Source organism: Myzus persicae, unplaced genomic scaffold (assembly GCF_001856785.1).
Source record: "Myzus persicae strain clone G006 unplaced genomic scaffold, MPER_G0061.0, whole genome shotgun sequence".
NCBI lineage: Eukaryota > Metazoa > Arthropoda > Insecta > Hemiptera > Aphididae > Myzus > Myzus persicae.
In genome coordinates, this window is record NW_019104246.1 from 1 (window position 1) to 72,089 (window position 72,089).

The 72,089-nt window shown below is 30.9% G+C and overlaps 5 protein-coding genes and 2 pseudogenes across 5 annotated transcripts; 4 read left to right on the forward strand and 3 right to left on the reverse strand.

Moving 5' to 3' along the window:
* Window positions 1-1,443: 1,443 nt before the first annotated feature.
* On the forward strand, window positions 1,444-2,322 carry LOC111040437. The gene is made up of 2 exons (XM_022324359.1): window positions 1,444-2,054; window positions 2,139-2,322. Exons 1-2 carry the CDS (start codon window positions 1,444-1,446, stop codon window positions 2,320-2,322), a joined length of 795 nt encoding a protein of 264 aa, XP_022180051.1.
* A 134-nt stretch (window positions 2,323-2,456) lies between these two features.
* On the forward strand, window positions 2,457-3,291 carry LOC111040438 (annotated as a pseudogene).
* A 1,382-nt stretch (window positions 3,292-4,673) lies between these two features.
* LOC111040439 (EPM2A-interacting protein 1-like) lies at window positions 4,674-5,174 on the forward strand. The gene has a single exon (XM_022324360.1). The coding sequence runs from the start codon at window positions 4,674-4,676 to the stop codon at window positions 5,172-5,174; it is 501 nt and encodes a 166-aa protein (XP_022180052.1).
* Window positions 5,175-20,195: 15,021 nt separating this feature from the next.
* On the reverse strand, window positions 20,196-21,923 carry LOC111040440 (tigger transposable element-derived protein 6-like). Its single transcript, XM_022324362.1, has 3 exons — window positions 21,056-21,923; window positions 20,307-20,498; window positions 20,196-20,206 (listed from the first exon to the last, which is right to left on the reverse strand). The coding sequence occupies exons 1-3, from the start codon at window positions 21,921-21,923 to the stop codon at window positions 20,196-20,198; spliced, it is 1,071 nt and encodes a 356-aa protein (XP_022180054.1).
* A 2,504-nt stretch (window positions 21,924-24,427) lies between these two features.
* On the reverse strand, window positions 24,428-25,288 carry LOC111040441 (protein ALP1-like). Its single transcript, XM_022324363.1, has one exon. The coding sequence runs from the start codon at window positions 25,286-25,288 to the stop codon at window positions 24,428-24,430; it is 861 nt and encodes a 286-aa protein (XP_022180055.1).
* Window positions 25,289-29,412: 4,124 nt separating this feature from the next.
* Window positions 29,413-33,613, forward strand: LOC111040442 (annotated as a pseudogene).
* A 115-nt stretch (window positions 33,614-33,728) lies between these two features.
* LOC111040443 lies at window positions 33,729-35,110 on the reverse strand. The gene is made up of 4 exons (XM_022324364.1): window positions 34,886-35,110; window positions 34,104-34,374; window positions 33,911-33,997; window positions 33,729-33,838 (listed from the first exon to the last, which is right to left on the reverse strand). The coding sequence occupies exons 1-4, from the start codon at window positions 35,108-35,110 to the stop codon at window positions 33,729-33,731; spliced, it is 693 nt and encodes a 230-aa protein (XP_022180056.1).
* Between the last annotated feature and the right edge of the window lie 36,979 nt (window positions 35,111-72,089).

Here is a 72,089-nt window from a genome sequence, read left to right on the forward strand (position 1 = left end):
TTCCGCTCTAGCCCCATCAAAAGCATATTAAATATTGCTGGAATTCCTTCCCTAGAAGTACGGTGGAGAGAACAAACCCACAAATTAGCAGCAAGAATATCAAGATCCCCCCAAAATCAAATTCATCACCCTAAACATACATTTAATCACACATACATAAAATACGACCTCGAAAATATAATCCCATATGAAAAGCCCCTATGTCCCCCATGGCAGTTCAACATGAATATTAACATTGACCTACATCAATTCCCCAAAAACTCAACCTGCCCTCACATTTTCAAGAATTCATTCAGAGACTTTTGCTCACGCATCCGCCCACAAACTCATATATATACAGATGCCTCCATCATCGAAGGGCGAGTCGGGATGGCTATCATATGCGATGAAACTACAATACAATGGAAACTCTCAAACAAATGTTCGATATATACAGCAGAAACCCTGGCGATCCTTAAAGCTATCGAGTTCACCATCTCTGAAATAAATGACAGCAATATTACAATATTTAGTGACTCCCTCTCCGCTCTTACCAGCCTCCAAAATCTTTATTCTCCGTCTGATATCGTCAGAAAAATTCAAAACACCCACTTCATAGCAAAACAACAGGACAAAAACATCACCTACTCTTGGATCCCTGGCCACTGTAACATAGACGGCAACGAACTAGCAGACACAGCCGCCAAACTCGCTCACTCTTCCCCAAATTCTCTCTCCTTACCCATTTTCTCCCTCGTCGACATAAAGAGGGTCGTCGAAAAGGATACATTACTTCAGTGTCAAAAGGAATGGAATGAAATGTCAACCAAACTTAACGAAATCAAGAGTTCCGCCCTACCGTATCCCTCCCCAGATAACATCTCAAGAAAACATGAGACCTCGATAAACCGTCTCAGAATTGGCCACACCCACCTTACACATTCCCACTTAATGAAGAAGGAAGACCCCCCAGTTTGCACATGCTGCGGAACACTCCTTACTGTGAAACACATCTTAACCGAATGCAAAGTATATGACAAAGAAAGAAGGCTGTATCAAATATCCAACCACCTCGCCGAAGCTCTCAACCAGGACCCCAGAAATATACACAAGATCATGCAATTTCTCAAACAAACGAATCTCATAAACAAACTGTAAATTGTAAATAATTAACCTCTTTCCTAATTATTACTACTCTGTCTTGTTATAAATATTAAATTACTTTATATACCTTTTAAATATTAATGTAATATGTAAATATACTTAAAGATAATATTGTACTGTTACATCCAATGGCCATAGACGCCGCGGATAGTTATTTAATAAAAAATAAAAAAAAAAAATTAGTCTGTTCACTGTTGTCATTATCTACTACTCTTCAGCTACTTGTAGTTTAATACTTAATTCGTCTGCTTAAGTATCTTCTGTAGTTGTCATAGTGTATTAGTGTCGTTAATTAAAAATATGTGTAGCGAAGAAGAAGATATTAATTTAACACCACCCAAATTAACAGTTAAAAAACAAATAAAACACAGGGCACAGAAGTTTCGGTTAGAATGGCTTAATGTTGAAGAATTCAAAACATGGTTGTGTCCTGTTAATGACGATCCCTTTAAAGCTAAGTGTAAGTTATGCAATTGCACAATGGTCGCTGAGTTGAAGAACATTAAATCGCACGGTAAAGGGATTAGTCACAGGAAAATTGTAGCTTGTAAGGAAATTAAAAAAAAACCATGTAAAGCAATAGCATCTTTTACTACAAGAAAAACTGACTCGAAGTTTGATTTTGAAGTTAAGTCGGCAGAGATCAAACTAACAGCGTTTATAGCCGAACATAATATAGCATTTTTAGCTGCAGACCACCTTGTTGATGTTTTGAAAAGTTGTTTTCCTGATTCAAACATAGCTAAAAGTCTAAAAATGAAGAGAACAAAAGTAACTGCCATCACATCAAATGTTATTGGAGCAGCTCAAAAATATAGTTTGACAGAATACTTAAAAACTGTCAAATTCAGCATACTGACTGATGAATCTACCGACATAGGTACTATAAAGACATCCTGCGTTGTGCTGAGGTAAATAAATTGCATATAATTATTTACTTAACATTTTTTTTTTAATAATAGAAAACAGTTATTAATCTTTTATATTTTTAAAAGTTTTTTTGATAAAAATACCGCAAAAATAGAAAGCAAGTTTTGGGATCTTTATGAAGTTTACAATTCTAAAAATCCCGGCAAAGCTACAGCTGAAAAGCTATTTAATGGGTTGTTAGAATCACTTACATCTCATAATATTCCAAAAAGAAATGTAATTGGTTTTGGCAGTGATGGATGCCAATGATGGGTGAACATAATTCGGTTGCATCTCAAATGCTTAACGAATTTCCAGGAAATTTCATTATGAAATGTGTTTACCATTCAGCACATCTTTGTGCTAGTGAGGCTTGTCGACATCTTCCTCGCAGCTGTTAAGATATGGCAAGGAATATTTTTAATTTTTTGAAAAGTAGTTCGAAACGGCATTGTGAACTTCAACAGTTTCAAAAATTTCTAAATTTAGATCCTCACCGTATGCTATATCCGTCCCAAACTAGGTGGCTATCTCTTACAACAGTTGTTAACAGAATACTAGAGCAATGGGAAGCACTAAAATTATATTTCACGGATACATACTTGTCACAGAGATTAGTCTCCAGTGAACATATATATAATTCTTTGAATGACCCTTCATGAAATTATTTTACCAGTTCCTTGAATGGGCTCTACCAAAATTCACAAGGTTTGTTAATAATTTTATTCATAAATCATCTGGAAATTTTTTTATTATTATGACAAATTTAAATAATATTAATAATCATTTCTTATAGGTTTAATCAATATTTCCAGACTCAAGGAGTGGTCATAACTGATTTGCATGAAATGATTGTCATGTTATACAAAGATATCCTCTTGTGTTTCTTGAAGAGAAATTATATCATGCAGACTAATTTAGTGAATATAAATCCTATGAATGGCCAGTATCAATTGGTCGATAATGAGCTCTATTTAGGATCAAAAGTGATGCTTAATAAAGATAATGATAACATCATATGCAACAATAATCGTCGAAAAGAATTTTTTGAAAAGTATGACATAAATTGTTTTAATTTAGTATACATTAAGTTAGTCTATTATTTATTTGTTTTATATTATTTGATTTTACAACAGATGTCGACAGTTTTTACAAACTGCGTCATTAGAATTAAAAAAGAGGAACAACATGGAAGATCCAATTTTAATGCAACTACCTGCTATGAAACAAAAAAATTAAAAAAGCATAGCGAGCGATTTTTTTAGTGATACTAGAATTTCATTGAAAATACGAGAATTTGATAACCTCAGTACGAGAATACCTGTTTGAGAATCTGGCAACCCTGGTTCACGATGACATTCACAGTGTAATCGTAGTCGCAGTGACGTAGTGATGTGAAGCTTATTTAAAATTCAGTGTACCATACTACCTAATTTATTTTTAAAAATTATTTCTAAATTAAGAAATTCACGTGCCATCGTCATCAAAATAAATTTTTTTTTTACTTATTATAGGTTAGGTGTACATATTATACTTATTAATATTTTATTTGTATTTAAAAACTAGTATACAACATACATTTAATTTGTCTTTTTCATATTAATATATTTAGTTAAAATTAGAATTTCTTTTTTTTTTTTTAGTTTAAGTAACTAAAGTGTCCCGTATTTTTATTATATTCTATGGTCACCCTACTATAAACGATTTATAGTTATCTCGTAAAACTGTGACTAGAAGAGTAGAATCTATAGGACAAAATTTAGTTAAAATATTAAAACAAGACATCAAAGAATGTGTTTATTTTTTACTTCAATTCGATGAATCAACAGACATAACAGATACCGTACAACTATGTATATTTATACGACTAGTTTTTTCAAATTTTAATTCAAAAGAAGAATTATTAACTATAATCCCTATGAAAAGTACGACACGAGGTGTGGATATTTATCAAGCTTTCATTAATTTTGTCAATAAATCAAATTTACCTTTGTATAAATTAGTTTGTATTACGACTGATAGGGTTCCAGCTATGATAGGTAAAAATAATGGTTTTATTGCTTTGTGTAAAAATGATAATAATTTTCCAAATTTTATAACGTTCCATTGTGTGATTCATCAACAAAGCATTGTGTAGAAAAATATTGAATACATGTAGTATACTGTACATTGCTTTTAAAATAGCCAATTCTATACGTTCACGAAGCTTGAAAAGGCGACTTTTTAAATTACAATTAGAATAAAACGATTCTCAGCATTGTGATTTATTACTGCATACGGATGTTAGATGGTTGAGCTGTGGTAAATTTTTAGAAAGGTTTCAGTGTTTAATCTCTGAAATAATAGAGTTTTTGCAATCCAGAGGCGATAATTATGATTGTTTAACAAACAATACATGGCTTCAGAACTTAGCTTTTTTAACAGATATAACGGCTCATTTAAACCCTTTAAATGTTGAAATTCAAGGAAAATATGGGACAATAATTGAGTTATTGAGTTCTATAAATGGATGTAAATCAAAATTGATATTACTCAAGTCACAATTAAATAAATCTAATTTGAATAATTTTCCAAACTGAAAAGATTCTTTTGAAAAGCAAAAATGTACAGTGGCAGTGGAAATGTATTGCTCTGAGGTTGAAAAAGTGTACAATGAATTTGAAAGACGATTTAAAAGTATTCAAAAATTAAAGCCGATTATTACATTCATGTCTTTTCCTTTCTCCGAAACAAACAATATTGAAAATATTTCTACACAAATAAGCAATTTGTCTGATATGGATTCTACAAAATTTGAATTTGAAATTATAAAAATTAAATCAGATATATTCCTCAAAGCTCGAGGTTCTGAAACAAATTTTTGGAATTTATTGAGTGAAGAAAAATATCCGGGTTTCAGGAATATAGCTTTACAGTTACACAGTTTTTTTGGATCTACATATTTGTGCGAAACAGCATTTTCTCACATGAAAATGATAAAACCAGAATTTCGATCTATGCTCTCTGATGACCATTTGGAGCAGTGCCTTCGATTAGCAGTTAGCAACTATTCGCCAGATTACGACCAATCAGTCAACGACATGCAATGCCACACTTCAACAATACCCAGATCAACAAAATAATATGTTAATTAAACTTATCTAATTAGATTTTAGAAATTATTATTTATTATTATATTATTTTTAGTAATTAGTTAATAATACTTATTGTATGTTTACATGCACTTCATGCAAGTATGTTTCTGAATAATTATAGTTATTCAATAATAAAAAATTTTTCTATAAAAGTCAATAAAGGTGAAGCACATTTTTAGTAGACCGTCACCAAAAAAAGTTTGGCCGCCTCTGTTCTATGCTATGATTTAGAACGTAATTCAATAGCGCCCAGCAGGAAGTTAGTATGGTTAAAATATACCAGATTTTAGGGTGAATAAGTACCTCAAAAATCGCATTCCTGGAATAATAATGGCATATCTAAAAAAAAGGGCAATTTTGAGTTGGTACCACTGCTGAAACCACGAGAACGATGTGTACCATCGATTTCTTTTTCCTTATTTTTTCACCATCAGATTACGTTAAATGTCCTTTGTTTAATTTTCTGCAATGGTTAGTTTAATACAATAGGCACAACCACCAGTACCATAGACCATGAACTAAAATTCTAAGGACTGGGAACAACAAGTTAAAATTTCAAAGAAATTCGACCAGTTTTTGTTAGACATTTTATGGTAAGGGAAATTAACGGAGTGCGCTGAACCCTGGTGGTGAATACCATGAACTACTAACCACTGTGCTGTGGTCCTCAGGCTGTCTATGATGAGCATTTAGTACCTACTTACTTATTAAATATATGATATTGTGCCAGTATATTTATATCATATATAGGCTCATATTATGAATTATAATTTGTCAATGAATTTGTAATTTTGTGTATCTATAAAAATATTTTATAAAATTATTAAAACTATTAAGATTTGTATGACGTGAAATTCTGCGCATAAGTTAATTGTGTCCAGGGAGTAGTGAGGGAAAGGATTGACATTGAAGAGGGAATAGTTTCTAGATATACTTATTATGAATCTAAAAATAATCTAAACATAAATCTTGTTCTAACATGTAACATCATGACAACACATGTAACACAATATTTAAAGTAGGTATTGAAATTTGATTCATTATAATATTTCACTTTATCTTGTTCATTTACATGGAAAAACCTTTTCTTCTTCGGGAAATAATTAAAAATTATGCTGGAGGTAGGGTATATATACTTAAACTAATTGGATGTTTGAAAATGTCTGCAACTGAAATAAATATGAAATATAAACTATAATTTATAACATATAATAATCTAAAATTTATGACATACATTTCAAAAATAGAGATAGATTTAGTCTAGTTAAAGGTGCTATTCTTCAACTTTTTCAGCAAAATGTTGAAGAAAATGAATGCGAATTGTTTGTAATTAAGGTAAGCTATTTGTATACAACATTTTAAAATGTATATTATAGCTTGCTTAAAGCAGTAGTCAGTAATTGAATTATGTAACACAATTTAAATGGGACCACTTAAAGAACTATTAAAGATACAACTGGTATCCAAAAAAGTTTTAAATTTAAAAACCAAATTGATTTGTACCCAATACCCATATTTAATTAAATTAGTTAACCTACAATAATAATCATAAATAATATAAATTTAATTTGCAACAATACAGTATCTTAGTTCTTGGTAATGATTACTTATGCTTCCCCCACCTAGTCAAACAACAGTTCAGAATTCCGATCGTGTATGCTCGGGAAAACGGTCGCTAAAGCTGCAGTGCGATCTTATTCTGAATAGAGCATAGCTTATGATATTCACCACCAGGGTACAGCACTATCTGTTAAATTCCCCCACCAAAAAATGTTCATAACAAAACTGGGCCGCTGTTTCGACATTCGTTTCCAATCCATAGTTTCTTGGTTCTGTGATTATAGTGCTATGGTGGCTATCACTCGAACTATTGTAAGTTATCGCCAATCGGCAGGTCACCCAAGCTACTGCAATTAATTTAAAAAAAGCACACATGCTTTTTGTACTTTTTTTATCGTAGATTGTATAAGTTCTAGAAAAAAAATGTACCTATTTACTATTTTTGTTTCAATACCATTTGAATAGTTTCAGTTGAATATATTTGAAATTACAATTGTATTATTCAATTTGATTTAATTTAAATCTTCAATACAAAAGATTTTTCACAAACCTTAAAACAAAGTACTAGTAGCTAACTTTTCTAAAACGTCCCATCTCTCGGCTATGTGCTAGTGCTCTAGTAATCGCTCAATGCTATCACTCGGAAATCCTTATCAAAATGTAACTCAAATAACACGTCAGATATTAAAAATACAATTCTGATGCTTTATTAAGTGTATATGCTTTAAAGACTAAATTGTAATTTTATTTTTTTGTTGAGTAGGTAGTATATGTTTATGGGTTTTTATATTAACTGCAGGTTAACCATTTATAAAAAAAAAATTATAAAATTGAATGAATGACCCAACCAATGAATGCGTTCATTTTTTTAAAGAACTTAAACGTAAAAATGATCGTTTGATAAAAACACGAACGTGAACTTGAACGTTCCGAACACTAGAAAGCAATAAACAATACATACCAGTTATCTCCACGTTCAACATATGGTATACAATAAGACGAGTGGTCATCAACAACCAAATGATGATAATTGTATATCAAGAGTGGTTTTGAATTTTTTTCGGCAGGATCGAAAATTTGAAGATTCATTGAGTACAAACCACCCATTCTGCCTAGACTTCTAACTCCGCCGAAATAAACATCTTTTCTTCCTACCCTTGTCTTGTGAAACCAATAATCATTTACCACATGCATAACTTTCGAATTTCCTTTATTAAAACATATAAGACAAGTTTTGAAACATATGTCAAATAGATACTTTTATTTTTACCCTGTTAGACAAGAAAAGAATAATATTATTGGAGGGTGGCTTTAGGAAATATTGTAAAACATATTCACATGTACAGCGTATGTTATTAGTACATATTTCTATTCTATTTCTTTTTATTATTCTAGTATAGACATATAATAACCACAATCATTACTATGTTTTATTTATATTATTCATGTTTACATCAGAAAAACAAAATATTAAGTTGTGATTAGAAATTATCCAATTATTATTCGTTTACATTATATTTACATTTTATTTATACCTAATGGTTAAAATTTAAGTTTAATAATAACTCTTTTTCTCTTTCTCTCTCTATTTTTAAAGATATAATTTAGTAGTGTCGATCAGTCTCATGATGGGTCTCTTTAATTCAAGAATAATTTATTAATTTGAATTTAATTATTATTATTATATTATTTTAACAAAAACGTTCACACTTTCGAACTTTTGTTACAATTGCTCACATAGAATTTAGAATAATATTTCTTATTGTAAATAAAATGATGAATATAAATAACATTAATTATACAAATTTACATTGATGTTAAAGTATTAATTTTTTAATTCATTGCTATAAGATTGTTACATATTAATAATTTATCTTGTAATAATATATGTTTAAGAACTAAATTCAACAAACAAACAAGTTAAAGGATCCAGATATTGTTGGCTTATCAAAGATTTAAGTATAGTTCTTAACTTTTGATAATACTCGTACACTTTTACCCTTGATTTGTTTGAGTGGAATAATAATAACGTGTCTATTTGAAACGCTGTATATAATATGGTATCGGAATATTGAATAAATTAGACTTAAATTATTGCAATGTATAATGTTTACAAATTAATTAGATAGGAACCCAGGGTTCGGAGTCATAAGTGATTTAAATATATATTTCTCCATTTGGCCATAGGCCCCCAATATTGAAAAATGTTCTAGGGCCCATGACGATTTCCCTTGGCCATTAAGCTTGCCATTAAGGATGAAAATAATACTATATCTAAACTGATTTACCAATATATGTCGGTTATACATTACATTTTAACCAATGACTTAAAATTTAATCAACTAATTTTAAATTATGATATATATTATGTTATATTTTTAGGAAGCAGGTTGTAATTAAACTGTATAAATATTCACCGTAAGTAGTTTTGATAGAATCACACATCTTTGCATTCACTGGAAAATCTTCGTTGCTCAGTTCCAAACAAAATGAATGCAGTTCATCCGTTGTCATTGACTTTGGTGGAGTCATTAGTGTAAAATGTGGTTCGTCACCGAATCGCCATTTATATATTAATTTGACGTCGTTTTCAATAACGAAAAATGTAACTATGGGTTCACCCGATTTAATTTTTCTCCGATAGTAAAAATTTGGATTCTTCGGATAGGCCTTATTCGTTTCTTATTGTTTATAAATAATAAAATATGAATTATGTTTTAAAACCTAACCACCGTAAACATTGGTACTCATATTTCAATAGTATAGTACTAGGTAGTAATCGTGTTATCATATGGTTCTTGGTTTCTAGTATTTAACCTAACCTAACCTAAATTTTTAACATGGCATTACCATTTGAGGTAGTACTAACCTTTCGATTATTTCCCCCCGCGCTCTCTACATATAACGACAGTTTCGTCTATAGTCGAAGGCTTAGACCTATATTTTATAATAAAGTATTTAAAGTGAAGCAATAAACTTAAAGTCAAAATAATTCATTGATTCAAACTATTTGTTTTCATTGTGCGTAACATGGTCCTTCGGGCCGGATATAAATTAAAATCATTGGTTTAGCTATGTCTTTAGAACACGTGTTCGTGCTACGGCCAAGTCGTTACTTATTATTTAAAACATAAAACAAGTCAATCGTATCATAGAACTCTTTTTTTTCGAATACGTGAACACGAAGCCAGTGACAAATTTCAAACATTCTTGTGTATTTTCGATGTACTAATTTCGAATACACGAAACGTTAATACACGAACACGAACGTGAAATTCAAGTTAGTACATAGATTATTGTTTTGTTTGCTGTCCATACAAGTTCTACTCAGAGGTTTACAAGTTTTTGCACACATTAAGCATCAAATATTCAAACATTCAACATCAGGTAAGAGAATTCGCCAATTTCCATATTTATTTCAATTTAAGTTTTTCCTACGTTAATTCTCGTGTACCAAAACACGTAGGATACTAAAAAGACTCAAAAATAGAATTTGGACATTTCGAAGTTGAGACCACTTTGACAAACAATAAGACGAATGCGCGCTGATGTATACATACTACTGTGTGTGTACTACTTAATACTTATAATCCGCACTATAATAATGTCCGATTTGACCTTCTTATCCCAACGAGGCCAGATTACAGCCCAATTAACGCGTTTCCCCACATACTTACGAACTAATAGCGGTGACGACAAAGACATCGACCTGGTCAAGATGCAAAGCAAAGCAAAATTGGGAAGAGTTCCGGAGCGTGCAACTGCAGATCGAAGAAGAGGATAGCGCAAATGAAGATCACGAAAAGTATCGAGACGAGTTTGAAAATGTATATTTAAATGTGAAAAGATTTTAAAAATGGCAGATGGTATTATACAAACGTGAGTTCGGGCAATTTAGGTAATAACGCACATATATCAGTAAAGAACGATGAAGTGTCAACCGGTAACCCGAACATTCAATGGTAAAATTAGTTGCGCTCCAGATAATAATATTATGACGTGCAATATTTGTAAACCTTCCAAAAAATGTATAGCAATGATTATAAAAAAAATATTAATTTAAAAATAATACAAATAAATATTATAACAAGTTTTAATCTTAATTTATAGAAAAAAGTAATGCCGAAGATTTAGACGAATCTATATTTGCCCAACAACCTATTCCTTCCGTTCTGGTGTGACCTAACTTGCAACAACCAAAAAAATATCGTTTTTAATGGCAATCCCTGGTTAAAAATCGATATTTTGCCTAATGCAACGATTTGGGATTATTTCAACTTGTTCATTTCTAATGAAATAATTGATTTAATGGTAATATAAACAAACCGAAATGCTGATCAAATACTAAATGGACGGAGAATAACTAAAGCCAGCTGATATTCAAAATGGACCCCTACTGACTCAGATGAAATTTAATTATTTTTGGACTTACTTATATGGATGAGGTTGATGCCATTGCCCAGTATAAAAAATTATTGGAGTGTTAAAACTAGGTATAAGAATCACGCGGCTAATGAAGATAATGTCTAGAAATAGATTCGAACTTATATTGAGGTTTTGGCATTTTTCAAATAATGAGGAAGCTCCGGAGAATGATAGAATTTTCAAAATCAGAAATTTAGTGATTAAAATTGTTGATAATTTTCAAAAAACATTGGAACCTAATGGTATGATAGCAGTAGACGAAACAATGGTACCATTTAGAGGACGATTGAAATTTAAACAATATATTCCGGGTAAAGCGCACAAATATGGCATAAAATTATTTATACCTTGTGGAACTGACGGATACACATATAATGTTCAAATTTACGCTAGAAAAACGTAAACTGAAGGAAAAGGTTTAGGATGTAGAGTCGTTTTAGATTTATGCGATCGGTATTTAAATATGGGTGGAACAATTACTACCGATAATTTTTATACGTCAATAGTTCTTGCAAATAAACTTTTGGCAAAAGATAAAAATTTAATTGGTACACTGAGATCAAACAAAGTGAAGTTATCGGAAGTCACAAAGGCAAAATTATTACCTGGTCAAATTGTAGGAAAAGAAAATTCTAATGGAATAGTTGTTGCAAAGTAGCGTGACAAACGAGACGGAACAATGCTATCTACATGTCATAATTTGAGTATGGTGGACACCGGAAAGAAAAATAGAAAATATGAACCTGTGGTGAAACCAAAAATTATTATTGATTATAATGCTGGAAAGGCATAGATAATAGATGATAGATTTATCCGATAAGTTGTCAAGCTATAGTAGTCCCGTGAGAAAATGATAAAAGATGGTATCATAAAGTTGCAACTGAAATTATATTAGGAACATCCGAAGTAAATGCACTTATCATTTATAATACCAGAACACCTCAAAATAAAATGTCCATCACCCAATTTTGCGAAGCTTTGGTAGACCAAATTCTTGGATTGAACCAACCAAAAAGTATTCAAGAACAAATAACACCAGCTAGAAGCTCGATAACATTGAAACACAAATTTCAAGAAACATCCGAAAATTGTAGCCGAAATCGTAAAATACGAAAACGGTGCACTCATTGCTATAAAGAAAATGCTGCAAGAAATGGATTAGTTCAGGTTTGTAAAGATACAAAGAGGGTAATCACTCTTTGTACCAAGTGCAAAGTTTATACATGCTCCAATTGTTTTTTCATACATCATTCCAAGTAAAAAAGAAGCGAAAGCTGAAGGTAAAAGTATACCGAGTATGAATGGTATGATAAAAATAATTTATATTGTAGAAGTATGATGATTTTTTTATTTTTAATATGTTTGTATACTCAAAATAATAATTTTAAGTCATTTTCATTTTCATTTTTATATACATTTTTAGGAATTTTTAAAATATTTTGATTAAACGGTAAGAATTTATTGTAAAAAGTTAAGAAAAGTAAATATTATGTTTAAATTGTCGTTACAGTGTAAATAATATAGCACACCTATTGTAAATTTTTTCCCCTATGCCCTAGTGCTATTTTCAAAACCTTAACTACAGCGCCAAACATAAAAAACAGGTAGACAAATACATTGGTTTTGAGGCAGCCCGCGGCCTCATGGCACTTAACGTGTTAAAGATAAGTATATATAATAAATAGACTAGGTACGTTATATACACTGGTACATTACATAGGCTAATTGTGTTATTATATTATATTAGATTAAAACTTTAAATCAATATTGATGCATTTTGTGTGTGTAAAATAATGAAAACTGATTGTTTGTATTTACCAGTCCCCAACTAAAGGGTCACTTCGAAATTTGTAGTGAAAATTTCAATAATTTTTTTCTTAAGTAACCTTGAACAGTGGGTGAGTGATCAGACTGAATTTAGCCATACTTGACTCAGAGGTCTGCGCACGCCTATGATAATGTTATCCTATCTTTAAATCGTTTTACTTATTTTTCATATTATTATCGAAGTATATTTTAGTCGATTCCGTCCGATCATACAAAATATGTAGAAAGATATTATTTAAAAAAAGATATACAAGAGCAAGACAATCCGGCACATTCTAGTTGGGTCCCGAGTACTAGGAATAAATCGCAGGTACTACACTAGTTGAGTCCGAGATTATTGTAAGTAAATATACAATCCAAACGAAACATTTTGCCATTAACATTGATTAGCTTTTTTTTGGGTTATGCATTTTTTTGAATTTTCCTGTATATCCTTCACACAATATTGTTATAATAATTAAAAATAAAAACCAACGGAGAAGATTTTGTATTAATTAATGATAATCAATATAACATAGTTATTTTTTGTAAAGTTGAAAATTAAAATTTTTATGTAACAATAACACATTATACGTAGATGGCACGTTTAAAAGTTGCCAAAAATATTTATGCAAATGTTTACAATACATAATAATCACTACATTCCACTTATTTTTAGTCTGCTTCCAAATAAACATAAAGACATAGGTACTCAAACTTTTCGAATGTTGTGTAATGAATGCAACAAACTTAATTTGAAATTTTTACCTCAAACAATTTATGTAGACTTTGAGGAATTATTATTCTATTCATTATTCTTAAATTTTTATTCTTAATCAATATTCGATTTTATCAGTGTAGCCGGAAACAAATATTCAAGGATGTAGATTCCATTTAGGACAGAGCTATTGGTGGAAAACTCAAAATGTAGGATTTACAAATGAATATAAAAGTGACCCAACTAGTGTAGTACCTGCAAAAATCTCGGACCCAACTAGTATAGCATTTTTTAATTGGCTGCATACTAGTTGTGTCCCAAAGATATCAACGAAAAAAGGTCTAATCCGAATTGCGGCCCGGGTTTATTTTGGGTGCAGACGAGTTGCGGCCCGGGTTCTCTTACTCTAGATAATTTAATCTTGACTTATAAAATATAATCACAATATAATGTAGATATCAATGAGTATATCTGAGTCTCCGCTTTACTACCGCTTAGAACGTTCCGTCGCTTTTCTGTGCTGTTCTATTTTAATTTATTTATAATGTCGAATGTTGAGATTTTGAGTGAAATGTTAAGTGAAAAAAATCGTAGTATATATGTAATTGATGGATATAAATTTCGTTTCCATAAAAATTTAAAAAATGATATTGATCGATATTGCTGTACTAAAAAGACTTGTAAAGTATATATTCATTTAAATAATAATGTAATTATTAAAAAAGTTTTATATCATGAAAACCACGAGAAAGATAGTGTTGAACCATTAAATAGGCAGACTGTAAGTAATCAAGTGAAACGTAAAGCTGTTGATGATACTAATGAGAAGCCAAGTAAAATTATTCATAGCCACCTTACACAAGACGTAAACACTTTGACAACATACGATTCAACATTAATAAGAAAAAATATTCACCATGCTCGATCTTCTATTATACTTAAGTTACCTGTGGACTTGAATGAATTACACATCTCTCTAAATAATTTGAGTCATTTATTAGTTACAAATTGTAACTAAAATTTTTTAATAGTAAATGACGACACATCAAACATCTTATTATTTTCTACTGAAACTAACTCAAAATTTTTGAGTTAAGTTGATACAATTTTTGTAGATGGGACCTTTAAAAGTTGTCCGAAATATACCCAAATGTTTACAGTTCATGGTTTACAAAATGGTAATTATTTACCACTCTTATTTTTTATACTTCCCAATAAAGAAATTAAAACATATGAAAAGGCGTTTATGCACATCATATCTGAATGTAGCAAACTCAACATAACATTTTCACCAAAAACAGTTTTTGCTGATTTTGAAAAGGCGATTCATTTAGCTCCATTAAAAGTTTGGCCTTCAATTAGTTTAAAAGGATGCCGATTTCACTTAGCCCAAAGCTGGTGGCCAAAAATACAGACAATTGGCTTAATTAGTGAGTATAAAAAAAATACCAAAATCGGTAAATGTTTAAAATACTTTTTTGGTTTACCGTTTAAATTCGAACGTTGTGAGTGACTGTTTTACAGATTACATAATGGCTATTCAACCAAGAAATGAAAAAGTAGAAATATTTGTCGATTATATATTGGAAACATACATTTCAAACGAGTCCAATTTCCTTCCTTTTTTATGGGCAGAATACTCGGCGTCTACTAATAGTTGTGAGGCTTTTCATTCGGAATTCAACGCTTTGTTCTACAGTGCTTATCCTAATATTTTTATATTCATCGATGTTCTGCAAAATGTAGAGAAGGATACCTATATAAAATTAAGTAACACTCACTTAAATACTCGCAGAACAAATATAATTGAAAAAGAAACATTTATTAGAAATGATATGAAACAGTAAAAAAAAAACCAAATTGACAAATTTGAATTCATACAAATACTATCATGCAAATTTTTACCAGTGCCGAAATGTTTTAATAAAAAAAAAAACATTTTAATATCAGATTTTAATGCCAAAAAACTTTTTAACCTTTAGAAATATCATATATGTTTTTACCTGTGCCGATATGTTTAAATAAAAACAAAACATCATTGTTAACCTATCTGCAGTATCTACTGATGCTACAGACAGTCTTAAGTTTGTATAAAAATCTGAAGGAAAATTAAGCTTTTTAAATTTAAATTAATTAAATTTTAAATTTCGGGCCGCAATTCGTATATAACCCAAAAAAACTCGGGCCGCAATTGGTATGCACCCCAAAAAAACTCGGGCCTCAATTCGGAAGAAATTTTTACCGCGGGACGCAATTAGTAGCCACCCTTTTAATTTGGGACCCAACTCGGATGCAGCTAGTTAAACACATTTGATAGACAAAAGGTCAGGTTGCAGGTAGCTGGAAACAAATAGACCTCCATGTCGTACAATATGTTTAACCCTACACTGCATGATGTGCCATGATCATGGATCATGTGCATGATATACGGTACAATTATTATTTACGATGAAAAATCGTAGTATAATTACAAAAAATACGCCATCTATTGAACAATATAATTCTATACATCTTGATCATTTAAAAAATCAATTTTATTAAAATCTGGCGATAGTTGATTAATGTGGATAAAATAATGTGGCAGTCATCGATTAAAAAAACGCGTACAGCCCATAACAACGATATTGTTAAAAAATAGAAAAATAACCGTTCGTATGATTTGTAAATTATTAAATAACAGGGAATTACGTCTTCTTTAATTTTTTATTATTTGATTAGCATTATCATTATTTAATCAAAGTATATTATAAATCATATTATTGTGCCATATATGGCACACTATGCAAGCATTCTAAAAAAATTAATTGTTTTTATAAGTCATTTGTATCGCGTATCCGGTGGTTACATGCGTTTCGCACAGGGCCGGCCGTAGGTCTTTTGCCGCTCTAGGCAAATCTAATTTACGCTGCCCTATATGCAATAGTTAATTTTTTTGAGCGGAGGGGGTTGAATAAAATATGGACATTTATTTTTAACTATAAACCCTTGTTTTGTTTTAAAAAAAAAAATGTTTTGACTGACCTCAGTTTTCTTTACAAAATATAAAATAATAATAATAAAATTAATATAAATGTTGGGTATGAAATAGAACAAGTAATATTTTTGACCATCGTCACTCATTCAGTATCATTTTCATAGATCAACAATATGTATTTAATTAAGCATTAAAAAATATGTAACTACACAATTAAAAATATATTAAATGAAATTAATTTTGCGAGCGTTTTCTTGGGCAAAATCAGTCGGTAAATTTTTAAACTCCAGGTTTTCCATTACTTCTTTTCAATAGGAATTGTAGCAAGATCACTTAACTTTTCTTGATTCATAGAAGACCTCAAATAGTTTTTAATTATTTTTAATTTGGAAAAGCTCCATTCACCAGATGCAACCGACACAAGCATAGTTAAAATAATGTGAAGTGCTACAGCTACATTTGGTTACGTTCTCGGTAAACAAAGTATCAATAGTATATTATTATTAGTTATTACACATTTATTTTTGTATATTTTGAACCATGAACATACAATTCAGCATACTACATTATATTATAATAATTAAATCACTTTGGTTCATTCGAAATTTGCCGCCCCCACACTAGTGCCGCCCTAGGCGGCTGCCTATTTTGCTACCACATTGAGCCGGCCCTGGTTTCGCAAACGGTTTTTCATGTGCGTTCCTTTTTTGATTTTTTTAAAATTTAATTTTGTTATAATTAACGTTTTGCTTACAATAAATAATAATTATATCTTATTGAATCTGTGTAAATATGGACGATATTTCAAATAATATTGACGAGATTTTACACGCGTTGGATATTCCGATCGATAGCGATGATGATAATTGTGACAATTTTCTATCAGATGACGAACTATTAAACGGACTAGAAGATTTAGATGTATTTCAAGTCGATTTACATCCTAATATTGAGGAAAATATTGATTTGAATGTACAAAACGATATAGCTGTTGAAAAAGAAAGAAGTAAGTCTCCAGCGTATCGCCGAAAAACTCAACGAGTACTTCCAGGCATTTCCAACAATAAAAAAACAAATAAACGTCCTATTTCACCGGTAAAGGTATATTCAAATGTAGATTGGAAAAATGGAAATTTGATTATGAATGAGCAGTTTATTAAATTTTCTGGAAATACGGACTTACCACCCGAAATAAAAAAATTATACACTCCATTAGAATTTTTCAAATATTTTTTTGACGATATTTTATTAGAAAAAATTCTTTATGAAACTATTCAATTTAGTATTGGCAAAAATGTAAATAAGCCTTCAAAAATATCTTTGGATGACTTAAAAAAGTTCATAGGTATTTTAGTGATGATGTCAATTATTAATTTAAATAATTCAAGAAGCTTTTGGAATGAAACCATAGGTAATAATATAATTCAAAATACCATGAGTGTAAACAAGTTTGAAGAAATTCGAAAAAATTTGCATTTTAATGACAACAATAAAATGTTACCTGCTGAAAATCCTGAACATGACCACCTTCACAAAATTCGACCACTCATCACTTATTTACAAGAAAAGTGTAAAAGTATACCATTAGAAGAAAACTTATCAATTGACGAACAAATTTGTCCAACCAAATCACGAAGTTTTTTGAAAATGTACATGCCTCTAAAACCTCATAAATGGGGGTATAAATTATTTGTTTTATGTGGCGTGTCAGAATTTTCTTACAATTTTGAAGTCTATACCGGTTTGGAAAATAACTCGGAAAAAAGATTGCCATCCGAACCTAATCTTGGAGCGTGCGCAAATGTTGTTATGAGACTTTCAAGATGTATACCTGAAAATATCAATCATAAACTACATTTTGACAATTACTACACAACGCTAGCGGTTATGGTTGAAATCGCTAAAAAAAATATACATTGCTTAGGAACATTGCGCAAAAATAGAATACCAGGGCTTCTTCTTCCAAATGAAAATGAAATGAAAAAAAAAAACCAAGAGGATTTTCAGCTGAATGTTTAGCTGGAGTAGATGGAATACCTATCACTGCTATCCAGTGGAAAGACAATAAAACGGTATCTCTTTTATCTACATTTGTTGGAAAAGATCCAATATCAGAAGTACAAAGATTTGACAAAAAATTAAAGAAAAGAATTCCAGTAGTGTCCAAAAGTAGTTCAGGTCTATAATAAACACATGGGATTTGTTGACCTTCTAGATTCCATAATTGGTAGATGCAGAATCGCTATGAGAAGTGAAAAGTGGTATTTCAAACTGTTCTACCACTTATTAGATATGTCTCTCCTTCCTTCTCTCTCTTTCCTAAAGTTGGGGACAACAGAGAAAGGTGCAAAAATGAAAAATGCAATAAAAAATCATTAGTCAAGTGCATTAAGTTTGACGTGTATTTATGTTTAAATCAAAAAAATAATTGTTTTCTGTCTTTTCATCAACAATATTGATTTCTGTATTTTTTTTTAAAATTTAATTATAATTGATGTTATATAAAAATATATAATTATACCGTTTTTGCTACAAAGAAGTAGTAATATAAATTTACTAATAAATTTAACTTTATTCGTATGTTGTGCCATATATGGCACAATTGCGAATTCTTATCCTAAAATGCAAATATTTATAAATTTTTTTTTTCATTTTTTAAGGTATTTATAAGGTATAAGAAAGTAAAAAAAAAATGTTGAAAAAAAAAAAATTATGCAGTGTTGGGTTAAGTTTAAGTATACAATTTGCATGTTTATTTTAATTAAGAACTAATTTTCAGTTAAAATAGCGAACATTTCTTAATTTTTAGTTAGTATTATTTTTAAATTTTTGGTTGCCATTTATTAATTGGGCAGATCAAGTTTGCATGCATCAAATCGAATTTGTTCACACAGCCTACCAAGGTGACTGAGTTGCACTTATGGCCGCTCATCGGTGGTCCACTATCAAATTTAATTATTATTCGTATAGAATATGCCTACTTGATAATATACTATATACTATTTTATCGCAAGCGAGTCTCATATAGAGTTTGCATTTTTAACGGGCTACGAAGTGCACGGAATTAGCTAGTTATTAATATATTCTGAATATTAATATTATAATACTCGTAGGTATATAAGGGAGAATTCATTACCAGTCTGGCGCTCTCACCATGACCGATGGACCATAAACATGCCCAAAGTCCATCGGTTTTTTTTCTTTAGAGTCTCGTTAATTTTTAAATGTTTTTAGTGTTCCTAGTCTATATAGTGAGTAGATACGTCGTAAAGTATTTATCAAAAAATTTAACAGTACGTTATTTTTAGGTGCAATTTTTTTTTATAGGGCCGAAGGCCGTTCATTATGGGGTCCCTTAAAAAAATTGATACATGAGCCTTTGGTGTGCCAGGGCGACATTGGGCGAAATGGTCTCTCTGTACTATCTATATTCAATAGTAATTTATACATAACATTGATCATTGTATTTAGTATTTAATAAATTAGTTTATTTCTGTCATACTACGTCTACTTGGGTTTTATCTCGTTATCCTATTTCTATAAATGTAAATAAATAAATAATTAAATGTATCATACATACTCACTGTTGTAATACTTGCAGGTCATCCCATAATAATTATTTGGGCAATCGCAATACCAATACCCCATCGAAGTGACACACTTGCCGTTGTTCTCACATCGCGATATTTTTTCGCATGCATCCACATACATCTCACATTCGCTTCCCGTTTGAATTCCCTTGGAAATTGAGCAGTCACATCTGTAAATACCATTTTCGTTGGTGTACCCACACCCGCCATCATTGCATGAGGACTGGCACATATTGGTACTGTACAAATTATTTATGAGACCGATAAAAGTAAATGTAAAGAGCCACATAATAATAATTATTCCTTTTCGTTTACAACGGAAATTTACATTATTTTTATTTTATGTGCAGTAACGATATATTTACTTATATAATTATATATTTAATTGTTATTATGGTCGCCATATCCACACTATCATCACATGTTTCTGCAATGAGCTAGCTAAAAAATATGTAATATACCAATCGTATATAATATTATATAATATATAAAAACTAAAATGATAAATTAATAATTACAGTGGAACCTCGATAAGTCGAAATTCAAGGGAAATGCAATTTTTTTCGACTTATCGAGGTTTCGACTTACTAAGGTTTTCGAGCTATCAAGGTTTTAGAAAAAAAATTCGACTTAAAGAGTTTTTAAAATGTATGTATGTATTAAAGTTTTTATGTAGTATTTAATACAATGTAAACAAATGTGATTATGTAGGTTATTTAAATTTAAAAAAATCATCACAAAAAAAATATAATAAAACATGTGTTGCAACTTTACAATAGATAATTTATTATTTTACTTTGACTAAAAATTTGAGATTTGCTATTATCAATAGTATTTTCAACTACATTTAAAGCAGCGTACACTTTATCGTCCACATTACTCAATTGTTCGGTGAATGTCCTTAACAATATTAGTGCTGCTGCTGCTTGCTTCATTGAAACACGATGCACAGGCTCAGATGATACTTCTTCGACGTCATCAACATCTTCAGTGCCACGAACGGAGTCAGTTATATCGTCGTCTGTCAGAATACCAGAAATGGCAACGTCATTGTCGATTTCAACAAAATCATCAAAGGTTTCTTCTGCGATTCCATAACGACTTGTTATCCGCGCCCATTCTCTGTCATCCGTATCAGTATTTTCGATTATAGGCATCAATGTGTCGTCTTTCTCAGCTTCAAGTACAAATCCACACGATCTAAAGCAGTTCACGATTGTTGTCGTTGTTACGTTTCTCCACGTTTTATCAACAATGCGCATAGCTTGAAGAATATCGATTACTGTAGATTTTTCGTCATCCATATCACTTATAATTTTCCTCACTATTTCTTTTCTATAAAGAGTCTTGAACGTTTTAATGATTCCTTGGTCCAAAGGTTGCGATTTTGAAGTAGTATTTGGCGGTAAAAATTTTACTTTTACAGCTTGACAAGTCGGTATAATATTGTGAGCCGGGCAATTGTCTATAAACAATAAAATTTTACGTTTTTGTATTTTCATTTGTTTGTCTATTCGTAATAGCCATTCCGCAAACAATTCACTAGTCATCCATGCCTTCTTATTTGCTGTGTAGTCAACGGGAAAAGATTTAACACCAGCAAAACACCTAGGTTTTTTCGATTTTCCGATTATTAAAGGTTTCAGTTTATCTGAACCAGTCATGTTAACAGCCAATAATAGTGTGAGTCGTTCTTTGCAATGTTTACCACCGTTACATTTCTCATTTTTGAATGTTAAAGTTTAATCTGGCATACATTTGTAAAAAAGTGCAGTTTCGTCTGCATTAAATATATCACATGGTTTATATCCTTCCAGTAGCTCACTCAAATTTATTTTCCATTCATTTACAACATCATCACTGACAGCTGCACTTTCACCACAGACTTTTCTAAAAGCAATACAGTGTCGTTTTTTAAAATTTTCAAGCCACCCGTTACTGGCCTTAAATTGTTCGTGGCCTAATGACTTTGCGAAATTTTCTGCTTTTTCTTTTAAAATAAGACCTCCGATACTGACATTGGCATCTCTGCATTGCTTAAACCACTTAACTACACATTCTTCTACGTCTGAAAAATCAGGGCCTCTCTTCCTCTTTCGGTCTGTTGGAAAGTTTAAATCAATTTCTTTACTATTCTTTATTATGGTAGATAGTGTGCTGGCTGGTATTCCAAATTCTTCGGCGATTTCCTTCTTCTTCCTTCCACTTTTCACTACTTCAAGAACCTTTTGTTTTTCTGCAATAGTAAGCGTTTTTAAATTACGAGGCATTTTTAATGCAAACACCACACACGCGTAACCGATCGATCGCAACTGGCAAAACCGATACAAATGAAAAACTTTTGTGTGCCGAGGTTAGTTAGGTAATAAACACAATAAACGCGATTAGATAAAATTACCGCACACGCGTAATCGATCGATCGCAACTGGCAATACCGATACAAATGAAAAATACCCGTCATTATCCGTCTATATTCGGAGCACAATATCACAATATGTTCGAGTTATCTATAGTTTTTTTTTCGAGTAATCGAGGTTTTCGCAAGGGAACAGAATTTTTTTCGACTTATCAAGGTTTTCGACTTATCGAGGTTCCACTGTAGATAAAAAAAACCTTTAATTTAATAATAAATAATAGACATTTTATTCGTGTCAAACCACTTTTAGATAATAATAAACATTTTTTAATTGTAGGTGAATATCTAACAATTATTCAACGAATAATAGATTTAAAAACTATTAATAGGTAACTGCAGGTGTGAAGGTAGTTATAGTCATAACAACCCGTAAATAAAAAATATAGGTACACAATGCCATATATTGTGACTTCGCAGAATCATGGTTGGCGACCGTACAGATAAACGAGAAATCGTGATTCGTAGAAGAAATAATCATCTACAGTTCATTGCTGATTTACACCGTTCATATGACGCTTCCCAATATCCGCTAATGTTTTGGAAGGGACAAGACGGGTAATGAATAAATATTAAACAAGATCCTGCAACAGGTAACAAAACAAACAAGAATGTTCGTTCGAAGGATTATTATGCATATCGGTTGATGATTAGACGCGATGAGGACAACGTTACTCTACGATGTCGTGAGCTTTGTCAACAATTCATGATCGACATGTATGTAAAGATACAGAGCGAACAATTACGATACTTGCAATTCAATCAAAAAAATCTTCGTGCGGAAGAATACACTCACCTGCGAGACGCTATTGTCAACAACGCCGACGTCTCTCAAATCTGTAACTCAGTCATTCTACCATCATCATGACACGGTACTCAGCAGCAGCCAGTACAAAGTACAGGCACCGCCGCGATCGGTCTACGGGCTCCATCACACGTAGCCACTCGGCAGCGCTTCTTAGCAGCGCTGCTGATGGATAAACATTAGTTTATTTAGATGGTTTCACATACGACCACGGCCTCTAATTTAAAGCGCCACAGACGGTGTCAGTGGCTGGCTTCGCCGCAGAACGCGGCGTCTAAAAGTCGCGCTTCTTGTAACAGAACGTATTTTTAGATTGGGGGTTTCACACGTGACTGCAATCGCGCGACTATTTTTGCAGCCCGTTGGTAGCGCGTTAGTAGCGCGATTAATCCGTGATGTTTGATCAAATGATTTCAATTATTATCATTTTAATTTCAGTATTTATTTGTCAGCCCAAGTGCTGTGTCCTGTCAATGTTATTATATCTCTTTTTATATTTTGAAACAATGACATCTGATTGTGCAAACATTAATATTGAAGATTTCATCAGTGAAATAGAAAACTGGCCCGCAATTTGGGACCTAAAGCATGACGACTACAGCAATAAAAATGCAAAACGCAATGCATGGGAAGCAGTTATAAGTAAATTTGTTCCCAATTTCAATAATATGTCTGAGGCTGAGAAAAAAGTAATTGGTAAGTAGAACATCGTTTATTATCATATTGAAACAAATTACACGTATACATAGGCGTGCGCAGAACTTAAGTACATTTGAGGCACATTTTTTCTTATAGGTACCCGACTAATATAATAGTTATTTATAGCAATACCACAGTTATAGAAAAAAATTACATTTATTGAAAAATACTTAATTGTAATATCATAAATTCAAAAAAAAAATAATAATGATAATAGAAATACAGAAACTAGTGAATAAAATAAAATAAATTTATATTTTTTCCATTTGCCACGATACTTGTCCCTCTTTCATAAAAAAATCAATAAGTTCTGTTCGAACGCATTTGATTGCATTTCCTGGTTGAGAATTGTCCACTGTCGTATCTTCAATCAACCCACTAATAGCGATAGTATCCTCAAATGTAATGCCATCTCTGTCCCTCACAAAATTGTGTAAAAGGCAGCACGTTTTAATTATATTTTCTGCCAAACTTTCTTCAACATTAAGTGCACGATGTAAGATTCTCCACTTATTACTAAGTATTCCAAAACTGCATTCGATGTATCTTCTGGCTCTTGTAAGGCGGTAATTAAATACTTTTTTACCCACAGACAAATATTTTCCACCAAATGGTCTCAGAAGAAATTGACAAAGTCCAAATCCCTCATCTCCAATTAAAAAATAAGGAATTTTGTCTAACCTTTTGTCTGAAAGAGGTTTGGGTGGTGGTAATTTAATTTTGTTAAAATTTAACAATTTATACAGCGTTGAGTTTTTAAAAGTTGTTGAATCACTTGATTTTCCTGGTGCTCCTACGTCAATGTATAAAAATTTGTAATTTGAATCACACGCTGCCAGTAAGAGAATGGAAAAAAAATGTTTATAATTGAAGTTCATTGATGCACTGCCCTCTGGCTTGATTACTCGAATATGTTTCCCATCGATGGCTCCAATAACGTATGGAAAATTAGCTCGTTCTTCAAATTCTGTAGCAACTTTTGCTATTAGTTCTTCCGTGATTGTAGGGAAACAACTTTTTTTGAATGTGGCCCAGAGAGATTCGCATACTTCTCGAACAATGTTGGAAATTGTTGATAATCCAATGCGATAATCAATGTGAAGATCGCTCATCGTGTATCCAGACCCGAGATATCTGAAAAATTATATTTAAACTAATGATTTTTTCATGTCACAGGTAATTCATATCAGCGAAAATGGAAAAGTCTACGCGATTCATATACACGAGAATTGGCAAAGCAAAAGATTGATATGAAATCAGGTTCTGCAACAAAATTTCGAAAAAAATACATATTTTTTGATCAACTCAGATTTTTAGATACTACCACAAAACCTACAGATGATAGTATAGAGTTGAGCGATCATGAAGGAAATTTAGAAGAAATTGAAGCAGTAGCTGAAGAAAATATTAATAAAATGTCCTATAAAGGAAAGCCTAAGAAACGGCATTCTGACGAAGATCTCTTGGAAGTTCTAAAAAAAAAATATTATCAACAAGAGACAAAAAAAAGTTTGGATTATGAAAACGAAGACCGATTATTTTTATTATCCCTATGTAAAGATTTACAATCTATACCGGATCATATGAAACTAAATGTAAAGACACAAATGATGAATTTAATAGCGTCTGCCAAACAAACAGCTTGTGCTACTTCTTCAGGTCAGCTCTATCCTTTAACCACTATAAATCAGTACTCACATCCGAATCCGATACGTCCACAGTTTAATATAAACTCTTATTCAAGCCAACCTGCACAACCTGCCATACAGACCAACGTAAATCGGCCCCTAAATACGCAATCTGAATTTGGAATCGAAATACCTGTATACCAGAACCAAACGCGAGCGCAGCATCAAGACCAGTTATGGCCTACAACTTATAGCCCCGAAGATGCATCCTCTGTTCAAAGCGATTTATCTAATGATGTATTTAGCAATTAAAAATTTAAAAGTAACTCTCTAAAAGTATGTTAACAATTGTTTTTTAGTTTATAAGAATTAAAAAAGGTATTTAATTTAATTTAATTTTTTTATTACAGTTTTTTATTTAATATAATATCTTGTTTAGATATATTAATATTTATTTTGAAAATATATTTCCTTTATTTTCAAACAAATGTTGTATATTTCTTATAATAAAGCATAACACTTTAAATATTGTAAATTTATTATTCTTACCTCAGAGTTAAAGCTAGTTTTTCATTCGGAGGAATGGACTTCCTCATGACAGTATCTTGTTTCGTTATATTATTTTTGATACCAGATAAAAGTTCATTGAATGTATTCTTCGACATACGAAAATATGAGAAGAATTTTTCATCATCTCCTTCCAAGTCATCAAACAGTGTATAAAATAATCCTTTGTTCGGTCTTTCTAGAAGCAATGGATTCACCCAGAATCTTCTCGGTGTATTTTTACGTTTCTTTTTTTTAATTAATAGCATCGCCAACAATAGTTCAGTTTCCACGTCCATTTTGAGAATGATGTAGTGCTCTTGTGTTCACAAATATTGTCTACCGACGCACGTTAGCAGCACCACTAACGTGCTTCTAAACATTTTGGTAGCGCCACCAACGCGCTTCTAAAAATATTAGTGGCACCACTTACGCGCTTCTAAAAAAATATGCAGCGCCACTGACGTGCTACTAAGAAGCGCTGCCGAGTGGCTACGTGTGAATGAGCCCTACGACTTTATCAACCACCACCACGGGTGACTACGACGCGACACCGTCGACTCTTCCTCCACGCCGCAAAGGCCAGGTGGGACCGGAAGACAAGTCTGGCTGGACAAGTACCGGCCGGCGACGACGGGGTCGCCCTCTTATGCCGATCGTTGAACGGACCACATCAGCACCTCCGATCGCCGTACCTAACACCAGCACGAAATCACGGGCAACAAAGATTATTTTGTATTCTGTCATTTACTTTTTATGAACTTACATACAAATAAAATTCGGAACATTTCTGTTTTAAACGAAATACGTACCTCTTTTTTGTTATATACCAAGTGTTACCCACCGTCTCCGTTTACCGTACAACTACGACCGGCTCATCGCGACCACCACCGTAGCCACGTCAAATTGTCTCCCCGCAGAGGAATTGTCACCTCAAGTCATCGTAAAGGTAAGAGTTTTCATGCTGACACATACCTCGGTAAAATTAGCTTAATTATCAAATGCACAAAATCAAATTAAGTAAATATTATAATATTATTTATAGAACCAATACAAATACCTACTATTTTTTATAGAATTATAACTTACTCTGTGCTTTCGATATTTATATGCTCTGGAAAATCTACTAATTTTTTGTCGTTGCCTTCATATCCATACAAATAGTCAGCTTCAATGAATAAATGACTTTGCAGTACCCAATAACTGGTTTTGAAGCCTTTGCATTCCTTATTATAACATGGTTCTGATTTCTTTTTAACGTAATTCAGGAGAAGTTTTCTGATGTCAGGTAATCCGCTTAAATTTGTTTTCTTCAAAATTATTGATGATGATGGCAGTATTTTTTCATTTGTGCAATTCTTTGAACAATTGATATATTGGACAGAGCTAGGTGCAGTATTTAAAAAACTATAAATTATTTTCGTGACATTACATATAGCATTAACATATTTGACAGCAGGAATATCACCCTATACTTTAAAGCAAGTTAATAATAATTTAAGCCTTGCTATATAAATGTCCTTGCTCCTTCCATGCAAAGCTATCATATTCCCCATCATTAGAAAATCGTTGTTGGTGTGGTCTAAAATTGTTTTATGTGTGGGATAATCATTATATGCGACAACTATCCCAACTATGACTGCATCAAATGAACAAGTATTTGATACTATATAGGCAGTCTTTTTATAATAACAGGTGGAAGAAATGTTGCCGTTCAACATTAGGGTATTTAAATGCGATATCATCCTAGATGAATTGAGTATACGGTCTATCTCTGGACATGAATCCATATACTTCCTATGGCGTTTTTTTTTCGTGGCTTTTTCTACGGCTTCTACTTTTTCTGACTTGAATCCTCTCCATTGCTCTTCTTCATCGATAATTACTTTACTAATGTAAAGAGTTGTTCCCAGAGATATAAGTTGGCGTTGTGTAAAAAAAACCTGTATTGCGTATGTCAATACCAATAGTTCAAAAACGAAGTAAACCAAAATTAAAGACAGCAATACCCATGATCCGGAAACTGAAGAAAGTTTAAACTTACTGGACGTTCAAGGTAGGTGTAAAAGAAAAGCATGTGAAGATTTAACTTTACGACCTAATAAAATAATACGTACAGACCTTTCCACGTGCAGCACCGCTAAGCATTCTGATGTTCATAATATCAGAAAGTCTATATACCGAGAACGTCGAAAAATATTACCCTCAGTTAATAAATCACTCAACGAAGTAATTGAACAGAATTCTAATTTAGTATTTTTAACAAATAAAAACGAAGAGTAAGTTTACATATGTTGATAATGTAAATAATATTATTTTGATAACATGTAAAACGAATTTAAATTTTTTATTTGTAACGTATGTCATCATTAATTAATTTTACATATTATTGTATATAGGAACCTTAGCCCTTCCTTGGTTCCACCCCTTATAACTCCTTTGTTTTTGGGTAACAAATTTCGGGAACGAACTTGCAAATTATTGCTAATTATAACGAGTGTTTTGACGCCAGTTTTGAACGTTTCTGACAACATGTCAGGGCTGGGGTGGAAAACTTTAAAAAATCGTAGGGGTTGAAATGTTGACTTGCAAATTTCGGTAGTGGACTTGCAAATTCTTGCTAATTATAACGAGTGATTTGACACCAGTTTTGAAAGTTTATGACAACAAGTCAGGGCTACGTGAAGTTGGCCCTTCCTTGGTTCCACCCATTATAACTCCTTTGCTTTTGACTTGCAAATTTTGGGAGTGGACTTGCAAATTCTTGCTAATTACTTGCAAAATAATGGCACTGTCCAAAACTTTTTTTGAAAAAGTGTAAGGGCCAACTTCACGGACGTACTTTAGTCGCATAATAATATTATTTTATCAAGGATTGTTTTCCACGGACTTTGCGTGGAGCCCGAAATGTTGATTACAAAATATCTACACCTAATCCGTAATATTGTACTACAACCCTCTAGCCTAACTAGAACTTAGAACTTAGAACTTCATAGACTCGTAGTATAAAAATAACCTAATTAATTCATAAGTTATAACGTTATATTGACATATTGTGAGCAATGGATTTTGAATTGACGGCATATTTTGTTATAAATGAACAAATAAATGACCTAGAAATAAGAAATAGTTTCCAAAGGCCAACGTATGATGCTTTTACATTGACGGATAAACTATTCATGAAGAATTTTCGGCTATCAAAAGAAGTAACGCGGTATTTAATTAATGTGTTAGAACCATACGTTGTAGTTGATACAATTGTCATCACACGATTGTCTTCTATTGATATCCACACAAAAGTAAATTAAAAATTCATAATTATTAATCTACCTACATTGTGTTAGGGAACATTTAAATTGTTAAATTTAAGTTAATACATGGCATTTGGGAAAAAGAATATAAAATTTATGTGATCGCTAAGCTAGATTTGATCCTTATTATCATTTGAAGTCTAAAGGCTAAAAAAAATATTTTTTTTTTTAGGATTTAGTAGCTTTAAATTTCTTTGCTACTGGGTCGTATCAAACATCAGTTGGCAATAGTCGATTGATGAATTTGTCACAGTCATCTGTATCTAGATGTGTAAAAGAAATAGTTGCTGCTTTGAACCAACCCGAAATTTTTAACACTTGGGTAAAATGTCCCAGTAATATTCAAGAACTTGATGAAGTTCGCAACGAGTAATATATTAAAAATATAGGTACATTATAAAAATATGTGCAGTTTGAAACTAATTTTGTTAAAACTATGAAGATTTTATAAAAAGACGGGATTTGCTGGAGTCGTAGGCTGCTTAGATTGTACCCACAAAGCCATTGTGTCTCCTTCAAAAAATTTGAATCTTGTTGAAAACCAATACCCAGAGTATATACTATATATATGTAAACCGCAAGAATTACCATTCAATTAATGTTCAGCTGGTAAGTAAGATTACCTACTATTATAATATTACAAGTAAATCATAAATATTATGCTTCCTAAGTACCTACCTATAAAATGCTCCACGTTTTAAATATAGGTATGTGATTCAAATCTAAAAGTACTCAACGTAAATGCATTATTTCCCGGAAGCACTCATGATGTTCATATATGGAACAACAGTAATGTTTCAATCATGCTTGAAAAACTGCATGGTCATAATTATAGTGACAACTTTTTATTAGGTAAATGCGTAAATGTTATTTAAAAATATTACCTAACCATAAAAATTTGAATACCTACCTACTAAAAAGAGATTGGTACATTATTATCATCCTTCTCAAAGTGTACATATTTTAAGAATAATTATTACAAACATTTATATATATATGTTACGGTCCAAGTGGATAAATGGACATTGTAAACACTGACCGGACAAAGTTTACAATGTCCGAATTATTCAAGCCATGTAGATAATTATTCACATAAACCAGACAATGTATACAATGACCAGAACTACAGGTGCCAAGTGAACAAAATACATATATTAATGACTTATATAATTTTATTTAATATTTTTGTAAGAGATTTGATTAGCAAATAAAATTGAGAATATTTTATTTATATTAATTTTTATTGAATATTGAAATTATTTATATTTACAAGTATTACCATTATGGCATTTAGAGTTACATAAAATTCCAGCAGCTTTACATTTGCATCTCCTTGTTTCGCATTTTTGAACACAAGTGCAGCGGTCATAGCCTTGGCCTCCTAGATTTGAAAATAGCCTAGCTGCTTCTCTTAGTGACAACTGAATATCGGGGACTTCATCAACACTCACAAACTTCTCCTTGCAAATAGTAAATTGATTTCTACTATAATAATGTTGCAGTTTACCTTTGGTTGTGCCCAATTTATAATTTCCGTCTTCCACTATAAAAAAAAATTAAATATAAATAAACATATTAAACAACAAATAATAATTAAAATGTTATTGTTTATAATACTTGATATAATTACTGCCAAAATTGATCGTAAGTCGCTTCGAGCTCTATCTACGTCTGGAATTTTTATTTTTACTGAATCTCCAATGTTTCCATCACAAAATCTTCTTTCAGAAAGAGATTTCATTTTATTTGCTTGCTTTTCTAAATTCTGCACAGATTCATTTCTTTTTATCTGAATAGAAAGTTTTCTAGAGTTTAAAGCATCCTCAGAATTATCATTTTCTTCATTTTCTTCTATAATCACTTCATTACCTTCCTTGTTTTTTTCTTTATTTTCTTCCTCTTCAATAGTGTTTAAGGCTTTTTCTAAATCTTCTTCTGTTTTCAATTTTTCTACTACATGCATTGGGAGTACACAATTATTTAATCCAATTTTAGCCCTAGAGCCAAACATAGCTTCGTACGGTGAAGATTTAATGCCATGATGAAAAGATCGATTTTTCATGAATTGTACGAATTTTATGCCTTCGCTCCATTTTTTGGTCTTATTGTCTTGCAACCACGTTCCTAACATATTCTCTATGTCTTGGTTGGCACGTTCGACTGAACCTTGACTTTGAGAATGGCGAGGCTTACCATGTACTATTTTCAAATCTTTCCACATACTACATAATTCTTCTACTATCTTGTTAGAAAATTCTCTACCATTATCGCTTTGCAATATAGCTGGAGCACCAAAAGTTGTAAATATATCTAGTAAAACATAAGCAACTTCCTCAGCACGTTTATTAGATAAAGGACGCAAGTTTATAAATTTAGTTAAATGGTCTTGATAGACTAAAATAAACTTATAATTACCATCAGGCTGGGCCTGCATGTCAATTAAATCTATTTGACACCTTGAATTCATTTCTTTTGATATAATAGGTTTGACTACTAAGCCTTTTTTAATTGTACTTCCTTTTTTTTGGCATGATTCGCATAAGTTCAAGTATAACATAATTGCCTCCCTTGTTATATTTTTATATTTAATATTTAACTCGTGTTCCATTCTACTACGACCTCCGTGACCGATTGATAAATGAGTTTCATGGAGGATATTAAAAAGTTCTTCGTTATGCACGTAATATTTAATTTGGTTACCTTCATTTATTGGAACAACAAGTTTTTCCACATTACACACTCGCATTGTATCATACTTCTTAATCAATTTATAATCATTTGGAATTTTGGTTTTTTTCAATTTTAATTCTTTTAAATGTACTATAAGCCCATCATATTTAAGTTTGCTTAAATATGTACTGTTAGGTTTTTTAAGATCTAAAATATTATTTAAACGATTATTAAACGTATTTTCCATTTTAAAAACAACACGCACAAATACTACACAATTATAACACAGCACTAAACGGCACAGGTAAACAGCAGTACGCGTACTGTCGTCTATGATAAATATGGCTATACGCCTACATAAAGTTCCATGATAATAATAATTGCGATATAAATTGTTGTTATTGATGGAGGACGAATATCAAAGGGGCATATGTTGAAAATGCTCACCGATTCCTATTTATCTACTAATGACACTACCGATAAAAGTTATCGTAACCTGTAGGACGTGGTGCCTAAAAGAAATAACAAAATTAAACTCTAAAATAACTCTAATATTCATATTGACCACACCAGTTTTAGCATTGTATACAATGACTGGACATTGTATTACAATGACCTAGTTTATACAGGAATTATATATGTATTATATACTTTGCCCAAATGTCTTAGACATTGTATACAATGTCCGGACATTGTATTACAATGACCTAGTTTATACAGGAATTATATATGTATTATATACTTTGCCCAAATGTCTTAGACATTGTATACAATGTCCGGACATTGTATTACAATGACTGATTTGTCCACCTGGACCGTAACATATATATGATAGGCGATTCTGGTTATCCCTTACGACCGTGGCTCTTAACGCCAATTGCTCAACCAACAACAGCAGTCGAAGAAAATTATAATAAAAAACAAATGCATGTAAGAAGTGTGATAGAAAGATGCAGTAGAGTCCTAAAAATGCGGTTTAGGTAGAAAATCAATATTTTCTTAAGTTTTGTTTATTGTGTAATAATATTGGTACTTTTAAATCATGTGTAAGTGTCTTTTGAAAGACAGAGTACTCCATTATAAGCCTAAAAAAGCCACTGCTATAATTAATGCATGCATTATTCTACACAACATGTGCATCGAGCACAATATTTCAGAAGTGATGGATGAAACCGTAGAAGATTTTGATTTGGGAATGTATCAAGAGCCACTCAATGAACATATTAATGATAACCATAATGGAGATTTGATGTTATGAAGAAGGCAACGAGACCGTATGTAGGGTTTCTACAAAATCAAAATGTATTACAAGCATAATCAAATTTAAAAAAGTAAATTGTACTGTGTATTTAAAATCATTGTAATTGAAAATAAAAAAACATAATTTAATGTAAATACTAAATCACTGCATATAAATTCTTACTAGGCTTTTGAGTACTTTTACGTTTTGGTGACTGGTAAAAATGGGTCTCTATAGGTTTTGGAGATTTTGAAATTTCAATGGTAGCTACAAAACATGTAATTCACATAATATATATATATATTAGTCAAAAACAAAATAAAATTATTGCAGTTATACTTGGATCATTAGTTAAAATGTGATATGGTTGTACATATGCAGAAGTTTCAAAAATCTGTGGAACTTCACTTTCGGTAAAATTGAGGGCTATAAGATAATTTGTAAATCATATACAAAGCATTAAAAATGATTTATTAATTAAATTATTATAATATAATATTAATTGATTTGAATTATTATTCAAAACACTCACTATCACAATCATCTTCCATAATAATTTCTATGTTTTCATCAAATTGAGAACTATCTACACATTTTGTAGTACTGTGACCTAATGTGAATTCAACTATTGATTCTTGACTATTGTTATGCCCTGTAATAGCAATCTCAGTGATGTGTGCTATGGCATCTGATTGAACTTCGGTTAAGCTCATGTTACACGGTGGTCCGTATCCAGTTCCACGGCTATGACGTTTTATCGCAGAAGCCTTGGCTTTTGCCGTATTTTTTGTATCTTGCCATGCCTAATAGTAATAGTTACAATAGGTATTAAGAATTATCTGAATGAGTGTAATGTTTTTAAATATTCAACTGATAATTTTTCAATATGTAATCTACAAAATGGTTAGGTTAGTGGCCTATAATGTTCTATCATATTAAACAGCATATATACAATAAGTAATACAATTTGTTCAATCATGAATTATACCACATTCTTAAAAAATGTATGCTTAGTACAAAGCATATTTAAATATGATTGCCGGAATGTCGTGACAAGTTTTTAACAATAAAGATATGAAGCCTCTTATAAAAATCGTAATTAATTTTACATGTATGTTAAATGTAATGACTATAATTTTTTATAACAATTGGTTTACCCTGCATCATAAACTATAATAATATTCAATAAGCTAAAAAAAATAGTGTAGAATATGTTTGGGAGGGCTATTGACATTTTGCAAACTACATTTATATAGGTATTACAATAATAATGACCATATAAATCACATATTAGTCAAACTAAATATAAATTACCTTCTTCCACTTATCCCAAGGTTTATCAGCGCCTGGTAACGCGTTTAGTTCCCAAGCTATTTCCTCCCACATTTTTTTGGCAATCTTCTGAGTGAATGTAGCAGTGAACTTCCCGGACATTAGTGCCGGGTTGAGTCCTAATAATTCTACCAGCATTTTCATTTGGCCCTTAGTAGGTCGGTTCTTCACGGTGGTAAGTTTCTTGTCACTAATGTCACTCATCATTGTAGGTATTAAGTAGTAACCTATTATTAGTAACGTATAGTAATAAGAAACACCAAAAAAGTCACAATAAAACAATTGACAACAAATGAAGTACTTACTTAGTCTAGACTAGTACGATTTAATATCGTGATTCGGTAGTTATGGTATTAACTCATGACAAATTAGTATTTGCTATTTAGTTGTAAGTACAATTAAAATTTTAATAGTTTTTAATAGTATCATTTATTTGTAATCACTTATTATTTTTACAGTTTGATGTTAGAATAATGTATTTATTATTGTTACTGCGGTGGTTCATGCGAGAAAATTTATCGCACTCGATAAAAGATAAGACTTTATCGATGCTAGTTCGGGAATAGATCTCGTTACTCGAATTCGATAAACTTTAGTCGTATTCAATAATTTTATCATTATATCGCATGCCCTAGGGGCCCTATTCTCGAATTTTATCGCATTCGACATAAAACTGAACTCGATCGATTCGTCGTCTATAGTATTCTCGAAATAATGTATGACTTTTCTCCAACGAAAAACGTTCGACATTTTGTCTACTGCTATATCGCATTCGACAAGATTTAGTCGAATGATTTTTTTTATTTTCGAGCACCATAGATGAAATAATATATTTCAGTTTCACACCAATCAAGTGCATAATACTATGATTATTGATTAGTCTTCTTGTATTCTTGTGCGTAATTATTAAGAAAATCTTGATAACTATTATTTAACATTTTAGAGAATATTAATTTGTTTGTAATAATAAATTTTAAATAAAAAATTATGAAAAAATAAGAAAATCATTGGCAGTATACATGTACAATATACTCATATGTGGTATGAAATTATAAAATAAGGCCCAGAATAAATATAAGTATAAAATATGTAAATATGTTTTACAAACAAAATAAGTAACTATTGGTTACTAAATTAATTACATACAAGTCATACAACAGAGTATTGTCATGTACTCATGAGTCATGTTATTACATCTTATTAATTTATTGACCAAAAATTTTATTTTGCCAGGTAAGCGAGTGATTTGGGTGGTTGACATAACTCACAAAATACTCCCTGACATCCTTTGCATTTGTCTGAGCGTTGCCAACTCCTCTTCTCTCAGTTATACTTTCCATACCACAATTCAAGCTATAATCAAAACTAAACCCACCACGGCGTCTCACAAAGTTGTGTAAAACACAACAGGCTTTGATTATTTTGACTGCAAAATTTGGTTCAACCAACATACTAGTTTGAAAAACTCTCCATTTCTTTGATAAGATTCCAAACGAACACCCAATGTACTGACGGACTCTTAACAAACGATAATTAAAAATTCGTCGTTCGTCATTTAGTGTTCTGCCAGGAGACGCTCGCAATATAAATTTGTATTCAGAGCAAAGGCCTCGTCAGCCACGAGTATAAATGGTTGTGGTACACCTTGATCATCCCCGGGTAGACATCGTTCGGGTGGAAAGTTTACTCTGTCTGAATATAACTTCTTGCCTAATGGTGACATTTTGAAAACATTACAATCACTTTCTTTGCCGTAAGATCCAACATTAATGATGCGAAAACAATCATTTGAGACGCAAATTGCCATAAGTATAAGTAAAAAAAAATGTTTGTAATTGTAATACAAAAACCCGCTATTTTTAGGGCATTCTAATCGTATCAGTTTTCCATCAACCTGTAATTATTAATAAAAAAAATAATTGTTATGTTATTCACTGCAGTCAACACTCAAGTATTATCAATTTGCTAACCTACATATTATTATTATTAATATCATTTAATTTATTAGGTAGGAACATGCAACAAAAAATTTAAAAAATTGTTTTGTTGTAATGAATTGTAAATAAATATTTTTTTCAGTGGCACGGAATGCACTTTCAGTTTACGGAACCCGTTCTGTGTATACGCACCGGCCGGTGTCACTGGCTCCCGGATTGGTTTTCCCATCCTGGGATTTTTAGTGACAAATCATTGCCACACATACACACACATGAAAAAAACCTACAGTACCCTATGCTAATGACCTCAGTAGCCGAAGCCCTAACCCCAATAAAAAAAAAAATATTATTTTAAAAATGAAAATTATTTAAATGATTTTAAAATGCATAATTATACAATGCAAAAATATATAATTTATTTTTTACATATATTATTTACTTATAATATGCTTTCATTTTTCGAAAGTTTATATCTAATAAATAAAAAACAAATCAAATATTTTTTGTTTTATTTATTTATTTTTATGTTATAATAATATTTATTTATATATCCTGATGCTATATCCAGCCAATCATTTAGTTGTGGGCTCTGACATCTCAATTGGCTGTAATATGTCCCATATAACCTCGCATGTTTCCATTACTATCTATATTCGATATGGTCGACACTCCCATCAGAAACTCGAAATGTAATACTGAGAAATGTGTACCACAAGCCAAATATCTCAATATTGTAATATCGTATGAAAATTATTGAAACAAAAATGTATATAACTTTAAATACTGAGCTGAGCAAAGAAAAATTTACCGAAAAAACATTGACATTTATTATGAGCGTTTGAAATAAAAATTATGTTACGTTAAACTCGAAACCTAGGTAAATCGACGTTTTAAAAATGATGGTGCCAAAAAAAATTTGCGCAAACACTTGGTTTTTGAGTTATAGCCGTTTGAAATTCAATAATTATCGATTTTTGAATTTTGAATTTTGAATTTTTTTGTGGGGTACTTATGTATAATGACGTTTTAAAAATGATGGTGCCAAAAAAAATATGCGCAAACGCTTAGTTTTTGAGTAACTCGTCTTGAAATACGATGATTACCGATTTTTGAATTTTTGTTGCACCGAGTCACGTTTCGGTTGGGCTTGAAATCACCGTAATCGGCTGCAGTATGCGATCTGCATTATTTGTGAAACATGTCATCTCTTAATCTCTTAAATATTTTTGAACTTTTCTCGTGCAAAACAAACGGGCCCGTTAGTATTGAAGTACTGGAAAAACTTCAAGAATGGAATTTAATTTGCAAAAATGATACACTCAAGTGTAACGAAGGGCATTTTCTCTGTTTGTGTCCCATGAATAGTGCTATCGATGGATTTATATGGCGATGCCGAGAAAAAATAAACAAAAGGTCTTCGAGATGCGAATTTTTTCAATCAATTCGCAAACACACTTTTTTTTAAATCTCATCTATCCCTTTTTCAAATTGTGTCTTTTTCTTATTTGTGGCTTAAAAATGTTTATCTGTGTTTTATAATGGAGCAAATATNCCGCAACAGCCGGGGGTGCTAGGGGTGCAAAGAACCCCCGGGCCCCCTGTAAATCATAACAATGGGCCCCGGGGCCAGTGGCCGAACTATTTGGAAATTGTTTTCTTTTAAAATATTTATTTGTTATTTAAAAATAGAAATAGAAAATATTATTAACTTATGAGTATGTTTAACAGTTATCGCAACCCGCATCGCCAAGACACGCCATACAAGACGTCTTATTTAGGTCTTCGGTGTATTTAATAGGTAGTGACATTTCCAAGAACAATTTATACATGTACAGAAAAATAATGGTTAGTCGTTGCCGGATAAATTGAGCAGGCATCGGCGGCGGCGGCGCGATAACGAAAGACCAGGGCCCAGGGGTACTCAATAAAATTGTGGTGCGCCGCGCGGTCAAAACACACCGCGACTAGTTTAGGATACACCGAAAAGTACCACCGCCGCCGCCTGCTCAATATATCTGGCAACGACTGTACAAAACATATTTTTTCTATTTATAGATTTATAGGAAATTAAAAAATATTATTGATAAATCCCAATTTCCCATAATAATATAATCACTATAATCACAACCAGCCGAACTGTCTTATTCTACGCTGCGTACACTGTGACAAATGACAATATAAAATTATTATTATATCAGTAATATTTATTTATTTACCATCGATTAACTTGTGTTTTTTACTAATAATTAAAAAAATCTATAATGAGCTCGAAAGTTAAAAGCGGCGCTGAAAAGCGGCGTTTAAAAGAAAAAGAATTATTTGAAAAAGCAGGAACTAATCCGAAGCAGAAAAAACTATGGTCATTTGTAAAAATCAATGATGAAGTTGAAGTAAGTGTATATATTTCCGGTTCTGTCCTATACAATTCTACATATTAACATAAAACAATTTATAAAATTGTTTTATAGTGCAAGATTATAATTAATATTAATTTATAAAATGTTATTATGATCGTTGAATACAATTGGTATATTAATATTGTAGTTTATTTGTAAAAAAAATAGATAAAAACAAACTCAGACAATGCTCTTGACAGTATTACAGCAATTGATCCAAAAGTGCCCCCTTCGACTTCGGCAAAATGTGAGTTAAATCTACCAAAACAAGACTGTGAATTAACATCGGAGTCAGTAACAATTTCAGTATGTATATTAATTAAATAAGTAAATAATAATAATAATATTATTATAACTAATAAAAGTTAAAAGTAACTTATATTTGAAGATAAATAACTTATTGTAATTAAGTTGTTTATAGATGTTTATTTTTATTAATAGTTTATTTTTTTTATTAGTCGATGAAATTTTAATACGTTTTAACTAATGAATTAAAAATGTATCAAACATAATAACTATGAACTTAGGTACTTAACTATTAACTTAACTTGTTTATATACAAATTTGTCCTTGTAATTTGTTTCCATAAATGCATTTTAATGTTGTGTTGGTAAAATATTAATATTAGTATATTTTGGTGTAGGAGATTGAAGTCACTACTTTATTAAATCATGATGATAAATTAGTAGCAGAGGTGGATTGCAATGAAATCTTGTCAAGTGAAGTAGATGGTGGTATGTAAAATTGTATTACTACTATTTATTTATTTCATTGAAGAATAGAATAATGTTTAAATACTATAAATATTAAATAGCATATATATTTATACAATTCTACAATTTGGGGACTTTTTTATCTTCAAAGTTAGTAAAATGTTTAATCGTTATTGTAACAATGTTAAAATAGTTAACTCTTATATTATAAGGAACTATCTGTAGTAAATTAAAAACAAAGTACTAATATTTTCACAGGATTGGATTTGAATTTAGATTTTCCAACTGATCGAGGTCATTTTCCAGAGACATTAACCAGTTCCAGTTAAAAAAAACAAATTATTTTGTATGGCCCATGTAAACCTTCAGATAAATATGTATTCTGCTCAAAATCAATGGTTACTGATGGGAAGAGTAATCCACGACGTTTTTCTAGTGACTACTATTATGCATTAACTAAAATGGGGAGTAAAATACCCAGGGTTTGGCTATGTTATTCCGTTGTTTTAGAAAAAACGTATTGTGAAACTTGTTGGTTGTTTGCTGATAGAAGAGGCATTATGTTTAAAACAAGCTGGATTGATGAATCATACCTATCGTCTTTTGCAGAGATACCTTTGTCATTACATTTGTTTATATGAATACAAGCCTATATAAATTATTATAATTCTGTCTTGAGTATTCAAGACATTGGAAACTAAATTTCCATGAAGTAATATATTATACTCAATTGTATTCTTGTAAAATGACAAGTTAAAAAAAAAATAGACTGTTAAAAAATGTTTTAATTATATCATTGTTCTAACTTCCATATAGATTGTACACAGTCCTACGTCTATTAAAATGAGAACAACAATGTTATTATTTTTATCATTTACCAATTAATATTTAAAATCTAAATAATGTGTGATACCTATGATGATTTGTGTGGTCACCGAATAAACATGGACCCTCCTAACCTAACTATTGCAGTAAGTTTGAGTTCAAGTCGTATTTCAGACGCATTCATTGAGATATGATCTATTTCTAATTAAATGTTTCTTTGAAATCGACTATTTTTTGAATATAATATGTACTACATATTCGTTATTCTATAGAGGGCAAAAAGAAAAATGTTTTGAGAGTTGCGGGGTGCACATCTCTGGATTCAGCGAAATGTTTGTTGAGATGTTTTTTTATTGTGTAGTACGTGTTGCCAATGGTAACAGCTGGCTAACCAAAATAACAGAAATAACTTAAACCAATTTTTTGGTTGCTGCTGATTTCTGCTTATATCGCACTTAGCCCCAAATTATCATTGACTTATCAAGATGTCTGGTAGTGTGCTATTGTGATTTTTATCGTCTATAATTCAAGTGTAATAATTTATTTGAAAAATAATTGATGCATTATGGAAAAATGAGTGTCATATTTCATTGTATTGTGCTAAATTAATGATTAATTTATTATTATATATTTTTATATTCTACTTAGTTACACAAATATGTGTAGCTCATCTCATTAAAATGTAAAACAACAAAAAACAGATGTATGTGGATGTATGTGTAATATTATTGTTTTTAATTTTGTAGATATGACTTACGTACCTCATAATAATTTGGCAACTTTAAGACAAGATTTCGGTAAATATACATTTCTAGTCATTTCTTTTATTATAATATTCAAATATGTCATAATATATACTGCTCTTATAGATGATTGTATGTATTATAATATTTAATGCAATTACAAGTATGAATTAATCTGTGACAGTTCAGCATTGTTAAGAAATAACTACGGTTCTAGAACATAACTAAATGGCATAATGTTTATTTATTTATGTGGTAAATGTGGTCCTGCCCGGGAAATGTAAATTTGTTTATCCAAGTAATATAATTTAAAACAAGCATTACTAATTTTATTCAATTGTTTAAAAAAAAAATCAATACTATAAATAGGAAATAATTATAATTTATAATAATATTAGTTGTTTGAAAAAGAAGCTGTGGTTTACATTGCCCGGGCAGTACCATATTGACGTGTATATGTACTCATGGCCCGACATTCCGCATTACCCCTAATATAAATATATTGAACTATTTTATAACAGAACTTTATCTCAAAGTCGTACTAATAAAATGCTCCTTATTAAAAAGATTATTTTTGGCTAGCATGTTAAATGCTAAACAAGTATATACAATATGAAATAAAACTTTTTTCTTGTCATTTTGTACATAACATGAATAGATCGGTGAATACAAATATATTTTTTCTTCTGAAATTTTACTTAAATAATCGAATTCAATAATGATGCAACAAGATTATTTAAAATTTAACGATACTGCAATTATTGACTGTGATGAAGAAAATAAATATAAATTGAATTAAGGTTAAGTTACAAATTTGAAATTAAAAATGTTAAATTTTATTAAAAGAACATAATTTGTAAATGTCAATGTAAATTTGATATTTTTATGATGTAATTACGTACACAAGTTTGTTTCGTTTATTAGGCTAAAATATATTAAAACAGAACCTAACAAAATGAGTCAAATATTTATCTTTTTATAGATAACAGATTGAGAAATGAGCAGACGTATACCTTAATAATATTGCACTTATGTAAGTACTCATTACTTGTTATGTATCATCCTATTTTTTAAATATTTTATCATGTATAAGTGCTGTATTGACAGATGATGAAATACATTATGAATATAATTGATATATTTCTTACAAAAATGACGTTTCGTTAATACTTAGAATGATTTGTGCAGTATAGACATTCATTTTATCTCTCTCTAGTATTATTAAAAGATCGAACACCATTATCATCATGACAAAATATTTCAGCAATATGGTTCGATCGGTGCATCCCCACTTTCTGCCATTTATTGAGTTCTCCGGTTTTCATTATGATATATTCGACCAATGATAGGCGGAGAACTCAATGCACGTTAAAGGAGGGAATACCTAACGGGAATGTGCGTATCATAATGTTGCTGACATACCTATTTATTTTGTCATGATTATTATAATATTACGAGCACCACATCCTTTCACATCAAGTCCTTTTATTTCATTATATATTTAACTGCAATAATATGTATTGTAATCAGCATATTCTGCAGAATTTACAAATTTGGTTGCATCCGAGTTGCGGTTAGAGATGATTTTTGAGATAAGCACATTTTAACAGTAACTGTCAAAAGAAGTAGATGGGAATAAAGTAATGGTTAATAACTAAAGTCTCCTTTTAATTTACTTTTAATTTATTGGCAATCCTTGTTAAATAAATGAATGTTTTATCGAGGCATCCTATAACCATTATCATTTAAATACCCCATAAATCGATTAAAGGTCATTTGAGTTTGATATTCGATCAATTAATGAATACTGAAGGTCGTATCTACTTCATTTCATTAGGCTAAATTTATAATGTTTATGGTATTATATATTTGATCTTAAAATGCCGTACAAGTTTCACAAGTATGTGTAGTTGATCAGATTGGAATGGAAGGACAGTAACAAAATAAAGGTAATGAATAATATGATTTATCTTTTTACAGTTAGTTATTTTCTTGATAATAATATTGCCACTCGCATGGCGAATTTCAGTAAATATAAATTACAAATTATATCTAAATATTTCATAATGTGTACTATGCTATTTATGATTAATTATTTTACAATTAATAGTACAAATACAAATACTCATTAATCCTCTAGTAAAAGAAACATACCCCGAGTTGTTATATTTTATTAAATGCATGTTCGTTTAAAACCTGTGCTATTATGAGCCAATGGAGCAGTATATAATATTATAATATGTTATATTAGGAATTCTTCTTGAGCATGGTGAACAATTTCCTGGTAAGTATTTTTGCCAATGATAAAAAATTTCATATAATTACATGCCTCATTTATAAAATCTGTATAATTCATGTATATTTATGACTGTGTCTCCATCTAAATATAAAATTTACCATTTATAAAGTACCTATCACTAAACACTTACATGAACCTAATTGAAATCATTTCAGACCCAATTCGAAGATTTATTGATGGTTATAATCCTGAAGGGGGTATGTACCTATTAAACTTGCTACAATTAAACAATACATAAATCTCTCACAATTAATTAAACTTTATTGTATTAAAATATATACCTTTTTTTTTATGCTCGTTATCAGCGTCGCTGCCGGGACTGCTTGTGCATTAGTGCGACAGCGTCACCGTCGTTTATTAGACACAAAAATAATGAATAATTACAAACATGAATACATTATTATCGAATAGTCTTTTTTGAGCCACCGAGCCGGTTTCTCGGGCTAACTGGAGTCCGCCGCCCTTGACATCACGTTCCAGATTGCCCCTCTGGCAGCGGTCCTCCTTCATAGCCTTTCCGCTAGGCTTCATCCGCCTGTCTGGCCTTCTCTTCCTCTTCTTTGAGAGTTTGGATCTCTTCAACCATCCTGTAAAAGATCCTGAACGTCTCCTCCGCGTTGTAAAGAACACTGGCCCTCACTGAGTGCTCCAACGGCAAGTCCTCGAAGGCAGGGCCACAGAGAATGGCTGACATGTCTTCAACAGCTGGGGGGTGGCCTAGGCGCCCTTCAAGATTCTCCCTTAGACCGCTTCAACACTGGCACTCAAAAAGGGTGTTTTTAACGGTGTCTGCGGCACTGTTGCTGTGATGGCAGCACGCGCTGTCAGCCCTATCCGTCTGGTGTAGGTAATACTGGAAGCAACCGTGGCCCGTCAGTGCCTGCGTCATGTGATACGACAGAGGCACCTCCGGGACCGTTCTCCCCAGCCACCTAACGATGTCCGGGATCTCTAGCCGTGTCCACGATGCGTTAGTCGTGGAAGACCATCTAACTTGCCACTGAGCGACCGTTATTCTCCTTTCTTCTCTCTTGATAGCATCCTTGAAAGGGGAGGAGGGATCCCCGGGCAGTGCTAAAGCGTGCGTTCGGACCCTAATTCTTAGTCTCTCTTCCAATAAGAGATCAGTTGGAGGCATGGTGGCTAACAACAGCGAAGCCTCGTCTGACATCGTCCGGTAAGCACTTATAACCCTTAGAGCAGCAAACCTCTGCGGTCGTATGAGATTAGCCCTGGTCCTAGTGGAGGCTGATACAGGGTTAATCCACACAGGAGTGGCATACAACAGCTAGCTTTCTACCACCGAACAGAGAAGCCTCTTCTTCCATTGGCTTGGACTGCTTATGTTGGCCATAAGCCTAGCTAAAGCGAGTGCTGAGCGTGAGGCTTTCTTGGCGACCGGGTACACATGTTTTGCAAAAGTCAGCCTTTGGCCCAGAATGACCCCGAGGTACCGCAGCTGCTTATTTATCGCTATTGGGTGTCCACCTGTCGATAGGTTTAGGGGAGCATATGCCCATCTATTAGTCAGCATTACGGCCTCGCTCTTTTGATGGGCGGGCCGAAGGCCTCTACTTGACATCCATCTATCGAGCTGCTCAAGAACAGGGTTGATTAAACCTTCTAGTAAAGGTCCCGTTCTCGCCACACCAACAACAGCCAGATCATCAGCAAACCAAACCAGATGAACACCTACTGGCACTGGCATCATCAAGAGGTCGTCATAGGCAGCATTCCAGAGGATTGGCCCGAGGACAGATCCCTGGGGAACACCACAAGTCACTGGTCTGGAAGATCCCTCATCGTCCACCAATAATACGCGCTCTGACAGCCAGGACCGCAGCATCGAGACAAGGTACTTGGGTGTAGATTTCTTTCTGAGGGCCGCGTCTATAACGATCCATCGAAGCGTGTTAAAGGCATTTCTCACATCTAGTGTTACGAGCATAGATAGGTCCTTGGTACGCCCTTGCGTCGCAGCTACGCTTGCGATCTCGAGGACGGTTGCGACAGCTGTTTCTGTAGAGAGGCCTTTCCTGAAGCCAAACTGATTCGGGGTTCTCCTTGTCACTTGGGCGTTGAAGTGACTCTCTAGTCTTTGAACAAGCAGCCTCTCTAGCAGCTTTCCTGGGGTATCCAAGAGACATATTGGCCGGCAGCTTGAGGGAGAATCTATAGGTTTCCCTGGGCCCTTGTGCAGCAGCACCAGTTTTGCCCTCTTTCAGCAGGCAGGCAAACACGTTGCCCGAAGACATCTGTTGTACGCCTCCTTAAAACAGTTGGGAATAGCTGCAACCGCGCACCTCAGCACTTCGTTGGGGATCACTGATGGGCCACCAGCCTTTCCCGCGGGGAGACGTTTAATCGCTGTGAAGAGCCCTTCAGTTGTATACTCCGGGCACGGAAGTGTGAAGACTAGATCGTCCGTGTTGGGGTTCAAACGCGTCAAAGATATTGTATACAGCTGGGGAGGGCTCAGAGTCCTAATTAGTCACCAGGGAATCTGGGAACAAATGAGCAGCAACCACCAATTCTTTCCCTTTGATCGCTAATCTAGAGGCCTTGTTACCCAACTTCCGCACGATCAAGCGGTAAGGCATCCCCCAGGGATCATTATCGACCTGTGAACACATGTCCATCCAATTTTTTTCCTTCGCTTTTCTGATTGCTAGGAACAAACTCCTCCTCACTATGGTATGCGCTATCTTTGCGTCATGGCTCCTATCTGGTCCATATCTTAATTAGTATTGCCGGCGGCTTCTTCAGCGAGGTCCGAGTCCTTGGTGGAACCACGGATTTCGGAAGGTGAGGCTCTGTTCCAGCAGCTTCACATGACTTTCGAGGTTTAATGGAAGTGGCTGTCGACCAAGTATTCTCATCAGTCTCTATGACCAACACATCGTCAGTGTCTGGTTCATGGTTAACGGATTGAGTAACGGCCTTCATAGATTTCTTGGCTATCGTTCGTCTATGTACTTCCTTGGCCTCGATAACCTTTTCACTGTCCCACCAGCTCGGCGTTAGTATGGTATCCGTGCCAGCATCAACCATTACCGGTTTAGCCACTAGGTTCACTGCTCCGTTGTTTTCAATTTTTTAGCTACAGACAGGAGGGAAGAGCTCAGTTTTCCCCTCTTTGTTAGCATCGGAGCCACTATATCATACATATCTTCCAACAACTTCATACGTTGCTCGGAACTAGTTGTTTTTTCTCCTACTGCCTTCGCTTCCTGCATCGCTGTCTTCAGCATGGATTTAATGTAGGAAAACTTAACTCAATCTGATTCTCACCGGTTTCCACAGAGGGAGCGGTGAGAGTGCTCTTCCGTTTGGAGCCATGCTCCGGCGTGGTATCCAAGCCACTACTCATACTCAGCCCCCTCAATCTATTGTTGGACGACTTAGAACCTGATTCCATATCAACGTCTATGTCTACCAAAGACTTGAGATTATCATTGCTTATGGTTATTCAAAAAAAAAAAAAAAACCAAGCACCTGCAACGACCTGTATACACCTTGTCCGTAGAGTTTTTGCGCCCGCTATGTATATGCAGTGACTAAGTTGCCGCGAGCCGCCCAAGTTCGCGATAACGGGCTCGGCGGCGGCGTTATCCACCGACCGACCTTTGGTTGTTAACGAAGCCGATAGATATGTTATAATTATATCTCTTACCTTAAACAGTGTGCGTAAAGACGAACTTTGAAAGCAAACTTTTAACTGCCCTTATGGGGATAATTTAGAGTGGACTGACCCAAAAACGAACACCGATCCTAGCACGCACATTTACTACACCTTTGATGCAGAAAAAAACACTAACTCAATGTAGTTACCAGAGATGGCCGCAGTTGAATCGAGACAATACAACTACGCGTGCTATCGCTACGATAGCCACCGCTGAACTGATTAAAATATATACCTAAATCACTACGAATCAGTACCATAATTATATTCATCTATTAATTAACATTTATATAATTTAATTAATTTTTTTTAGACGATGTGAACTTCGTATTTCCAACCAGCTATTGTTATGCGTACAGAGATAATAACTTATAGTAAGAATTAATATTTCAATACAATTTTTAATTCATAGATCACAAGAGTTAATTGCATATTTTTGTATTAGATAGTACAGCTTGACGTTAAATTTAAAGCATTAGTAGTACAAGATAGGTAAAGTGTATATAAATAATATTAATCAAAAAGTGTAAAGTTTTAACAAATGAAATTCACGTTTAAGATATGTCAAAATTAATAAATCTACTGTCTTTCCTTTTACATATGGGTAAAAAAATTTTTTTATTAATGGTTTTAACTTTCAGTGAGAGGTGGACTGTGTTTGATCCCAAGTTTTTACATGATTAGTCCCACGTGTTTAAATTTAATTTTTTTGTTGTGATTTACACAATTTACCTTATTTGTTGCAATATTTGTATAATATATATTTTATCCTTAATTAATACACTAAATTAAATCAAACTCTTATTTTATTTTTGTTTTCAGATAAACACTTAACTCTATCTGAATATTTTATTGCTTCAATGATGCTGACTTGATATGCTGATAAATAGATTATATTATTATATATTTAACATAACTACATAAGAATTCTCTAAAATAACTTATTATAATTATAAATATAATATTATATTATATATTTCACCAATAAATTTATATTGATACCAATTAATTGTCTATACAAAGTGTGTTGTGTTTTATTAATTGTGTTCTAAATCAAAGTACATAGAGAAACATGTTCTGAAATATAAGAGATGGCTGACAATTTTGTTTTCAATTATTTAATTACTAATACTAGATCGTAGCATTTTTTAATTAAGATAATTCCCATTGGTTGAGCGTTTGTTGTATTCATTTAAAATTTTATCTGCATTTTTACTAATGGTTTTACGTAATAACTAATATAGTACATAATAGTCATAATATATCATTATATTCCATTTCTACTTATTGATATACGAGTAAGTGCAAAATATTGTCGCTTACTTCCAAACTGTGGTGACTTGAATGACTGGTTTCATCTGTCACGAATACTCAATTCTATTTTACTCCGAATACATTGTCCTCAAAAAAAGTTTATTGGGTTGCATTCACTTAGATTTGTTTTGGAATATACTGTTGCTATCTTCCCTCGAGAGCTCATCATCGAAGATAATCATATGAAATTAAAGTTCCCCTACTCCTTCCAAAAGTGATATTATGTCGGACATTGCTTTATTGCAGAATACGGAAACTAATATTCTTGAAGTGAGTAAAATACAATATATGGAATCAAAGAAAAGCATTATTAGGGTGGAAAGTATAGTACTTGAACCACCACCACCACCACCAAACGCCGCCGTGTCAGATGGCTGTTGTAGCACGCACTTATCTTTCCCGACACTATAAATTAATCAGAAAATAATTAAGTAAAACAGAAAAAACCCACCATTTGTAGAGTACTGCTGGCCAGTTACTACCTATGAATAAAATTAATGCGAATTGACACACACGAAAAAAAACAAAATAATATAATAATTTACACGACTGCTAATGATAGATACTTGGTGATTTGCGTCATTAATAATTAAACGTGATGGTTCGTGCCTTATAATATAGTTAGAATTAGGGATGGACCGAATATTCGGTAGTTATTCGGTATCCGGGCCTATTCGGTCAATATTTTGGGATTAATTTATATTCGGCTATTCGGCGTATTTTATTAATATTCGGTTAAGAATGCAATTTAAGTACTTGATATTTAAATTTTTAAATTAAATAATATAATCATTAATCACTAAAACCTTGTATAATATTATGATCTAACTATCTAAGGCTTAGATTCTAAGCATTAATCAGTACTCAGTAGGTATTACTCATCAGTTATCAGTTTATCACTATTCAGTATAAGAAGACAAATATTTATCTGCCAAAGTAGCGTTGTTAAGTAGTAGTGTTATTAATTTGTTATTTGTTCAATTTTTTTTTAGATATTGTATTTATAGTTTATAAATGGCTTAACATTTTTAGAATAGTCCAAACTCCAAAGATACATTTTATAAAATATTATTAAGTGAAATCAATTAAGAAAAGCTCTCATATAGTCATATTAAATTTATAATTAATTAGTAAATACTAAATAATAAATAGTAATATGAAAGGATCTCATACTATCTTGTCAAAAATTAAAATTATAATTTATAATAAATACATTTTCTAAGGTGTTATGAAATAAAATTGTTTTTGAAAAGTATATTGTTGTATGTCTTTAATCAGTTTAATCTTTAATCATTATAGCTTATACGTATGTACTATGTAGTTACGTTATTAATTACTACTTACTATGTTTGATATCAATATTCTTTTTAATATTCTGCACCGAATAACGCCGAATATTCTGTGCCGGATCCCGAATAATATTAATTTATATAACATTCGGTATTTTTAGGTGTAGAAAACAAAATATTCGGTATTCGGTTTTTCCAATATTCCTAGTGCAGCACATCCCTAGTTAGAATGTGTGATCATTCATTCTAAAATAATAATCTGTGTATCGTTTTGAAAATATTAATAAGTGAATTAGCGTAATTTTTGCAGTTAAGTGTAAAAAATTAAAAACAAGGTTTCCAATAAGTAGGTCATAGTACTTGCTAATAAGTCGGTACATAATTATTTAGTGGTATTCATTTTTTTATTGTATCACCTGGTACCCATATTTAGTAGTCAAATTCTATTCACTGAAATGGCTCTAAGTATTTCCCTACAATGCATGATTTTTTTTTAAATTTTTTTCTTAATTTTTTTTTTATCTTTATATCCTAAAGATAGTATGAAAAATATTTAAAAAATCAAATTTGGATTTTTACTCCCAAAATCCACTAATTTGTACTTTGTTACTTCTGAGTAACACTATGAATTTACATTATACGATATTATATATTATATTTAGGAATTCCATAGTACCATACATCCTATGAATTCTATTATTCGTTTTTTATAAGCCAGATGTACCTAAAACAAATTTTGCTTGACACGTCAATAACAAAATTAAAAAATACATGAAGTTTAAATAATAATATATTACATTATTATAAATAATAATGTTTAAAAAAAATCTCAGGCCAGTTACTGTTATACATTCTATGAAATTATATAATTTTTTTTTTTTATTTTCAAACAAATTTAGAAAACTATAACATAAATTGACCAACTTATCAAACACAAAACAATATATATATACTATATAGATTTTAAAAATAGTAAAATATAATAAAATAACAAATAAGAGTAATGTTAAAAAAAAGTCAAAAGTAAAAACTTAAAAATTATTGACTGACTTGTCAATATTATTTATAAAAATAAAAAACTAGTTATTATAAAATTAAATAATACTTAAAATGATGAAAATGTATTTATGTTGTATGCCATTTAGTGAAACAAGCCAATCCTTTGCCACAACATAAGTTTACTTGACATTTATTGCACATCATAAAAGTATTGCCTTTACAACCTGGGTTCTTACATCTTGTCCTTTTTTCATTTTCAACTGGCCAGTGATCTGTTCTATCAGTCCTTACTTCTTTAGGTGGAGCATGTTGTCCTATTTTAGTGCCCATTTTACCTTTTTTAATTATACCTTCTTGTACATCATTAGTTGGACGGCCACGTTTTGGAGTTATAGAAGTACCAATTTTACAAAGAGATAAACCTAGCTGTTCTCTAAAATGTACTAATGACATAACATTTGTGTCTTGTTTTTGTTTTTGAATTCTTTTATGGAGAAGCCATGCGTTTACTATGGTAACATCCAATAAATGATGAAAAACTCTCATATACCATTTTCTACTTCTCATTTTTATTTTATGGCGCCCAAGCAACCCATCTAATAAGTCAACGCCACCCATATGCCTATTATATACTTTTATTATGTTTGGACAATCAACTTCTACCCTTTTTTTTTGTTTTCTATCAAACCTACTAACTTTGACTACCGGATCTACAGCAGCAAATGTTGATAGCAAACTAACAATTTTTGTGTCTTTCCATGTAACAGCAACAATATCAATACCTCTGACCTTTGACACACAATGAGCAGTCGTACCTCTTGGCTTTTTCATTAGTAAGGAATCATCAGGCAACATAACATTTTTTAATCTATTTCTCCTAACAGTTCCTAAAGATAGTATGTTTCTTTTTTTTAGATAAACTAGTAGTGGTAATGTGGTATAATAGTTGTCAAAAAATAATTTGTGTCTCAGATTTATAGGTATTACTCTTGCAAGGCGCACAACAACATTGGCACTGGCACCTAAGTCTGGTTCACTTGTTTTTCTAAGTTCAGAATTATTCTCCTGACCAGTACAAAACTCCAAATTAAATGCAAATCCTGAAGCACCACTCAGTACAAAAAATATATACCCCCATTTATGTGGTTTATTTGGCATATAAACTTTAAGTGAACTTCTTGCTTTAGTGCTACAAATTTGTTCGTCAACTGCCAAGTTTTCTTCTATAGGGATACTACTAAATCTTTTTTTTAGAGTTTCTATAACAGGTCTAATTTTATGTATTTTGTCCCTGTTAGGGCCCGTAGAAGTTAAAAAGTTGTCGTTAAAGTGAAGATTGGATCTTATTTTTTCAAATGTATTTACAGTCATTGTATTTTTTATAGTTTCATTTCCCAAAACTGGTGACCAATAGTTTCTAATATTTGTTATATTTACTAAACTCATTATCACAAGAACGCCAATATATTTTTGTAAATCTTCAGTGATCATTTTTAAGGGGCTACTGGAGTTCTTTTGCACACCATATTTATAAGTCTCAGAACATATATGATCCATCAAATCTGAAGTAAAAAAATATTTGAAAATCTGAAAAGGTGTATCTAGGTCTAATATATAATTTGGTAAGTCAGAATTGCCAAGAAAATCAGTTTCTAATACTGGAAAATTGCCATCTGTCCATTTAATATTTTGAATTACTAAAGGAGGTTTGATAGGAGCTGTTAAAATTGGTGTTTTACTTTGTTGGGTCTGTCTGGTTTTTTTATTATTTGGTGTGGTGATTGGTTCAGGAGAAGATGAGGATAGAGGAATATTTAAATTGTTACCATTATCCAGTTCTGGATCCAAAACAGGAAATTGAACAACTTCATCTAAAATGTTTTCAGGAAATTTATTTAATAAGAGTTCTGTAAAAGTAGATAAATCAGGTTCTTCTAATAAATCCCTGTACTCATCATACATTTCGATTTGTTCAGTATCAAGGTCGCTTTCAAAACAATCCTCAGAATCTGATGGAATATCTAATAAATGAACTATATCATCATCAGCTAATTTATTATCCATATTTTATTGTGCTTTAAACAATTATAAGCTAAATAAATAAGTAATTAACTAACAACTAGCTATAATAAGTACTAATTTTATGAAAAAAAGGCAGCTAAAGCACTTCAAAAGAAAAATTGATAAACAATCTGTTCTGTAGGTATCACAAGTGTATAATTTAATGATAATGTAACGGGAATGCATAGTGTTACCCATGTGTAACAAAGTAAAAATCGAATATCTGCAGTTGTACGAATCTACAAAAGGTCCACATTTCAAACGAATTGATAAAATACAGTGTAGGAAACATGTACAATTTTTCCCAAGTTAAATTGTATGAATTAGGACCGATTTATCGTACATCATATCGACATACTCAATGAAAAAAGTTGATAACGCTGATAACTCAGAAAAATATCGGACAACTTCAAATTAATTAATAATTATTATTATATTACTATTTCTTTACACTATAAACTAAATATATATTACCTTAGCTACTAGTATATACGTAGAAAAGCATAAAACGATCATTATTTTAAGTATAAGATGTTGATAAAAACATTGTTACTCTCAAATAACGTTATGCATTGTAGGGTGAAAAGTGAAAAGTGTAAACAGATGTATATAATCGTTATAATGCGTTGCACCATAGTACAATAGAATAGGTTGAATACGTTTTTGCCAAAATATTGCATTACAAATTTGATCCCTTGTGTAGTTAAATTGTGTGCCTACAAAAATAGGGGTACCTACCTACTTTTGACTAATAATTTTAAATTGCTATGTCACATTTATTCTGTGCACTATAATATACTTGTTCAAAAATCATGCGGATTCGATAAAATGTCTCACATTAGATTTATTATATCTATTGAAAAATATAAAAGGTGATTAATTCTGACAAAATCAGGATGAAATCAAATTGTAAGAAATGTTCAATATTTATAGCTTAGGATTGAAAATTCAAAACAATGTTGTGCATTAATTTCAAATGTCCACGTACATTTGTTTACATATCAAATTATTCAAAATATGAATATTAGCCTGAGCTCTTAGCTATCGTCTATTTATAGGACGAAACAAATAAGCTTTGTTCAACTTTCTCAAAAGTTAATAACGATAAAGTAACGTAGCACACTCGAATAAAAAATAAAATATTAGAAATTCCAATAAGGTGTGGCTGGAAAAGTGGACCTGTATCCTTTATACATATTATAAAATATTTCTATATTTAAATACATTTTTCTTGCTTAAATAATTGTATTTTTATATTTATTGAATCAGTGCTGTAGTTGAATTTAGTATTTGTCTTTGTTTTTGTTGAGAGTATGATGTAAATGGGAAATATTATGTCTTAATATTATGTCTTGTATCCAGAGCCGTTTTATGGCTGGGTACGCGTGGTCCAAATTATATCTGAAAAAAAATATCAATATTTAAACCAAAATCAAAACGGAAGAAAATGTTTTTGGTTTCAAGAATTGTACAATGACAATTGACTAGTATATAATTTCTTTCTATTCAACATATTCTAATGTGTTTTTGTGACACGCATTAAAACGATTATACACATCTGTTTAAAATGCTCAGAGCCATTTTCGGTGTATTGAATTCGACTGCCAAATATTGGAAACAGGTGATACAATAAAAAACTGAATGCTAATAAATAATAATGTACATACAAGTACTATGACTTATTAGAAACCACATTTTTATTTGTTAACACTAAATTACAAAAATTACGATAATTTTTTCAAAATTCAAAATCACTTATTGATATTTTTAAAATAATAGACCGATTACTGTTCTAGAATCTACTGAATACTTTGTCAATTTCAAAATAAATAATGAATACCATTAAGATAAATATTTGGTTATAATAACATTTTTAATTACCCAGACTATTTTACACGATTTGTATTGATATTCCAAAACGATTTTACCATAGATTTTAAGCATTGTTTTTTTATTATTGTATATTAATTGCTTTATATTATAGAATTTATACAAATTTAAATACATTTTTGCTCCTCATTTTTTTTTATGTTCTCGGTTTATTGTAATTCAGTGACTTAGTAGCAATGGATATTTGTTTCTGAACATATTTTTCAAGACTATGATGTGAGCATGAAACATTATGGTCTTGTGAACCAAAATAAAAATCCAGAAAAAATTGTGTTGGGTTTTAAGCCATGCATAATGATAGGTATAAAATTTTTTTCATTACGAAATCTTCAAGATATAACACAAAAATTAAATGAGTCCATCTTTCAATGTACTGTATTTTGGTGATTTTTATAAATTCCGTAGGTAATTAACATATAATGTAACGTAAAAGATTTATACTTCATCCATAATAAAATATTTAAATAATGAATATATTTAAGAACAAATTATTTTCAAAATATTATTCGAAGTAAGCAAATTAATTTTTTACCGATGTATATTATACAAGCAACAACATATTTAATGAAATATTTTGGCAAAAACTTGTTCAACCTATTGTATTATGCCACGTATATAACAACGATCATACATGTGTTTGAAATGCCCGAAGTCATTGCAGCATATTTAGTTTCTGTATATTTAAGTAAACACAATATTAATAAAAATATGAAGTGTGTGCATGTGTGTGTGTGTGTGTGTGTCAGTGTCTGTGCTTTTGTGTCTGAAATTACCTGTACATTTATATTGTGCAGTGTATTTGATCAAATTCTCGAATAGACGACATTGATAGCCCTCAGCACATCTTTAAGAATGTATTGTTAGGTAATTGCAATACATTCATCTGGTATTGTTCTCCAGAACTCACAAGTGTAGAGAATCATACGGATACTGTAAGTAAATATCTGATTATATCTAAATATATATCTAAAATTAATATAGGCAGAAGCGTAATTTTTTGAGTTATTACAGCGCCACGACAATTTGAAAATATTAGTCAGAAGCACCCGTACTTTTTTAAGCACATAATTGTAGGTATGTGATCAAATACACAATTAATCAAATATTTAATATTATAATATATTGGCAAAAACGCATTCACCCTATTCTATTGTGCTTTTGTGCCACGATCCTACACATTTGTTAAATATATTTAGACCCATTTCGTCGTATTGAATTCGACTACTAAATGTGGGTAACAGGTGAAAAAACAAAAAAAAAATGAATACAAATAAATAATACTGCACATAAATGCTTTGGTATGTAGTATCCGTGCTATTTTCTCTCACCAACATCTAATAGTTACTAGCACGACGCCAGAACGCGTATTCTCGATATTATAGTAGCCAAATATAATACTAAAATATTATATGCACAACATTTAATACTATTCTTATATTTCTTATATTTTTCAATCAATCTAAATTATTAAATCATTGTTGGTATCTACAAACATGCTTAAACACATTAATTTGTTATCTTTAGTATGTTTAATGTTTTATTTAGTTCTAAATAGTGATGCATTATTATTGAATGTAGGAAGTGAGTTTTTTTAAAAATTTTTTTTTCATGATATGACCAATCAAATAGCTATGTTTATGAAGAATCTTAGGTATAAAACAAGGAATTACAATTAAAATGTATATAATGTATAGAATAAGAGTTATTTTCAGAAAGATAATAAAGTTATCAAAACACATTATTAAATAGAATGAGACTTCTTATAACATTATATTTCTAACAGAAAAACATTTAGGAATTAAAGCATTTCCAATCTTATATTAGTATATTTATTTTTTAATGTAATTTAGCATAATATTTATATTCACGGATATTAGCTATGAGTTATGAATTAATAATTTCTTACTAATGACAATGTTATAATAATGTGTGCAATTGCTACAAATTGTCTACGTTAAAAATATACTACACAGGTTATTAATGTTGTACAAATTGAGGTACATTCAATGTTTGTCAGTGGTTATGCCTTTTTCGTACATGTTAACTGTCTTGCCCTCAGTTTGTTAATAAAATACTTATTTAACGCATGTTTTAATGACTATTAAATTATTTAGCATTTAATCGTGCAGAAGAATGCTATCGTAAGTAATTTGATTTACCTACACAATATGCACGTTGATCCACTATATGATTGTAATTTGTTTGAACGTTAGTTAGTAATTTTATTTGCAGAATAATATGAAAATAAATTTAATAATGCTTAATAAGTATGCACAAAATATGTTAATTGATCAGATTATGATACTAAAGAGGACACCAGAATATCATTTGTTTAATAGTTATAATTAGACGATTCATATGACAAGTATATTTGGACGTACGTTTCTAAAGTCTGATTCATTTTGATTTTCGATACATTTTTTTTGATTTAATATTTAGTATGCAATTATTGTGAATTAGCATGAGCAATTTTAAAACCAAGTATTCAAAACCTTTAGTACCACTGGAATTCCCAGTTTTCGCCTACCATACAAAACAGGTCAACTTCATGATATTAAAATTAACAATTAGGTATTGAGCATAAATACTTCAATTTCTTTATTTACACGTTTTGATATTATTATGGAACACAAAACTTAATTATTAGTATACATTGATATCAATTAACTTTTTAATTACTTATGTTTGACATTTACAATGTTAACAAATTTACCTCAAGAATTAAAAAAAATATAATTACTAATTTCGCGATTATGTTATATAATAATAAAATGTATTCAATAAGTATGGATTAAAATTTGAGTAATATGATAATCTATTGATTTATTTTTAATTCTAATAAATGTGTCTCTATTCTTGAAATGGTGTACTGGTACTCACATTATATACAATCAGAAAAAATTATAATGTTCTTGTCAGCAAATTGTTTATTGATAACTGTGTAAAAATAATATGCTTACATCGTTATGATATTTATGATTTTTATAGAACAAATGCTTCAACACAATCTTATAAGGCCAAGAAGTACGTTTGTTTTTCAATAAAAAAAAAAGCAGTATTATTTTATGATTAACATGTTACATACTTAACCGCACTCCATCTCAAACCAATCATGTCGGACATTGTTGCTCCCCCTTCCCCCTCTCTAATATTTCTTACTATTACTTTATTGCGGATCCAGTTGTTTTTGCGGCGACCAGCGCGTCCCCTTCTATATCATATTTTATTACTTACACATAGAAAGATGTTATATTCTATGTGAACAACTGTACTTTTTTAAAAAAAAAAGGTTTCTTGAATTTTCCTTAAAGTCTAGTGTATTGTTTATAAGCATATCATGCGTAATTTTGAACGATGTTTTGGGGAAATAGCCAAATTGACACAGTTAAACTATCCATTTCTCGGTTAATTTGAATGTGTCCCTAAAGTTATTTTCACTTGAGCAGAGGTCCTTCATACTTTTACTAGTTTATTGATTAACTTACGTGTAAATGTATCAGCTCTTTGCATAAACCACACTTTTTTTTACAATCTTATAAGCATCAAGATCGGTGGTTGACCACTCGATGTTTGTTTATTAATGTGCATGAATATTTTAAGTGCTAGTTATGAGGGTTAAAAGGGTCATTGAGTTATGATCCATTGATTCAATTAGCATAATATCTATAGTTTAATTTCATCGAGAAATCGAGATATCTGACAGACATTGTGATTAATACACTCTATTATGCTATTCGAATGATATATTTTAGTTAGGTTTATTTATTTACAAACATTTGAGAAGTCTGATAGCCTAAAATATAAAATCAGTAGCATTCTGAGATTTATAACTAATATAACTTATCATTTTGTAGATGTCGAGCATTTGGATCTCACTTTTGATGAAATAATGAATCATTTTTGTAAGTACCTATACATTTTTCTAGCTAATTAAAGTGCTATATTAAATCTTTTCACTATATGTAAACTTTGGGTAGATATAATTTAATATATTACTTTAAATAATTAAAATACAAACAATGTATATGCATTAATCATTTACCTAATCGGAGAAATTGAAAATATAACATGTAACGCCATCTCTAGAGTGTTACAATTTAAATTCATACCTATCTGCTATTACAGAGATATCTTTGTTATTACATTTGTTTATATGAAGACAAGCCTATATATATTATTATAATTCTGTCTTGAGGAATCAAGAAATATAAAATTAAATTTCCATGAAGTAATATATACTCAATTGTATTCTTGTAGACTGACAAGCCCCAAAGTATCATTGACTTATCAAGATTTCTGGTAGTGTTCCATTGTGATTTTTATCGTCTATAATTCCAGTGTAATAATTTATTTGAATAATAATTGATGCATTATGGAAAAATGAGTATCATATTTCATTGTATTGTGCTAAATTAATGATTAATTTATTATTGTATATTTTTATATTCTACTTAATTACACAAATATGTGTAGCTCATCTCATTAAAATGTAAAACAACAAAAAACAGATTTATGTGTAATATTTTTGTTTTTAATTTTGTAGATATGACTTACGTACCTCATAATAATTTGGCAACTTTAAGACAAGATTTCGGTAAATATGCAGTTCTAGTCATTTCTTTTATTATAATATTCAAATATGTCATAAAAGATACTGCTCTTATAGATGATTGAATAAATTACAATATTTAATGCAAATACAAAATATATGAAATAATCTGTGACAGTTCAGCATTGTTAAGAAATAACTACGGTTCTAGAACATAACTTAATGGCATAATGTTTATTTATTTATGTGGTAAATGTGGTCCTGCCCGGGCAATGTATATTTGTTTATCCAAGTAATACAATTTAAAACAAGCATTACTAATTTTATTCAATTGTTTTAAAAAAAAATCAATGCTATAAATAGGAAATAATTATAATTGATAATAACATAAGTTGATTGAAAAAGAAGCTGTGGTTTACATTGCCCGGGCAGGACCACATTGACGTGTAAATGTACTCATTGCCCGACATTCCGCATTACCCGTTACATACATATATTGAATTATTTTATAACAGACCCTTATTTCAAAGTCATACTTATAAAAGGCTCCTTATTAAAAAGATTATTTTTGGTTAGTATGTTAAATGCAGAACAAGTATATACAATATGAAATTTAAATGGTTTAATTTTTTGATCCAATAGCTTATAATAAAAAAATACTTGGATATCCAGCAAATACTTTTTCAGAACACAGTTTATTTTTCAAAGAAAGATTGTAGCTACCTATAAGATACAGGGGGAATAGTAAGTTCCTACACGAGAGTTGTAGCAGGTAAACAAATACATACGTTAGTTCCTACACAATAAAAACCATGTACGAATGTTAGTTCCTAGACGACGGAAGAAGGTACTTATGTAAGTTCATACTCGGTAAAAACCAGGTAAGTACGTGTGTTAGTTACTACACTGCGGAAAGGGTTAAATATGTATATTATACACAGACGTATCGTTTTAATAATAAAGTGTCCAGCCGTAGCTTACTAAAATAAATTCAATTAATATACTTCTAATAAAGCAAAACGTATATAAAATTACGGAAATGTACATATGTTACATATGTACCTTTTTCCGTCGTGTAGTAACTAACGTATGTATTTTGAGTAACTGCTTTTCTAGTGTAGGGACTTACATTGACCCAGATACGAATAGCACAGACAAACCGGTTTGGTGGTTGTTTTCAATTTACACGTGGGTGTTTCTTGTCATTTTGTACATAATATGAATAGATCGGTGAATACAAATATATTTTTTCTTCTGAAATTATACATAAATAATCGAATTCAATAATGATGCAACAAGATTAATTAAAATTTAGCGATACTGCAATTATTGACTGTGATGAAGAAAATAAATATAAAATATAAATTGAATTAAGGTTAATTTACAAATTTTAAATTTTAAATGTTTAATATTATTAAAAAAACATAATTTGTAAATGTCAATGTAAATTTTATATTTTTATGATGTAATTACGTACACAAGTTTGTTTCGTTGATTAGGCTAAACTATTTAAAAACAGAACCTAACCAAATGAGTCAAATATTTATCTGTTTATAGATGACAGATTAAGAGATGATGCGATATATGACATAATAGTAGCACACTTACGTAAGTACTCATTACTAGCTATGTATAATCCTATTTTTTAAATATTTTATTATGTATATTGTATTTATAGATGATGAAATACATTATGAATAAAATTGATATATTTCTTACTAAAATGATGTTTGTGAATACTTAGAATGATTTGTGATCAGATTGGAATGTAAAGACAGTAACAAAATAAAACCCACGAATAATATGATTTATCTTTTTGCAGTTGCTTATTTTACGGATAGTAATAATATTAGCATTCAAATCTTGTATTTAAGTAAGTATACATTACAAATTATATCTAAATATTTCATAATGTGTACTGTGCTATATATGATTAATTATGTCACAATTTATAGTACAAATACAAATACTCATTAATCCTCTAGTAAAAGAAACATACCCCGAGTTGTTATATTTTATTAAATGCTTATTCGTTTAAAACCTTTGTTATTATGAGCGAAAGGAGCAGTATATAATATGTTATATTAGGAATTAAAGTTGCAAACCGTGAACTAACTGAAGGTAAGTTATTTTTACCAATGATATAAAATTTCATTTAATTACATGTCTCATTTCTAAAATTTGTAGAATTCATGTACATTTATGACTGTGTCTCCATGTATATATAAAAAATATACCATTTATAAGTAACTATTACTAAACACTCCCATAAACCTAATTAAACTCATTTCAGGCCCAATTCTAAGATTTATTAGTGGTTATAATCCTGAAGGGGGTACGTACCTATTAAACTTGTTACAAAAAAACAAAACATAAATCTCTCACAATTAATTACTCTTTTATTATACTAAAATATATATCTAAATAACAACGAATCATTACCATAAATATATTCATCTATTAATAAACATTTATATAATTTAATTTTTTTTTTTAGACGATTTGAACTTCAAATTTCCGACTTTCTATTGTTATGCGTACAAAGATAATAACTTATAGTAAGAATTAATATTTCAATACAATTTTTAATTCATAGATCACAAGAGTTAATTGCATATTTTTGTATTAGATAGTTCAGCTTGACGTTAAATTTAAAGCATTAGTAGTTCAAGGTAGGTAACCAAAATGTGTAAAGTTTTAACAAATGAAATTCACGTTTAAGATATGTCAAAATTAATAAATCTACTGTCTTTCCTTTTACATATGGGTAAAAAAATTTTTTTACTAATGGTTTTAACTTTCAGTGAGAGGTGGACTGTGTTTGATCCCAAGTTTTTACATGATTAGTCCCACGTATTTAAATTTAATTTTTTTGTTGTGATTTACACAATTTACCTTATTTGTTGCAACATGTGCATAATATATATTTTAACCTTAATTAATACACTAAATTAAATCAAACTCTTATTTTATTTTTGTTTTCAGATAAACACTTAACTCTATCTGAATATTTTATTGCTTCAATAATGCTGACTTGATATACAAATATATACATTATATTATTATATATTTAACATAACTACAAAAGAATTCTCTAAAATAACTTAATATAATTATAAATATTATATTATATTATATTCCAACAATAAATGTATATTGATACTGATTAATTGGCTATACAAGGTGTGCCTTAAATTAAAATCGGAAAAGTTATTTTCTGTGTGAAGCCCTGCATAATGACTTGCACACTTTGTATGAAATCCCCATAATATTTAGTAATAAAATGAGTTTTAAATATTCCAATGTATTAATATTATTATAATTATTTTTTTTTTTGTAATTAGCTTTCGGTATAAAACCATTATAGCTCAACAATTACTATTAATATATAATACAGCAGATAAGATTACATAATAATATAAATATAAAGATTATAAAAAGTTATATAAAATAAAACAATATTGCGTTTTAGCACAAAATAGGTTATAGCATATAACATTGCATACAATGATAGTTCTGGTGTATTAACTATTAAGTTTGTGTAGAACAGAGGTAAGCAAAGAGAGGAGGGGTTTAATTAGTGTGGATAGCTCGGACAGAAAATTAGATAATGTGGAAAGGTCATTAATTGAATTTAACCTATTGTAATTTATAGTAGCATTGATATCATCGGGCTTGGAAACAACAGATGCATAGAACTGTTTGAGCTGAGTGGTAGTAGAAGTGTTTGGAAGAGATAATTCTACCGGTTTATTTATTTTGAGAGTCTGCGTTCGTTTTTTGTTCTGATGGTTTTTAAGGCACTTTGAAAGTGAATTAAAAACTGGGCAGCCTTTGCAATTGGCCGTATGATCACCGGCACAGAGGGCGTATTTAGCTGGGCTGTAGAGAATCATACAAATTATTTAAGTAAATATCATATTTTAACATCAATATAAGCAGGAGCCTTTATTTTGGTTTATTTTATTTTTTACGTTTTTACGTTATTAGTTAAAAGCACCCGTAATTTTTTAAGCACATAATTGTAGGTATGTGACACAATTAATCAAATACTTAATATTATAGTATTTTTCAAAAACGCATTAACCCTATTCTATTGAGCATTTGTGCCACGCATTAAAACGATTATACACATCTGTTTAAATATTATTACATATTTAACATAACTACATACGAATTCTCTAAAATAACTTAATATAATTATAAATATTATATTATATTATATATTCTGACAATATATTTATATTGATACCGATTAATTGTCGAATTGACACACACGAAAACAAACAATAATATAATAATTTACACGACTACTAATGATAGATACTTGGTGATTTGCGTCTTACATTAATAATTAAACGTGACGGTTCGTGCCTTATAATATAGTTAGAATGTGTGATCATTCATTCTAAAATAATAATCTGTGTATCGTTTTGAAAATATCAATAAGTGAATTAGCGAAATTTTTGCAGTTAAGTGTAAAAAATTAAAAACAAGGTTTCTAATACGTAGGTCATAGACCATAGTACTTGTTAATTAGTCGGTACATAATTATTTAGTGGTATTTATTTTTTTATTGTATCATCTGGTACCCATATTTAGTAGTCAAATTCTATACACTGAAAATTGAAATGGCTCTAAGTATTTAAAAGTGTAAACAGATATATATAATCGTTACAATGCGGGGCACCAAAGTACAATAGAATAGGTTGAATACGTTTTTGCCGAAATATTGCATTAAAAATTTGATCCCTTGTGTAGTTAAATTATGTGTCTAAAAAATTAGGGGCACCTACCTACTTTTGACTAATATTTTCAAATTGCTATGGCGCATTTATTCTGTGCACTATATACTTGTTCAAAAATCATGCGAATTTGATAAAAAATATCACATTAGATTTATTATATCTATTGAATAATATAAAAGGTGATTAATTCTGACGAAATCAGGATAGAATCAAATTGTAAGAAATGTTCAATATTTATAGCTTACCAGTGGCATAGTCAGGGGGGTGGCTGAGGGGGCTGCAGCTCCCTCCCCTGAAATGTTAATAAAATTAAAAAATTATTTTAATGGTCCATGGTATTCGATCAAATACTAAACCACCGCTGTGTAAAAAATCGATCAGCGCCCCCCCCCCCCAAAAAAAAAAATCCTGGCTACGCCGCTGTAGCTTACAAATGAATATTCGAAACTATGTTGTGTATTAATTTAAAATGTCCACGTATATTTGTTATACACTGCGAATCTTTTCAAATATTGCACACACACATACAAACATATTATATTTTTAATACTTATGTCAACTTTGACAAAAGTTGCTGCTAAATGCTCAGTATCAAAAGATTACATATTTAGTACACAAAATAAATATACTGCAATGACTTCGGGCATTTTAAACACATGTATGTTCGTTGATATATATATATGACCTAATACAGTAGATTTAATATGTTTTTGAAAAAAAACATGTAGTAATATCTTATCTAATAATATAATAACATACCCATTTGGATCCCACCACACGCTTAGTGTGATTATTATTATTATTATGATTATTATTATTATTATTATTATTATTATTATTACTACTACCACCACTATTATTTTAGTTCAGTTAGATGCACAGACGCGACGTGACTACATTGAGTCCGACGCTCTGTCGCATATTACCTCGTTGATTGTTACATTATAATTATATTGTTCATTAATTTGTGTTTCTTATATTGTCAAATAAATATTGTTTTGATTATAAATTATACGTTGTCGAATATAATATATTATACTATTTCATTGTTAATCCTGACTAAAAACTAATGAGCCCCTACAAACCTCAGAAGTGGGATAACTGAACAGAGGATAACTGAAAAGAAGACTACCGGACAGAAGAAATCCCAATCGCCTGCTATCCAAATCCAAACCCGAGGAATAAACGTAAGAAAAACGAATAAAAAAATGTCATCTAAAAACGTGGTTTTAGTAACCTCTCAGGGACAAAATTGTTCGGATGCCGTTGAGCCGCAAGCGGTCGAACACAATGACAGTGCTACCAACATCGATGATGTACACCGACAAGGACATCGGTTACCACCTAACCAACATATCGATATCAACGCTGATAATAACAGTATGCCCTCGTTGTCGCCGCCAGAGCAATCTCCATCAGCTGCCCCGATAATGTCAACAGATAATATTGTTATGGCTGTACTTGAACAAAACCGTTTACCCATGTCTCAATTGAATCAACTTATCCAACAACGTTCAACGCCAAGTCCGCCTTCAGTGCAAAGTGTTGGATCGAGTGGATATTATGTCATGCCAGATTTTCATAATACATTGCCAGTTTTTACGGGAAATGAATCACATACCGAAGCGTCTCAGTGGATTCAAAGTATAAATTCTACAGCTGACTTACACAATTGGTCAGACTCTTTCAAGTTGGAAATTGAATGGACCATCTCGTAATTGGTATATTGGTCGTTCGTTTGTTGATTGGACTCATTTTGAGGAGCAATTCATTTCTACTTTTGTCAACACTCAAGTTTCTGTTGTTGACTGCATGAAACTGCTAATTGCACGCTATCAGAGAAAAGGTGAGACAACAATTGAATACTTTCATGACAAGGCTCGAATGTGTCGAGAACTTAGTTTGTCATTTTTTGAAACTAAACAACAAATAGTTGAAGGGTTTTTTTCACGTGACTTATGTATGTACTTGTTAAGTCGCAGTCGTTCAACTGAAAATCAACTATTAACTGATATTGCAACGTTTACTAAAATTAATGATTCTCGACAAGTACGGTTTAAGAATAATGAGCGTTCCGTGTCCCAATCTACATTGTCTAAGCCAGAAGTAATAACTCAATCTTCAACACAGTTATTATCAAAGCAACCTTTTACTAAAACATCTAATGCCAAACCATTGCCGAACAAAACCAAAAGCCGGTGCTATAATTGTGGGTCGTTGGACCATATATTGCCTTCATGTACTCAACCAAAACGTTTACAAGGCTCCTGTTTCAAATGTGGATCATCTGAACATAAGATAATTTCCTGTCCACAAAATCAATTGCAGCCCAGCTCAACTCAATCAAATTCTCAGCATCATTTCGGACCAAGTAACTCTACTATGGTACTACAACCATCAGATTCGGTAACACCTGCGTATGTAATTTATATTGATATTATAATAGCTGGTAGTTGTATATCTAATATTTTAGCTGTGGTAGATACAGGTAGTCCCATTAGTCTGATAAAAGAAAGATTGTTTCCATTAAATTCTAAGATTTATGTAGATACAGTCAGTACTGGTATTGTTGGCATAAATGGATCTGAATTAGTAGTATTAAATCAAATTTATGCAGATATCAATCAACCTAATATTGGTGACCCAATAAATACTAAATTAAATGTTGTACCCGATAATACTATTAGATGTGACTGTCTGTTAGGTAGGAATTTCCTATCTCATCCTAGAGTTATATTTGGAAATAACAATGGAAAATTTGAAATTGAATTGTAACATAGTGATAGAATACCATTTGATGAGATATTAAATCTGAGTGCCTTAGATATGAACTCTAATAACATTGACATTAACTTAGATTTGTCTGTTCCTGAAAATATTAAGACTGCATTGTATGATATATATAATAATTTTTATTTGAACAATGATTATCAAACAGAACTTAAGCCAACAGTTAGTGACCCTTTAGAAATCAAATTAAAAAATAATGATGTTTTTTACTTTCAACCCAGGCGTTTGTCATATTTTGAAAAAAATGAATTGCAAAAAATTATAGATCAATTGTTGGAGAATAAAATTATTAGACCAAGCAATTCTGAGTACAGTAGCCCAATTGTGCTAGTGAAAAAGAAGACAGGTGAATTGAGGTTGTGCATTGACTATAGGGAATTAAATAAACGCACTTGTAAGGATAGATACCCAATTCCTTTAATTGATGACCACCTTGATTCATTAAGGGGAAATAGATATTTTTCTAGTATTGACCTTAAGGATGGATTTCATCACATTGAAGTGGTTGAATCATCAAGAAAATACACTTCTTTTACTTGTCCATTGGGTCAGTTTGAATACTGTAAAATGCCATTTGGACTGTGCTATGGGCCAGGAAAATTCCAAAGATATATAAATAATATTTTTAGTGAACTTATCCGAGCAGGTAAGGTCATTGTATACTTTGATGATATTGTCATTGCAACTAAAACATAAGAAGACCAATTAGAAACTTTAACCCATAAGAATGTAGCCGTTGTGAAAGACTATCCTGTGCCAAATTGTATTAAATCACTCAAAAGCTTTATTGGATTAGCTTCATATTTTAGGCGTTTCATTCCTAATTTTGCATTAGTGGCCAAGCCATTATATCAATTATTGAAAGACAACATTTGTTTTCATTTCGGAGAAGATCAAATTAATGCATTTGAAGCAATTAAATCAAAACTGAGTGAACATCCATTACTTTGTCTTTATAATCCTATTGCTGAAACAGAGCTACATTGTGATGCTTCTAGCCATGGTTTCGGTTCTATATTATTACAGAAACAATGTGATGGTAAATTTCATCCCATTTTTTTTTATAGTCACCGTACTACTGAAGTTGAATCCCGTTACCATAGTTACGAATTGGAAATGTTAGCAATAATTAATTCTATTAAAAGATTTCGTGTCTACCTACAAAAAATTAAATTTAAAATTGTTACTGATTGCAATATAGTGTAGCCATGACCCTTGCTAAGAAAGACATTAACCCTAGGATAGCTAGGTGGGCGTTAATCTTACAAGAATATGACTATCAAATCGAGCATAGGTCTGGAACACAGATGCAACATGTTGATGCTCTTAGTAGAAACCATTTATTAATTCTTGAAGGCTGTACTTTTAATCAGACACTTTCTATTAAGCAAAGTAGTGATCATAAGATTAAGGATATTATTAAATTACTAGAAAACTCTGAACATAAACAATTCGAATTTCGTAATGGACTGGTTTACAAAAAATCTAAAGGGCGTTTATTATTTTATGTACCAGCCGAAATGTGTAACCATGTGATTAGGTCGTGCCATGATGATATGGGGCATATTGGCACAAATCGTACTGTTGAATTTATTAAACGAGTCTATTGGTTTCCAAATATGTCTGAACTCGTCAAACTTTATATAGATAACTGTCTAAAGTGCATAGTATTTTCATCTAAAACTGGAAAGTCTGAAGGTCTACTGAAATTGGTGGATAAGAATAATGTACCATTCCACACAATACATATAGATCATTATGGTCCTCTTAACCCTACCAAAGGAAATTATCGTCACATATTTATAATTGTCGAAGCTTTTAGTAAATTTCTTACTTTGTACCCAGACAGGTCGGTTAAATCTATAGAAACATGTACTAAGCTTATAGAATATTTTTCTTATTATAGTAAACCAATTAGAATAATCTCTGATCGAGGAACAAGCTTTACATCTGAATATTTCAAAAATTTCTGTGAAACACATTGTATTCAACATGTATTAATAGCTGTGGGTTCTCCTCAAGCTAATGGCCAAGTTGAAAGATACAATAGAACTATTAAAGATATGATCTCTAAATTGATGCATGAAAAAGGTAAGAACTGGAATGAGTCTCTGCAACAAGTCCAACTTGCCATAAATAATACTTACAATAGATCAATTAAAAACACTCCAAGTATGTTATTATTCGGAATTAATCAGCATGGAGAAACTAACGATTATCTGCGTAAAGTACTGGAGACTGAGAATCTATAGATGAATGTAGTGATAGAGATTTTAATAAAATGAGACAAATTGCTTATAATTTTAATAGGGATGCCCAAATAAAAAATAAAAGGTATGTAGATAATAAGCGTTGTGTTGCAAAGAAATATACTGAGGGAGATTATGTTATGGTAAAGAATATTGACACAACACCAGGGGTGAATAAAAAACATATACCAAAGTTTAAAGGTCCCTATGAAATCAAAGTAGTTTTGCCAAATGATAGGTATGTGGTTAAAGATTTTCAAGGATTTCAGGTCACCCAATTACCATTTGATTCAGTTTTTGAAAGCAAATACATAAAACCCTAGATTAAAAATAATGAAAATAAATAAAATTATTAAATATATTATATTTTTCCTATTATACTATTATTTTAATTATTATATTTTGTACTGATTATTTTACTATACTTCACTGTACAATATATACTATACTATTATTTTATATTTTGTAAAGGAAATATTTTGTTTATTACTATTATTATTTTATGTACTTATTATTTTACTGCATCCTTCTGTAATTTGTTTTTATCAGTTGTCAATTTTATTATATATGTATATAATTTTTTTTTTCTTCCTTATATTGTATTAATTATGTTAAGTGGGGTCCACTTAATGTCAGGTATGGCCGAGTTGTAGTAATATCTTATCTAATAATATAATAACATACCCATTTGGATCCCACCACACGCTTAGTGTGATTATTATTATTATTATGATTATTATTATTATTATTATTATTATTACTACTACTACTACCACCACTATTATTTTAGTTCAGTTAGATGCACAGACGCGACGTGACTACATTGAGTCCGACGCTCTGTCGCATATTACCTCGTTGATTGTTACATTATAATTATATTGTTCATTAATTTGTGTTTCTTATATTGTCAAATAAATATTGTTTTGATTATAAATTATACGTTGTCGAATATAATATATTATACTATTTCATTGTTAATCCTGACTAAAAACTAATGAGCCCCTACAAGGCTACAACCATTTCATTAAAAATGTTGTTGCTTGTGTAATATACAGCGGTAAACAAAAAAAGCTTGATGTACCTTCGAATAATATTTTGAAAAGAATTTCGTTCATACAAATATAAATATTTTTTAATTTGTTATGAAGAATGAATTACAGTTCTTTTACAATATATTTTATGCTAATTACATATAGAAATTTCGAAATTCACCAAAATGCAGTGAAAGATTGTTATTCACTCAATTATTGCTAAATATCATGTATATTTCATGCACAAAAAATGCTAACCTGCTAACGCTTGGAACCAAAATTATTTTTTTCCAATCTTGATTTTGGTTTTGGTTTTAAATATTGATATTTTTTTTAAAAAATAAAATGGACACCACGCATACTCGGATAATAAAATAGTCCTGGATACAAGACTATAGTATTTCACACAAACAAACAAACTAACAAATATCCACTGCAACTAAGTCACTGAATTACAACAAGCAGCAAACATAAACAAATTTGAATAACAAAAATGTTTTAAAATTTGAAAAATTCTAAAATATGAAGGATATAATATTATACAATCATAATAAAACATTGCTTGAAATCAATTGCGAAACCGATTTTGAATATCTATACAAATCGAGTAAAATCGTCTTGGAAATTAAAAATGATATCGAAAGTGAATATTTGTCACAATGGAATTCAAAGTTTTTTTTAAATCAAAACCGTTGTCAGGCGATCATTTATTCTAAAATTATAAACGGTCTATAATTTTAAAAATATCAATAATTGATTTTAAATTTTAAAAAAATTATCGTAATTTTTGTAGTTTGTGTGAATAATTAAAACCAAGGTTTCTAATAAGTAGGTCATAATACTTGCTGATAAGTTGTTATATTATTATTTATTAGTATCCATTCTTTTATTGTTACACCTGTTACCCATATTTCGTAGTCAAAAACACCGAAATGTCTTTAAGCATTTTAAACAGATGTGTAAAATCGTTATAATGCGTAGTACAGAAGCATTGTGAATAGGATAATAGGTAAATAATGAGCTTAAAAAATTACGGGTACTTTTGACTAATATTTTCAAAACGCTATGGCGCATAAACTATAATTCTTTTAAAAAATATTTTATATTGGAAACATGTAAAAATCTTTTTATTGCTAAATACTATGGGGATATCATACAAATTTCGCAAGTCATTATGCAGGATTGAAACAGAAAACAACTTTTCCGATTTCGATTTCAGGTTTCCGATATCATATTTTTTCTATAGTTTTTTAATTAGGTTTCGGATATGGGCATGTATTTTTACCAATATCGTTTTTATTTTGCTTGAATTTTGTAATTCGGTAGTTGTATAATATATTAAAATATGATTGGACCCAGGTATACTCATTTATTCTGTGCACTATATACTTTTTCAAAAATCTTGGGGATGCGATAAAAAGTCTCACATTAGATTTATTATATTTATTGAAAAATATAAAAGTAGATTAATTCTGACAAAATCAGGATGTAATCAAATTGTAAGAAATTTTCAGATATTTATAGCTTACGAATGAATATTATTCAAAACTATGTTGTGTATTAATTTAAAATATCCAAGTATATTTGTTTACACATCGAATCTTTCAATATATGAATATTAGCCTGAACTCTTAGCTATCGTCTATTTAAAGGACAAACCAAATATGTATG

Excerpts from the sequence above, each read along its gene's own strand:
- LOC111040437 (XM_022324359.1), top strand. The coding sequence starts at position 1,444 with ATGTGTAGCGAAGAAGAAGATATTAATTTAACACCACCCAAATTAACA. Across the intron at positions 2,055-2,138 it reads ACATCCTGCGTTGTGCTGAG|TTTTTTTGATAAAAATACCG; the intron begins GTAAATAAATTG and ends TATTTTTAAAAG.
- LOC111040439 (XM_022324360.1), top strand. The coding sequence starts at position 4,674 with ATGTATTGCTCTGAGGTTGAAAAAGTGTACAATGAATTTGAAAGACGA.
- LOC111040440 (XM_022324362.1), bottom strand. The coding sequence starts at position 21,923 with ATGACTGGTTCAGATAAACTGAAACCTTTAATAATCGGAAAATCGAAA. Across the intron at positions 20,499-21,055 it reads ATCTCAAATTTTTAGTCAAA|TACCAATATGTGCCAGTCCT; the intron begins GTAAAATAATAA and ends TAATTTGTACAG.
- LOC111040441 (XM_022324363.1), bottom strand. The coding sequence starts at position 25,288 with ATGAGCGATCTTCACATTGATTATCGCATTGGATTATCAACAATTTCC.
- LOC111040443 (XM_022324364.1), bottom strand. The coding sequence starts at position 35,110 with ATGATGAGTGACATTAGTGACAAGAAACTTACCACCGTGAAGAACCGA. Across the intron at positions 34,375-34,885 it reads CTTGGGATAAGTGGAAGAAG|GCATGGCAAGATACAAAAAA; the intron begins GTAATTTATATT and ends TATTACTATTAG. Across the intron at positions 33,998-34,103 it reads TATGGAAGATGATTGTGATA|CCCTCAATTTTACCGAAAGT; the intron begins GTGAGTGTTTTG and ends ATTATCTTATAG.